At 55.6% G+C, this 70568-nt stretch overlaps 1 protein-coding gene across 2 annotated transcripts; it reads right to left on the bottom strand.

Annotated features, from left to right (window-relative positions):
• Window positions 1-21014: 21014 nt before the first annotated feature.
• On the bottom strand, window positions 21015-65086 carry KCNJ12 (potassium inwardly rectifying channel subfamily J member 12). 2 transcript variants are annotated; one of them, XM_036101857.2, is made up of 3 exons: window positions 64749-65086; window positions 32125-32246; window positions 21015-26100 (listed from the first exon to the last, which is right to left on the bottom strand). In XM_036101857.2, the coding sequence occupies exon 3, from the start codon at window positions 26042-26044 to the stop codon at window positions 24758-24760; it is 1287 nt and encodes a 428-aa protein (XP_035957750.1). In that variant the 5' UTR covers window positions 26045-26100; window positions 32125-32246; window positions 64749-65086; the 3' UTR covers window positions 21015-24757. The 2 variants fall into 2 exon arrangements, with proteins under 2 accessions (XP_035957750.1, XP_077924143.1); XM_078068017.1 differs by lacking the exons at window positions 32125-32246; window positions 64749-65086 and adding an exon at window positions 26429-27372.
• Window positions 65087-70568: the final 5482 nt, after the last annotated feature.

Genomic DNA, 70568 nt, shown 5'->3' with positions numbered 1-70568 from the left:
CAGCCCTGAGCACCCGTTTCTCCAAAGCCCCCACTGCGGGGGAAGGGGGTCTTCCCGCAGCATCAGCTGAACCCGCAGTGCCAGACGTCTCACGGGAACTCGGAGAAGCGAGCCCCGGCCCACACCCCGCAGAGCGCTGGGCAGGAAGCGGCCAAAGCGGCCCCTTCGGGTAGTACTGCGAAGTCCACGGGGCCGGGTACCACGGCCAATGGCAAGAGAGAGCCGCTCGTTACTAAGCAGGATCCTGTCTCCCGGCAACGAAGGACCAGGCCTGCGCCCCCAAAGGCGGACAGCAAACTGGACCAGTGGCTGCTTGCGGCGGGTGGACTGCAAGCAAATCGCAAAGTATAGGAGTCGATGACCGGTACGATAGCTACTGAAGCACGTGAAATGGGGCCGGTCTGAATTGAAATGTGCTGCATATGTCAAATCCAGATTTTGAGACTTGGTATGACAAAAGAATATTCAATATATCATTACAATTTTATATCAATCGTATGTTGAAATAACATTTTGATGTGAATTAAATAAAATATGCTATTAAAATTAATTTTACTCCTTTAATGTTTTAATGTAGCTTCTGGAAAATGTGAAATTACATAGGTGGCGGATATGATATTTTTATTTAATGGAAATTGTTGCCCTAGCAAAACCATTATGTGAATAATACATATGTCGTTTGGAAAACCCTGCCCTCCCCAACTTTGTATACGGAGACAAGAAGCATAGGAGGAGAGCCAGCAGATTTGAAAGAAATAGTGAACAATGGAGGGGGAAAAAAGAAGGTATAAAGGTACTTGACTTGCTCATATTTCAATATAGTGTCATCGTCCCCTGTCCCTTCCCTCCATGATTTTGTTTTCACCATAGGCTAGAAGACATTTGTGGGACAGACAACATCAAAGAGGCCAAATACCGGATTTAGATTGAGCACTGGATTTAAAGATTATTTATTTATTTATGTATTTGGGAGAGAGAGAGAGCGCAAGCAGGGGGGAAGGGGAAGAGGGAGAAGCAGATTCCCTGCTGAGCAGGCAGCCCAATGCTGGGGTCCATCCCAGGACCCCGAGATCATGACCTGAGCAGAAGGCAAACGCTTAAGTGACTGAGCCACCCAGGTGCCCCGAGCACTGGATTTAAAATAGAATAATGTCCTCTCCCAAATGGTCCATTCGGAGAAATTTGGAGGGTTCTAGCCCTCTGAGTCAAATATTGGTCAGTGCTGACCACCACAAATGTGGGTCTATGAGGGCCCCTCTGAGCATGAAGTACTGACCAGCCTTCCCTTCCTGGGAGAAACTATTCAGTGACTGAAGTTGTCCCAGTTTTTCTTGTATTCACCGACTCGGAGGTGCAGACTATTTTGCCTTTTACAAAAGAAAAATAACATAAGACTAGTTCACGTTACAAATAAGTGATTATGTGCCTGTGTAGTTGTAGAAACACTCTTTTATAGGAGACGCAGAAAGGGGCTTTCGAAGCTTTATTTTATTCAGGGATTTTTAATCCATAACTGTCATTATTTTTTTTTGACATCCCAACTGTCTCAGACAGGGGGATCCCCTGCAAGCTGTCCCCTTGTCCTTTTGACAAGCCCCATCATGCTCTGAGCACTTCCTACTCTCTGACAATATGTTCCAGGATCATCTAGGACATCACTCGCCCCGGATCTTCCATTTCTCCCCAGTGCCCTGCCATCTTTTGGTGGGGGACGGGTATGCCCACTGCTCCCCCCATGCCATTGCGGTAGGTCCTTTCAATGGACAAGTTAGGAAACTAGGTGTGGGTGTGCATGTCATTTTTAAAAATCATAGGTTTATACTAATCCTCCAATTTAAATCAAACAACAACAGGTTCTTCTCCACTTTTCCCCATCCCGGGTTTGCATTCCCCTTCTCCCTTGAGGACAGCCCTGGTTACCCCAGCAACATTAAGACATTTGTGCATTTGCTCAAACCTATAAGCCCCCAAAATAGTTTCAGAATCCCCATGCCTGCTGCACTATCAAAAACAAACTATCCAGCAAAGTTTAAGATCTCTTTATAGATCTTTTTGTCCTTAGAGTATCTCCCACTATGTAAGAATGTATATTCAGTGTTGTTGTTGAAAGTCACTTGAATTATTTATTTTTAATGTGTTTAGTTGCATTATCAATGTGACACACAGGTCCATGTCCTGTTTGTATTCAATGTTTATAATTTGCTTTTTATACAACTTTATATTTAGCTTTATTTTCAAGTTGGTAAAATGTTTACATTGTCCAAAAGTTAAAATTATATTTTTGAAAGTGTACCCAAAGAAATTGCCCTCCAATCCCTATCCTATCCATATCATTCATTTAACCCTGATGGGAAAATGTTTTCATTAATTTCTTGCTTATTCTTCCTGGGTTTCTTTTTGAAACAATACACAAATACATATTCATGTATACATACATACCTATATCTATATATTCTTATTCTCCTTTCTTCAAAATACATGATACATTTTGTATCACTTAACAGTATACCCTTAAAAATCACTCCATAGCAGGTAGCAGATGGCTTTCATTCTTTTTCACACATGTGTGTTTTTCATTTGTTTAGATGTAGCATATTTTATTCAACAAGGTTTCTCAGTGTGGACATTCAGGCTGTTTCAATATTTTGCTCTTGCAGACAATGAGGGCGGATACTCTGACGTTGATTGTGGGTTTTTGTTGGGGTGTTTTGTTGGGGGTTTTCTGTTTTTGTTTTTTTGTTATCCTTAGAGGTATAGTTTCAGGCTCATTCTTAGAAGCAGCAGTTGCTGGGGCAAAAGGTAAATGCATTTGGGGTTTGGTTAAATAGTGTCAAATTTCCCCCCATGGCCGCTGCACTGCTTTGCCTTCCCCACAGCCAAGCCTGAGGGCAATTGTGTTGTGAATTTTTGCCCATGTGAGAGGTGTAGATTAAGTAGATTAACCTCTTTGAGGTACATGTTGCAAATATTCTTTCAATTTTTTGTGTGTATTGACTTAGCTTGTGGTGCTTTTTGCCCATGCAAGAGGTTTTTTCTTAGCACTTACACATTAATTTATCAGTCTGTTCTTTTACAGAATCAGAATTTGGGGGTGGGGGCAGAGGGAGAATCTTAAGCAGGCTCCCAGCCCAGTGTGGGGCTCGATCTCCCCACCCTGAGATCACAACCTGAGCAGAAACCAAGAGTCCGACACTTAACCGACTGAGCCACCCAGGCGCTCCTGGAATCAGAATTTTTGAAGCATGCTTATGAAAGCCTTCTCCACACACAGGTTACAATGGAATTACCCAGATTTTCTTCTAGTTCTTAAATGGTTTCAGTGTCTACATACATTTATATCTCTGGTCAGTGTGTAGTTTATTCTCGTGTTTATTCTCGTGTTCAGCCCCTCATTGGGGTTGAACCAGCGGCTGCTCACCACCCATCCTGAGTGGGAAGAAATCATGTTTCCCAGCCAACCACTGAAAACACACTCTTCATTGTGCCCCCTCCCTCGCTCCCACATCTGCAGTGACTCCCTACTGTCTTCAGAGACATGTTATTTGGGCCTCACTGTGAGCTGACATAGAGCCCCTAGGATCCTGCTGAATCAGGCCACACAGTGTCACAGACACTTAAAACATCCTGCCTTCCATCCACTGTCCTTGTCTTCCAGAATTCTATCTGCCTGTCTCCATGGTCTTCAGAGATCAATTTACTCCTTGTCTGCCTCCTTCATGCTTCAATAGCCCAGATTTAACTCCTTTCCTCCTCTCAATCCTCCTAGAATAAGTTTCTATGAACAAAGTTTAATGTGGTCCTTAAATCCTATATGAATTTTCTTTCTCAGGTCACAGGCTGAGCGACATTCTCTTGGGTCCCCCCTCTTGCTGATGTCCCAGTAAAGTCTTGGCTTCCTGAGTCCATCTTCAAGGCTGGTCACTGCAGGAGTCTAACCACCAGTCAGTGCTCAGTTCACGACTGGGATGTGAGGGGTGTCTGGGTGGGAAGAAGCTTCCAAGAGATGGATGCAGCCAGGGAGGGAAGGACTGGGGCACAGGCAGGACTAGCCAGTGAGGCCTCCAGGAGAGGCGAAATGTCAGGAATTCAAAGATTCAGCCCCCTGGGAGAGTGAGGAACAAGGAGGAAGAATGTAAGGACAAGGAGGGAGACTGAGGAAGCATTGCCTCGCACTTGCCCTTCCCCTGGAATCCATCTGTTGGTTTGCAACCCTCCCCGGAGCTTCCGAGATGAAATCTGAATTTGGCACCTGTACTCAGAGGTCAGGGAGAGACTGAAGGAAGAGGCACGCCAGTCCAGGTTGGTAGGTGGCAATTTTAATAATAGCAAAGGGAACTTACATACAAGGCTTGTCTTGGGCAGCAGAAAGATGAAGGATCTCTGCACCCACCCTCCAAATCTTAAAAATTTCTAAAGAGGCGCTAACTGGGCTCATGTATGCTGTGCAGATGTTTTCCACACCGCATCACCATCTTGAGGCTCTGTCCTTGCAGCAGCCCCAGGGAAGGGGAAAGGCAACCACTTTCCAGGGACAGGGGAGGGGTAAGGCGCCTCTGGATGCCCTGGTCCAGCTCACGGGTCAGTCAGCCCTCACATCTTTTTGGTCACCTTCCCCAACACCGTCCCTCCTCCACTTCTGAAATTCCACTTCTCCTTCAACCTCAGCTCACACACCATCTCCCCCAGGAGGCCACCCCCTAATTTGCATGGTTGGCGCTCTGTCGCCCTACCCTGACCCAGTGTAACACGTCGCTCTTCTCCCTGCTGCTGGGCAGCCTGCCTAACTTTGTTAGGACGGTGTCTTTTTAAACTTTGGATTGCCGCGCCGCTCGTACACTTTGAAAGTCGTTCTGTGGACCCTGCAGAATTTTCTAAGTCTGTGGGCGAGCCTCAGAGCCTGAGGACTCCTCTGATAGGCTGGGGGACCAGGCAGAGAAGCCTCGGCCCAATCACATCATCCTAGGATTTTGAGGGTTCTCTATACATTCGGATACCAGCCCTTAGCTGGATATATGGTTGGCAAATATTTTCTCCCTGTCTACATTTTGTCAGTTCCTTCTCTCTTAAGGGTCTCTCATAGAGCATAAAGTTTTCATTTGCTGAATTCTAGCTTATCCAATTCTTTCTATGGACCATGGTCTTGATGCCAATCTAAAATCTCTGGCCTGGGATCCTAAACTCTTCTTCTAGAATTTTCTCCCCTAGAGAGTGCGTTCTAGTTTTGTGGTTTACATGGAAGCATGCGATCCATTTTGGGTTCGTGTTTGTATGAGGTGCGAGGTGTGGGTGTTGAGGTCGAGAGGTTCTGCTTGCCGGCTGTGGACGTCCAATCGCCTACTCCCATTTCATGGCGACGCTGTCTTTTCTCCCCTCAATGGCTTTTGCACATTTGCCAAATATCAGTTGGGCTTGGGCATATTTTTGGAGTCTCTGTTCTGTTCTGTTGACCAACACGGATCAGTCTCTCCACCTGCCAACATCACAGAGTCTCTATCAGCTCTGTAGTAAGTGTTACATTAGGGGCAATTTTATTCTTGGTTTTCCAAATTTCTGTGGTCCTTCTAGTTTCTTTGCCCATTTGTATACATTTTTTAAAGATAAATGTCTACTTTTTTTAACACCAAAGAAAGTTCTACAACTTGCTTTTTTTTTTTCCATTTAACTGTTCATCATGAATATTTACCTCATTTAAAAAAAACCCACAAATTTATAGTACTGCATTGTATAGATATACTGGGATTTATTTACCCTAGCCCCTCTTAATGAACAGCTATTGTTTTCCTCATTTTTTGGTTTTCATGGAAAGTAATGCAGAACTCAATATTCTTATCATCACACATGTTTTTGCACAAATGTCTCCATACTATTTTTAGAACCCACACTCTTGAAGAAGGGGCTACGTGGAGGTTAAGGTTGGACTTCTAAGAAGGGGTCACCCCCTGGCTGTGTCAGGACTTCTAGGGCTAACCAGGCAGAGGACTACTCTGACCTAGGACTCAGACCTCTGGAAGAAGGTCCTGATGAAAGGTAGAACAATGAACTTTCTAGAAGAAAACGGGAGTCTGTCTTCTCTGTGCTGTGGCATTTATGAATTTGGTGTAAAAAGTGCTTTCTTAAATGGGACCCCAAAAACGAGGTAACCATAAAATAAAAGATTGTTAGGGGTGCCTGGCTGGCTCAGTCGGTAGAGCATCTGACTCTTGATCTTGGGGTTGTGAGTTCAAGCCCCATATTGGGTGTAGAGATTACTTAAAAGAAAAGAATCTTTTAAAAAAATAAAGAATATAAATAAAAGACTGTTAAATTGGACTTCGTCAAGATTAAGAACTCTGAGTAAAAAACAGCCACAGACTGAAAGGACATATTCACAATACATTAATCCAGTAGAAGATTCATACCCGAGATGTCTAAAGAGCTGATACAAATCAATTTTTTTAAAAGATAGCCCTACTAAAAACAATGAAAAGTTTGAACAGGCCTTTCAAAAAAGATTTCCAAATGGCTAAGAAACCTTGGAAAGCCAGTTTGATATCATTACTGTTCAAGAAATACAAATGAACACGACTATGTCATGCACAGCACACCCATCTGAATGGCTAAAATTAAAAAGACTCAAAAATTTACAAGACTGGTGAGACAAGTGTTGCCTATGGGAGAGTAAATGACTTCAGCAACTTTGGAGGATGGTTTGGCAGCATCAGTAAGTCTAAACACACATGGCCCACGTCCTCGGACACAGCCCAGCGGAGATTATCACTTATGTCCGCTCAAAGATGTGCAAGTCGTTAAAGGCTAGAAAAGGCCGACGCAAAGCGAGTTTACATCAGTAATCGAGCACATATGTATAGTTTGATATATTCAAACAACAGTAGTGCAGAGAGCAATGAGGAAATGAGCTACTGCTACAATGGATTTCACAGATAGGACCCTGAGTGAACAAACTGGAAATAAAAAAGTGCCCAATGTGTGTTTACATCACACTGTTGTAGCTTTGATTCCTCCCGTTTGTTTCCTAACTTTGCATTCATTGACATTCCAGCTCAGTAGCAAATAACATTCGTGAAAACAGACAGTATTGCCCCTTAGCTAATTTTAAAGGAAACACTTCTGCTTTGTAATTTCTCTGTTTAAAGAGAAACACAGGGGCACCTGGGTGGCTCAGGTGGTTAAGCACCTGCCTTCGACTCAGGTCATGATCTCAGGGTCCTGGGATCGAGCCCCGCTTTGGGCTCCCTGCTCGGCGGGGAGTCTGCTTCTCCCTCTCCCTCCACCCCTCCCCACTGCTCATGTGCACACTCTCCATCTCTCTCTTTCTCAAATAAATAAAATTTTAAAAAAATAAAGAGAAATACAAATGACCTTTTTCATATGGGTCAGTCTATTCCTACTTATTTTGGAGTCATAAGATTTTAAGGATGTGTTTATACCTATCTCACATTACATTTGAGATGACAGCTTTATTTATTTTTTTTTTAAAGATTTTATTTATTCATCTGAGAGAGAGAGAATGAGAGACAGAGAGCATGAGAGGGAGGAGGGTCAGAGGGAGAAGCAGACTCCCTGCTGAGCAGGGAGCCCGATGCGGGACTCGATCCCGGGACTCCAGGATCACGACCTGAGCCGAAGGCAGTCGCTTAACCAACTGAGCCACCCAGGCGCCCGAGATGACAGCTTTATTTTTGCACATTAAATGCTAATAAATAGATGTCTGTAGTTGGATGAAGAAGCCATGTTCCTGGTGGCAATTGTCAGTTGTGGTCACTAGTTTGGACACACTTTGATCACTTCCCTTCCAAACATCGTTCTCTCTGAACACCACATGTGTTTTTGTGAATGCAGAATTTAGTAAATCATGCAATATAAAGGAAAAAAATAAGCTTAAAATTGGTAACCTCAGTAAGATATTCATTCTGTTTTCTTATCTATACTATTCAATCTGAGTCTATTGGATCTTTCAGAACATTAACTTTGAGTGGATTTTTGTTATTTTTCCACCCTGGGTTTTTTTTTTTTTTTTTAAGATTTTATTTATTTATTTGAGATAGAGCAAGAGAGAGCACGAGCACAAGCGGGTGTGGGGTGAGGGGAGGTGGTCAGAGGCAGAGGGAGAAGCAGGCTCTGGCTGAGCAGGGAGCCCGACGGGGGGGGGGGGGGGGGCTCAATCCCAGGATCCTGGGATCATGATCTGAGCCACCGAGGAGCCCCTCCACTGTAGTTTGAATAAATTACTCATGTCCTCTGATATCTCATTGCTGAGAAATATCAGAAAGTCTGAGTGCTGGTAAAAACAAAAGCCTTGGTGTGCTCATTAAAGATGTGTGGACCTGCTACAGGTCCTGGAGTCAGTTAATTAAGCAAATGCTGAAGAAGCAAAAAGGCAAGAAAGCCTGGAGTTTCTTTCCTGCCCCCAGACCAAGCAACACAGTCTAGTAACTGATGTTTTGCTGCCCTCTGCTGGTTCCAGTTGGAAGCCCTTGTTTAGATACATTCCAAGAAAACGGCTTTAGAGTGGAATTTTTATCAAAGTTTCCCTACACACAAAACCAGCAAAAATGAAATAAATAAAAATATGAAACACTTGATGTATATGCACTTAGTCAAATATTCCAAAGCGGAAAGTATTCTGATCCCATACTAAATTTCAGATCTACGCTGTTTTGGCTCTTTATGCCATTCGAACCCGATCAAAACTCTGCAACATTTCACCCAGAATGCGCAATTCTCAGGTAATAACGGAGTTCGATAGTGACTCCTCTTGTGGGAGCGGCTTCCCCAGGCCACTTGCTGAACAGACTGCCTCAGTCGCAACCCTAGTAGAGTAACTTTTCCAAAGGCAGAAAACATGCAACGTGGGACACATCCAAACACTAGTCAGGCTCACAAAGTCTTAATATTCCAAATGCTTGTTACGTGATCTTGTCCATGTAGGCACCGAGATTTTCACCCCTGGAACCAGAGAATTTCCAGCTGGTTCAGGCAAAAACACACACACAGAGGGCACATGCACAAGAACACACAATAGAAACACACACAGGATGACACAGAAGCTGCTGGACCAGGGAGCCCACAGTCTCCCAGAACTCACTCCTGGCTCAAATACATAACTTGTTTCCAGCTGAACAACCAAAGTGGCATTGACTCTGAGTTCCTCTCTCTTTCTCTCTCTCTCTCGTGTGTGTGGCAGGATGTTCTCCTACCCTGGCTATTTCCCCGTAGGGTGGGGGTGTCTGTACGCAGATGTGCTAGTCATGGTGCTCGGGACCCCAGCTCACCCTCATTTTCCAGGCGCTACCAAAGCAGTGAGTGGATACAGAGCTGCTGAGAGATGCCCAGGCCCATGACCCAAGCCCTGATTTGTTGTTTAAAAGCACATTCCTACTTCTGCTCTATAAGAGTACGCCCAGGTCCTTTCCGGTCCGTCTCCCCAAAGCCCATGAGTACAGATGTAGGGGTTATCCCCCTTGAGCCATTTCAGCCAAGAGCCAATCAACAGCTTCTAGAAGTTGACGAGGGGACCGGGAGGGGAGTGACTACTACTGACAAGTTCACTTTATGGAACTCAAGGATAAAGTTTAACAAGCAGAAATCAAAATGTTGCTTAAGTCAGAAGTCCTGCCAGTTAAATTTTTTCAATAATTATGCATTTTGATGAAAATAGTCAATATAAGCCTTACTTCGTAATCCACACACATGTTTCTTCCTCCTACGAGGCTTGAAGCATATACTCTACTGTTTCTGTCATCACCCACTCGGCTCCCGCATAGACATGCCCCACTCCAGATAATACTGGCAGACAGGATTTCAAAAGTCCCTCCTGGTTTATTTTATCCGTATCCACACCCACCGGAAGGGCCCCTCCTCCAGCTCAGGGAAAGGGGCCTCGGGGTTCTTTGCCCTTGGGGGCTAGGGTCCGGCCTGAGGCACTGGGCCCACCAGCCCACCCTGCTTTCCTGGTCCATTCCACGAGAGATTTCTGCTGAAACATGATCAGCAGTTGCCAGAGCAACTGCAGGTGAATTGGGGGCAGGTCATGAGTTAGAGGGGTCCTCTGGGCTGTCGACTCTGGCTCTAAAGAGGAGACAAGTCAATACTAGGAGGGGCTGAAACAGATCCAGGATCCTGAAGAGTGCTGGAGAAAGTCAGGAGGTGCTTTAATGCATTCTGCACCCTTCTGGCTGCCTGCTTGTCTGTCCTGTGCCTCTGTCTGTCTGCCTCTATGTCTATCTTGCTCTCTATTTATCTACCTTTCTATCTTTATGTCTATCTGTCCATCTACCTGTCACTCAGTTTGTTTCTGTTTGTCTCTCTGTCTGCCTGCCTTTCTGTCTTTCTGATCATTTCTCTGCCTATCTTTCTGTTTAGCTGGTTGTCTCTTTGTTTGCCAATCTTTCTGTCAACTTGTCCATTTGTCTATCTTTCTGCCTGTCTGCCTATACAATATCCATTTGTCTGTCTTTCCATTGATCTATCTGTATTATATGTTTACTTGTCTCTCTACCAGCCTTTCCGTCTGTCTGTCTCTGTGTTTTTATGTGTCTACATACAAGTCTATTTGTCTATCTATCCTTCTACCTGTCTGTGTGTCTATCTGTATAACTACTTATCTTTATAGATATTTGTATATCTGTTTGCACGTCTGCCCTTGTGTCTGTCTGCCTTCCTATCTCTTCATCAGTATATCTATTCATCTATCTGTCTCTTTGTGTGTCTGTCTGCTCATCTATCTGCCTGTATGCCTGCCTACTTGTTTCTGTATATGTATCTGTCCATTTTCTGTCAGTCTATTTCTCTCTCTTTAGGTCTCTCTCTCTGTCTACCTACCCACCTGTCTGTAGATGTGTCTTTCTGTCTGTCTCACTCTCTGTCTATCCACTTACCTTTCTATATGGATTTGTCTGTATGTCAATCTTTCAATCTGCCTCTTTTTGTATATTTGTCTGTCTACATGTTATCTATCTGTTGCTCTCTCAGCCTATGTCTTTACCTGTCCATTTGTCAATCTATAATCTATCTGCCTATCTTTCTGTTTGACTGTCTCTGTCCATCTGCCCATCCATCCATCCATCCATCCGCCTATCTGATTTTCACCCTCTGTCTCTCTGTGTTTCCATCTACATTTCTGACTACATCTTTATCTGCCCACCTACCAATCTTTCTGTCAGTCTGTGTATCTGACTCTCTTCCCATAAATCTATCTACTGCAGCCTACCTACCTAGGTGTATGACTCCCAGTCTGTCTTTCAGTCTATACATCTGTCTCTTTTTCTGTATGTCTACTTGTCTTTCTGTCAGTCTGCCTTTCCACCCATATATCTATATGTCTGGCTATCTTCCTCTGCCTCAGTCGATAGACAGATGATAGTTAGATGATGGATAGACAGACATCTATCTCTCTGAATGGCTGTGCATCTGTCTATTTTCTCTGTCTGTCTGATTCTATGTACATGTGCATGTCTGTATGTCTACCTATCTATTTTGTGTGTCTGTCTCTATAGTTGTCCATCTACATGTATCTCTCTACTCATGTTCCTGTCTATGTATTGTCCATCTGTCCGTTAACACATCTATCTTTCTGATTATATCTCTTCACTCACCTACCAGGCTATGTCTTTTGGTCCATCTGTCACTTTATCTATCTTATTTCTTCTGTATCTGTCTGTTTTCCTATCTATCTGTCTCTCTGTCTATATTTTTCTCTCTGTTTATCTCTGTGTATACATATGTATAAAATCTGTTTGTCTTTTTTTTAAGATTTTATTTATTTATTTGACAGAGAGAGACACAGCGAGAGAGGGAACACAAGCAGGGGGAGAGGGAGAGGGAGAGGAAGAAGCAGACTCCCCACTGAGCAGGGAGCCCGACGCGGGGCTCGATCCCAGGACCCTGGGACCATGACCTGAGCTGAAGGCAGACGCTTAACCAACTGAGCCACCCAGGCGCCCCAAAATCTGTTTGTCTTTTTGTCTCTATCTGAACATCTCTCTGTCTGTCTTATGTTCATATGTGTATCTCTCTGGGTGTTTTTCTGTTTATCACCGTAATGCTGTGTTTGTGAGGAGGTGTGCTCTGTGACGTGTTTGCTTGAGACCCCGTGTTTGCTGGAGTCGCTGTGTGTGTGAGACAGGGAGAGACCGCGCTGAGTCGCTGGTGTGCGTGCGGCAAACTGCGCTCACTGACACGCGTGTGGTACTGTGTTCAGTGACACACGCGAGAGACTCTGTTTAGCAGAGCGAGTGTGAGATGCTGTGTGCGAGCACCTCATCTGGACGCATGGCCTGGGGGTGACGGCACCTTAAAAAACCTTCCTTTTGAAACCTCCAGCCTGTGGAGGTCTCTGAGCTCTTTGATCCAATGGCCACCTCTATAGATGGACCACCAAGGCTGGACTGAACCCTGAGCTGAAGTGATATGAATCTCCTCTCCCTTTGTGCTCAAGTCCAGTCCCTTGAGGGGGGATGGTGTGGCAGGAGGAGGGGTGAGGCTGAGGACACCCTACCCCTGCCTTCACAACCTCTGTGTGGGATCCAGCTGGTCTGCCCAAAACCACCCCATTTTACTCCTATGTGCCCCATGTAATTATTAGTAATCATGCCTCCTTCCATTTGTAAAAGGGTCTGGACTTGGGCAATAAATTATGGGTCACCCTTGACTTTTAGTCACTTTCAAAGTGTCCTGGGGGACTCTAGGCTGGAGTGGAGCCCCTGCTCCTTGGCCTCTCTTCCCAGAAGCCCAGACGTCCTGGAGGGTCCTGGCCCTGGCCGAGGTAACTGGAGCCCATTTTGCTCCTGAAGCATCACCTTGGGGGCCAGGGGAGGAAGCCCCGGCAGCACCACCTCTCCTGACTTTGGGGTGCCACAAAGATGGCGTCATCCTGGAGCCTTACTGTGCAGCAGAAGCCCCGATCCTTCTCAGTGCCTCCCTCCCTCCCACCACGTCCTGCTGCATCATCCATGTCTCTGCCATCTCGTGATCACTCAATCCCGTCCACACGCCAGCGAGTCCCCAGTCTCGACCTTCTGACCTGATCTCTTCTCTGAAATCCGACACATTGATGTCTCTGTGTGCAAGTTTTGTGGGCAACTGCTTTTTCTTCGCCTTTATTTTTTTTAATAAGGTATAATGAACCTACATTTATCTTTCGTTGTGTGGAGTCCTGCAAGTCTTCACAAAGTGCACATATCCATGGCCGTCATTACATTCAGGATATATAGCATTTTGGTCACCCCTCAAAACCATCTCCCATCCCTTTGGAGCCCTGCGTCCTTGACATGCTCCCCCTCCCCCAAGGCCCTGGCAACCACTGATGTGTTCTCCATCCCTGTAGTTCGGACTTTTCTAGAATGCCAGATAAATAGGATCCTTCTAAGTCTGGCTTCTGTCACTCAGCAGCATGCCTTTGGGATGCATCGTATCACACCATGGATGAACAGCTGTTCCTTCTCGTTGCTCAGGAGGGTTCCATCATGGGGACGGGCCATGGCGTGGTCACTCACACACAGGTGAGCGACACTTGGGTGTCTTCTTGGTTTGGGCAATTACGAATAAAGCTGTTATAAACATCCACCTAGAGGTTTTCGTGTGAAATGAGTTTTCATTTCTCTCGAGCAGCGTGTACAAGAGGAATGGCTGGATCTTATACTAAGTGTATGTTTAACGTTATAAGAAACCGCCAAACTGCCTCCCAAAGTCGCCGTGCCATTTGCTGGTATCTCACCATGTCCAGAGATGCCATCCCTCTGGCCCAAGCCTCCTGCCCTTGCTCCTCCCCATCCACCTGGCGGCTCACACCAAAACCCACAGGGTCAGCCGGGTGCCTCAGTGTCCCCATGGGCCCCTCAGCCCAACCGCCATGGAGCCTCCTCAGCCTGGCCCAAGTCCCCTCCTCTCTGTTTTGCCACCACCCTGGCCTCTCTGTGCCACTTCCTCCATGGCAGCTCGAGGGCTCTTCTTAAGAAGATACCCATTTCGGGGCGCCTGGTTGGCTCAGTCGTTAAGCGTCTGCCTTCGGCTCAGGTCATGGTCCCGGGGTCCTGGGATCGAGCCCCGCGTCAGCTCTCTGCTCGGCGGGAAGCCTTCTTCTCCCTCTCCCGCTCCCCCTGCTTGTGTTCCCTCTCTCGCTGTGTCTCTCTCTGTCAAATAAATAAATAAAATCTTAAAAAAAAAAAAGAAGAAGATACCCATTTCACAGGCCCTTCTTGCTCCCAGCACACCTGGACCCCGTCAGCAGACCCCACCCCAGGCCATCCCTTCTCCTGTTCAAACTCGGCCCATGGCTCTAACTGCTCCTCCAGCCCATGCCCCCCCCCCCCCACCGTGGTTGCTCATCCCCAGATAATGGCGATGAGAGACAGCGCCCAGACTTACGGGGTCCCTCTGTGTGCTACTGGTTCTTACTCATTTCATCCTCACACTACTTTGTGATTATCAGCCCCATCTTACAGAGGAGAAAACTGAGGCAAAAGAAACTAGCTCCCTGGGCTGGGCGCACAGAATGAGGGAGGGGTAAAGCCGGGTTCACGCCCCCAGGAGTTGGACTTTAGAGCCCGTTCACACTCTCTGGGCGATTTCAGGGCCGGTGTGAATGTCACCTCTCCAAGGGACTGCACTTTGTCTCTGCCACCCACTTGGTCTGCAGCCTCCTTTTGGCATTTATTACTTCCTAGGCCAAGCACGGAAGGAGCTCCATCCTCTGAGTGAACAAAAGCCACACTTCAGTATCCTTTCCTCTGAATGGGTCCTGGGGAGAGGTCACAGCCAGCTGAACTTTCCCAGAGCTCTATGGGGCCTCCTGGCTAGGCGGACAGAGGGACAGAGGTAGAAGGTTCAAGAAATGAGCCCAGCCCAGTCCACCTTCTATGATTGGAACTGTATGGGCTGGGGCCTCATGGTCATTTGGGGTACTTGTCTCAGAACTGGGACCCAGGGGCCTCTCCCTGGCAGGAGCTGGGCTCACTAACCACACCCCCCAACCCCAAACAAGGCTGTTCAGCAGAGTTCACTAATGCATCTTTCATCCCTTGTCCGTCTGGCCCCAGCAGCTGGGGACAGGGCAAGTGGAGCCTGGCTCTGAAGGGCCGGGGTGGGGATGCGGGCACGTGTTTGTGCTGAGCCATTCCTGGGAGGGCCAGAGCCCATGGCAAGCAGCCTGCCTGTGTCTCTGAACAGTGAGGGTCTTGAGTGTCATGTGTCCCTTCCCTCACACTCGCCTCAACGCGGGGCTCACCAGGGCGGGCCCCTCCCAACTCACCCCTGTGGCCACCAGCCCAGTGTCGTCCACCCGCGGCCCGCACAGCCCACCCATCCACCAGCCTCCTGGCCTCTGTCTGCCTGTCCCTTGCAGGCTCTGTCCACAAGGGCACAGCTGCCAGCCGTGGCCAGCGACAAGGGCAGGACAGTGTGACCTTGGGCAAGTCAGTCACCTCCAAACTTCAGCTGCGAATCTCACTGTCTGCTGAGCAGGATACATGGACATGGGACCTCCCCTTGTCAGACCCTTCCTCCTGATCCAGGAACTGCCTGTCCTCCGAGCCCCAATCCAGCCACCTGCTCCAACAGGGAAGTCAGTCCCTGGGCCACCTGCCCCCGTAGGCACCCAGTGTCCCGAGGTCTAGCACCGAAGATTAGTGCCTATTCTAGAATTTCATATGGACGGACTTAAACAACATGCGTCCTTTTGTGTCTGGATCCTTTCATTCGACACTGTAGCAGTGAGGATTGTCCACGTTGTTCCAGGCGTCAGGAGTCTGTTCTTGTTCGTGGCCGTGTAATAGTGCGCTAACGCTCACGTGCGTGTGCTTAGTGTATACACACTTCTGTGAGGCTGCGCCGCCTTTCAAACATTTCCTAGCTAGTCAGTGAGTTCACAAGACGAGTTGTGGGCACCTGCAGAAGCAGTCCCCATCTCTGCCCCCATTCGCACCATCCCGTACCGCACGGTGCACGTGTGCTGCCAATCCCGCCCCATCGCGCCCGTGGGCAACTTGTCTGCGGGGCCCCGGGGCAGCGAGGAAAGGCGAAAAGCCTCAGAGATTGCACGGTTGTATCAGTTGTGAACGGCACCGATGGGGTTGTGTCATATACTACCTGTGCAACTGGACTGCTCCAGACACTGGCAGGGGCTGCCGTCTCGCAGTTCCAGCTCGACCTCTATGCCAAGCCTCAGCAGGGAGCAAGAATGGCCCCAGGCCTTAGCAATGATCTCAGCACTGATCCAGGAAGGAAAAGAAAGATCTCTGGCACCTGGGCCGGCCCAGCTCTCAGGGCCATGAGAAAGCATCACTGCTTGAAGTCAGATTGCAGATGGGGCCCAGGGAGGGGCTGCAGCTGGCAGCGTCAGGGACGATGGAACCAGGCAGCTCGTCACCGACTCACTCCTTTGTGTCCAGCCAAACTCTCCGCCTGCCGGAGGCTCCTCCCCGCAGTGCCTCAGGGGACCCGTGGGGGCCAGGGAGCCCAGGTCCCCCAGGCCCAGAGCCGGGGCGCTCTCACGCCTTGCCCAGGTGAAGAAGAGCAAGAAGGGCCTGGGGGCCAGAGAGGACACAACGAGTCATCCAAGAAGCGATGATGGTGGCCTGGAGCCGGCAGCAGCGGTGGGACAGAGAATCACAGTCGGGCTAAACAAACTGTGGAGATCAGAAAGGTCAGCATGTGACGCTAGAGCGGGGCGTGAGAGAAGGGGCATCAAAAATCTGGCTTGAGCCGCAGGACAGGCTGCTGGCCCACTCCTCTGCTCCTTGAACCTCACTTCCTCATCTGTACAACATTTCCGGGATGCTGTCTCAGCGTCCTTTTGAGTTCCTCATCCCTGCCTTCTCCCCTGTGTGTCCGATGTGCAGGGTAATAAACGTCTGTTTGCGTTGCTCTTCTTCCTCGTCTTTTGTCCAATCTCATCTGCAGGGCACCAGGTAGAGAACCTAAGAGGACAGAAGGAAGACTTTTCCTCTCCTACATCGCCGACGGGTATCTCTGTAGGGATTGCCAGGCCCCCTAATCTCCCAGCTGCAAGGCGGATGAGAGCTTCGGTTAGGGGTTTCACTCCCCAACGTCTGGGGCTCCATCCACCTGCTGCCACAGGCTATCTCCCCGGATAAGGAACAGCAGTTCTCAAAGCAGAGCCCCCCCAACAGCATAGCCTTATCTGGGAACTTGTTAGAGACGTTTCTGGCCTGTCCCAGGCCTGCGGAGTCAGAAAATGAGGCTTCTGCACCTGCAGCTCGCAGCCCGCAGCCTGCCTGCGTACGGCCCTCCGGCTGGGAGTACTTATTGCATTTCTTAACGGTGGTGGAAGGCATCAAAAGGAGAGTAGTATTTCATGTCATGTGAAAATTATATGAAACTCAAATGTCAGTGTCCATAAACGAGGTTTTATGGGAACACAGTCCCTAACAGCTAATGGTTTTTACTGGAGGCCATTAGCGTATATACGGTCTACGGCGGCTTTAGCCCCACAGCAGCAGGGCCAGCAGCTTCCACAGAGACCTCGGGGCCTGCAGATTTCTGAAATATCTACTATCACATCCTTCACAGACAGAGCTGCCTGCCCTGCCTCCCTGCAGCAAGCCGCCCCCGGAACAGAACCTGCGGGGCCCTGAGCTGGGGCCCCCACACCCTCAAGGGCCCGTGGATAACATTAAGGGCACGTGCACTTGGATGTGAAGACTTTACATCTCCATGTTGCTTGCCTTCAAAGAGAAATTTAGCTTTCTCTTCCTTTTAGGATGGAGGCAACCAACGGCGGCCATTGCGCCAGCCGCCGACCAGGGGGCATTGCCCTGCCCTCGGTGCTGCTGGGAGCCCCTGGTGGTGCTCATCCCCGGGGAGACGGCAGCTGGACGGGGTGAAGGGGGCGTCCCGGTGAGCGGCGGTCGGTGAGGAAACACACAAATGTACTTGCTCATATGGTGATAACTGCAAGTCAGTGAAACGGGTTTCCTATGTAGCCCTATGTGTTTAATGTTGCGCATTTCAAAACTTTACTGGATAAAATGATATTTAAAGCACAGAAGACTGTTAAAGCCTGTGTGCAGCAGGTCCCTACACCCCAGGGCTGGAGATTGGCTCACACAGGGATAAGGCTGGTAACGGTTCTACTGACCTCTGACTGCTGCGGTCCTTCCTCAGCTGTGGGAGAGCCGGAGGTTGACTGAGCACCTCCTCAACTGACTGAGCGCCTACTGGGTCTGGGTCTCGGACCGTGAACCTGGCAGAACAACAGTGCCCGCTCTCCAGAGGCTCACATTCCAGGAGGGAGATGCAGGGAGGCTGCGGCGTGGGCCCGAGAGACTGAGTACTAGGAACGGGGGCCGGGGCCCCCATGGTCTTCCCTGGCCTCCCCACCCCCCGCCCCCACCAAGCTGCTTCCTTTTCCTTCTTCTTGTGCTCTCCCACCTCAGGGTCTTTGCTTGTGCCAGCCCCTCTCCCTGGGAACTCCTCACGTGATTGGCAAAGGCACACTCATTCCTTAGATCTCAGAGGAAATGTCACTTCCTTGGGGAACCCACCTTGGTCCCTCTAACCAGGCCTCCCCTTGCTTTTCCTCCCATGGCACCCTGCGTGTGTCCCATTGCCACTCAGGGATCGCTCCATATTACCATGGCTTGGTGCAGTAGGCTCTGTCCAAGCTGGGTCAGTGCGAAGACGTGAGGGTTCTACGTTGATGAGACCCGCAGACCTCTCTCTGGGTGGGAGGCCCACAGGACCTGTACTCCTTCCACCCAGCCATCCATGAGGCAAATACACATGAAGCACATACTGCGCCCTGCACTGGAGACCCAGCAGCAAGTGAAAGAGATGACAATCCCTGCCTCCATGGATCTCTCTTACCCTGGGCCAGGGAAGGCTTAGGCTGGAAGGATGAGGAGGTAGATCTGAAGGGGAAGTGCTCTGGGCAGAGGAATAGCATATGCAAAGGTCCTGGGGTGAAGAGAGAAATGCAGTGTTCTCAAGGCACCAAAAGGAGGCGGGGTGCCTAGAGGAGAGGGGCAGGGGGAAAGAGAGAAGAGGATGAGCTGGGTGAGGTCAGGGCAAGATGGGACAGGACTTCACAGGCTGGAGAAGCAGTTAGGATTGTATTTTCAGTGCAGCAGGAAAGCTGGGAGAGCTGCAGGCAGTGGGGTTACAAGGCCTGATTCTGGTGCTGGGTGGATGGTGGGCTTAGTGGGATGGTGTATATCCTTTGAAGCCCCCACTATCCCCAGGTTGCAAACAGACAGCTCTGATGTCGGCCCCTCCACACTGAGGGGAAACCCATGTGTGATTCCCTCCTGAGTCACTGGGGCCTTCCCCTGCCGGAGATGGACTTTTGGAAGGATAAACTGAGTCCAGGGCAGGATCCCAGCTCCGGTAACTAAGCTCCCTGGAAAGTCCCTTAGTGTCCCTGGACTGATTTCCTCTAAAACGGGTACACTTGGCACGTCAGGGACCTCAAACGTCAAGTCAGGGAGTGCTCAGCCAACCCCACCCCTTTTCTACCTTTGTTAAAGCAGATTCCGAGTTGGACTCATCTCATCCTCGGGGAGACAGGAAAGCCCAAGGGAAGCTACGGGCTCACCACACACACCCTGGTGTTGTGGCACGAGGAGCTGCCTGCTCTCTCCACGCGCCGGCCCCACCTCAAGGGCCCGTGCCCAGTACGTGCAAGGCGGCTGCCAAGTCAACGTTCTTGCTCCCTCTCGTTCTTTCCACAAGCGTGCGAGCTAGCATTTATTATGAACAGCCCCCCTTTTTTTTTGACAGGGAGACTGAGGCCACAGGGGAAAAGGAATTCAATACAGGTCACCAAGCAAGAGAGTGGCCTGGGGTCTGGCTGAGGGTCACAGGCAGGACATGGAGTACCTTCTTGAGGTCTCAAGACTGCTGAGCTCCAGCGCCACCAAGTTGGAGTCATAGATATTTGTCAGACGCTGACTGGGGCCCCATACCCTTCTGTAGAAACTAGTGCCCTCGGGGGACTGGGGCAGGCCATAGCTCATTGGCCCCAACTGGCTTAGATTCCAGTATTGGGGTACCAAGGAGGGCTCCGGGGCTAGGGGAGGGGAGCCCCACCCTCACCCCCAGATCAAGCCAACCACCTTCAAGGGCTCCCTGTCTCCAGGTTCAACCCAGACGAACAGCCTCCAAGAAGTCTTCATGCCCTGCCTCCGGCCGCTCCCGACCTCCTGTCCTTCATCCCTGCATGTCACCACTGCCTGGGCTCCTTATCTTGTGGTCTGGAATCATCACCTGAATCCCACAGAATGAAAGCTTCCCTGGGGTCCTTCACTGATGCAGAGGAGTTCTCCAGGGAGGGAACTAGTCGGGGCAAAGGAAAGAATTTTCTGTCTGTGGGCCTCTTGCCAGAAGGCCACTGACATCCCAGACACCGAGCCCTCGGTACAGATAAAATTCTCCTTTCCCCCACACGGGCCTCGCCTGTCTTCCTCCCCGCGTGTGCCCTTGCCCGTGCCGGGGGCCCCCGTCTGCCCTCCGGGAGATCACGGCTCCAGGTCCTCCCTGTCACCGTGCCAGGCTGCAGTAGGGGTCCTTGGGCCCCCCTGCCCACCGCGGCTTTCTGTCCTGTGGTGAGAACCAGGGCTGCGGGCTCGCGGGGCCTCCCCCGGGACGGAGTCCCAGAGAAGAGCTACCGCTCTGCATAGAGCACATGGCCGCGTGTAGACGCGCTCACCGAACGGCTGCAGAAGGAAGGAAAAAAGTGGGGAGGTGTGGGCCCAGGGAGGACAGGGCAGTGGCCCCAGGTCACCTGGCTGGGGAAGTGTCACATCCGGTGTGAGGAGGTGGGAGGGCGCACTCCAGGGCCCGTGCGGGACAGGGTGTGCGGTCACCGGGGACTGCGGGGCCGTGAGCCCGCTGGAAGAGTGCGCGAGGGTCTGCGGGCGGGTGGGGCTCTGTCCTCTCTCCCAGGGCTCCTACCGTGGCCCCCCCCAACCCCGGCCCCCCAGGACCCAGGTCACAGTGGGCTGAAGGAGCCCAAGCATGCCAGGCAGGGACTTTCAAACACACATCTCCACACGGTGGCACTCCAAGAGATCAAAATGCATTTAATGTGGTCTAGTCTCGTGGCCTATGTCTTTAGATACCGCTATGTATTGAAAATAACATGAAAATTCTCCAGTTTCACCATTTAAAATAGATTTGACATTCTATGACCTCACGCAGGGCAGACACCCCTGTGCAGGGGCCTCCTTCCCATCAGGCCCCTGCTCCCACCCCCCCGGCTCCCGCCGGGACCCTCGGGCAGGCAGGGACCGGGGGGGCACAGCACCAGCAGGGCACGGGGGGTGGCCACCATGTCCCAAGCAGCACGCGCAGGCGCGCACGTGGACACACCGCTTCCACGGACATTCGTGTGCACACACCCCTGGGACCTGCACACGCTCACATGTGCCCATACACACTGCCCGCAGCAGACAGGAACCAGCCCTGCTCGCAGAGCCCGGCACCACTGCCCCACAAATGTACACACGCACCTGCGTGTTCACGGGGACACACGCACCCATGCAGACGCCATCAGCAGGCTAGTGCTCAGCCACACATACCTTGTGCCCGCGGGCACGAAAGCCTCACGCAGGCACACACGTTGCACACGTTCCCGTGTGGACACAATCAGGGCAGAGGGCCAGCAGGACTGCCGCGTTCAGCTGTGCCGATGGCCGCAGCCGGTGTCCGTCCTGAGCGCTGCGTGCCCCGCCGGAGAGCCTGGCAAACATTACGCCAACGCCCGCATATAAAACACACACTCACACACGCGCGCCTTTCGGCAACAATACATAGAACTAGGTGTGTGTATATACACACGTACACACCACGTATATATCTCATCAGCCCAGACACACACACACAGGGAGCTCATCGCGGGCACACGTCTGTACGACAGTCCCACGAACTGGGAACCCACACGCTCGTGCACTCAGGCAAAGCCGTAATTGCACACATTTGCTTGAACAGGGATGACGGTGATTGCACATGTGAATCCACACACTTGGTGCTCACACACCCACACACGCACCCCCCCAGCACGGCCCCTTTCCCACATAAGCAGCTCAGTGTCTCAGGGAGGAGGGCCCCAGAGGCCACGGTCTTGGCCCGCTCCAACCTCCACACCTCCTGGTTCAGGCTGTCAAGAAACTTCTTGGAAATCCCAGTGCCTGGGAAGGCGAGGGTGGGAGTAGATGGGTACACACACCCGCACACGCACATACACGTGCGCACGCACGCACATACATGGGCAACCCCCCCCAATCCAGCACACACTCCCCAGGGACAACAGAATCCTTGGTCTGCGCACACACAGCTCCTCCCATCCACCCTCCCGTTTCAAGTGCACTAAAGAGGGAGACTATTTTGGTCTTTAGCACAAGCAATAAATAAATAAATAAATACAGGGAAGGAAAAAAAGAGGGCAGAAGAGTTTGAAAACGCAGCATCTGCCTTTGGCGAGAGATGAAAGGCAGCTCAGGGTGCTCTCCCGCAGGGTCTGGGGCTGAACCATCCAGCGTGGGCCTGGGGGGCACACAGGCCTGAGAGGAGGTGCACCAAGCCACCGAGGCAGCATGGGCCTTGGGGGACCCAGAGTCCCTGGGCTCTGCTCTGGATGGTGGCAGTGGAACCCTGGCCCACCCAGCTCCGGAAGGATCTCCGGCTGCCGGGCAGAGCGGAACACAGGCCCCTATGCCAGCCCCAGGTCACTGGGGCCGCCTCATCCCTCCCTGGCTCAGCCTGACAAGCTGGGTGGGGGTGGGCAGGTCAGCCCTCCCGCATCAACGCTACCCCTGCTCCCTCAGAGCTAAAACGGAGAGAGCCAACCAGGCTGAGGACTGGAAGGCAGGCCCTGGGCTGGGAAGGAGCTGAGGCCCCTCCAGCAGATCCTGAGACGAAAGAGCTGCTTCCACTGTCCGAACCATCCCAGCCAGAACTGAGGCCGGGGCAGGATGCTGGCAGTCACACATCCCTCGGGGTATGGGACCATGGTGTTTGTGGGTATGAGAGCTCATGCCCAGACCCTCCAAGGCCTCTGACCTCTGGCCAGGTCTCCAGCTGCCTTGGGGGTTGGTGGAGGAGGAGGGGAGAGGCAAGAACCCCACCCCAGGCCCCTGGCCTCTCCCTGCCTCCCAAGACCCACCCACCCCCTGCGTGACCTTGCACTCTGCCTCAGTTTCCCCACTTGGGCCAGAGTCCTGGGTGCCTAGCTGTCTTGGAGGGCACGGGTCGGAGTGGCCTAGGCCGGCAGGCTGGGGAGACACGTGTGGGCTTTCTAATTAAGGACTTCCTTACAGGCCGGGTCATTTGAGAGGACAAAATTCTTAGCTGTCCTGGGAAGGGCCTGGCCAGCTCCATGCCCGCCAGCTGCATCTTGTGCCAAGAACAAGCCCACACGGGGCAGCTCGTGGTCCAGGGGCCTGCTTCCGGGCCAGCAGAGCCGACAGCTCCAAACTTCTTCCTGATGAGGGTGCCTGGATGCAAGTGCCACTTGCAGTCATCTCGGCTGACAAGCGCACACCTCTTCTAAGGTCCCTCCTCTGCCATTCGGCTGGGGCAGCCCGGCTGGGAGCCACCCGCACTCGCCTGTGCTACCCCAGGGGCCGACAGTACCAGGACCGCCCGGCCTCTGAGACACGCAGGCTGGTGAGGACTTCACGGTGGAATCGGGGGCAGCTGGGAGGCCGGGCGAGTCCGATAAAAACAGAAACAACTGGGGCTGGCCCACCCGGGGTCTCTAAGGCACGACTCACACTGGGGTCCAGTGGGAATGGGGCCGATCTGCTTCCCTGGTTGTCTGGGAACCCGCCCTCCCTTCCCACAGAGCCATCTACTCCAATATTTTCCAAGCGTCCCTCACTGTAGAAGGGGCTATTGGGCAGAAAAGGAGAGAGAAGGAAAACAGGAAAATCTGGTGTGTGTTTGGGGGGGTGGTGAGCGGGCCCTCCACGGCAGGCAGGTCCCATATCCAGCCCTGAGACGCACCTCTAAGGTACAAAAAGTCAAACTCAAAAAGTTCAAACTAGTTTTTTCCCAGCCCCTACCCCCACCTCTATGACTCTGGAAAGCTTTTATTATGATCATTAACATGGTCTCGGTTTCTCTATCACAAACACCATCTAATCTGCCCGTGAGCAGAAGGAACCACGGATGAGCCCCGAGCTTGCACGCACAGCTGCGTCACCCGGCGCACACCCAGCCTTCACAGAGGAGAGGCCTGTCCAGCCTCGGGGAACCTCGTGGAGCCCCCGTCGAACGGCCTGCACCTTGGCAGACCAGTGGAATTCCAACTGTCCGTTTTTATAACCCCCACAAATTAATTTTTTTTTTGTCAATCATGTGTTAACTTTTTTTTTTTTGTAAACAGTCTTACTCAAGCTAAGGTTGAGAAAGCCAAAACCGGTGTTTCTCCCCAAGTTAAAAACCAGCGAGATGCGCTGCAGCCGGCCAGCCTTCACCCACAGAGGCTGGATGGCTGTCGAGCCACCTCCGGGCAGGCTGCAGTTCTATCCTCAGGCAGAAGCCCCTGGCTCCTGGCCCGGACCCCAAGAGGCCCCCTCCCTGCCCCTGCACCTGCTCCGGCCTCTGAGGCCAGGGGCGGCCCACTTTGGCCGCCCACTCTCCCGCCAACCTTACCAGGCCACTGTGAAGAAACATAAAACATCTAAAACGCTACTGAGTCTGCAACCGGGGCACCTGGCCCGTTCTGCTCCAAGCCAGGGCCCTCGCGGGACGCCGGGCCTCTCCCTGGCGGGGCGGATGCTGCACCTTGGCCCATGGAGGCTCAGATCTCCGACTCCCGTCTGTAAGGCCGCTGCTCGAGGCTGCCACCAGCAGCCTGGGGTCTGTCAAAGTCATGCCGGGCCTGGGGGCTGCGGCCGTCCTGGTCTCCATCGGCCTCGTCCTCCTCATCGCGGCTCAGGAAGGCCAGCTCGTTCTCGTAACAGAAGGAGTTGGCACTGGGCAGCAGGAATTTGTTCTCCACCAGGTCCTTGGCGCTGCAGCGGGGTGTGGAGGGCACCTCGTAGGTCTTATGGAAGTGGGAGTAGTCGATCTTGTACTGGTTCTTCTCCTCGAAGAGGACAGGCTCAAAGCGGTGGCCCCACAGGATCTCGTTGGCCAGGTAGGAGCTGCGGGCCTGCGTGGTCATGGCCGTGGCCTCCACCATGCCCTCCAGGATGACCACGATCTCGAAATCATCCGTCTCCAGGTCCTGCCGGCTGATGCCAAACAGCGGGCTGGCCTCATCGATCTCATGCAGGATGGTGATGGGGGACACGAGGAAGATGCGGTCAAGGCCCTTGTCGAAGCCGACGTCGATGTCGATCTGGTCCAGTGGGATGTACTCGCCCTCCTCAGTGACCCGCGGCTTGATGAGCTGGGCCCGCACGTGGGCCTCCACGATGTGGCTCTTGCGCAGGTTGCCCACGCGCCACATGAGGCAGAGCTTGCCATCGCGCAGGGCCACCACGGCATTGTGACTGAACAGCAGGGTCTGCGCCCGCTTCTTGGGCCGAGCCATCTTGGCCATGATGGCGCCAATCATGAAGGAGTCGATGATGCAGCCCACGATGGACTGCGCCACCACCATGAAGACGGCCACCGGGCACTCCTCCGTCACGCAGCGCAGCCCGTAGCCGATGGTGGTCTGCGTCTCGATGGAGAAGAGGAAGGCTGCCATGAAGCCGTGCACCTGCATCACGCAGGGCGTGCGGCCGCGGCCCTCGGCCGGCTCCAGGTCGCCGTGGGCCACGGCGATGACCCAGAAGATGACACCGAACAGGAGCCAGGAGGCAAGGAAGGCCAGCGAGAAGATGAGCAGCATGTAGCGCCAGCGGATGTCCACGCAGGTGGTGAACATGTCAGCCAGGTAGCGCTGCGACTTCTCGTCCATGTTGGCGAACTCGATGTTGCACTGGCCGTTCTTCTTGACGAAGCGGTTTCGGCCCCGGCGCCGCGTGTGCACCTTGCCGTTGCCGAAGCCGTTGGCGCCCGACATGGTGACCAGGTGCAGCCCGTCCTCCTCCGATGACACGATACTGTAGGGGTTGGTCCTGCTGGCCGAGGTCATCCCGGGGATGGGGGGGCCCTGGCTCGCCCCTGGGCCGGCTCTGCGGGGGGCGGCTCCTGCAACAGAGAAGACAGAGGGGCTGGCGGAGCAGGCCACCCCTGGCCCAGGCTTCTGCCCCCACCCAGAGCCCTGGGATGTGGCCGGCGGCCGCCTGCGCCCTCACTCACCCCCAACCGAGCTCTCCAGCTTCCCTCCTCAGCCAGCTGCTCACCCTCCTTCTTGGCTTGGAAAACTGACACTCGATCCTCCCAGGAGATCTGGCCAAAAACCTTGGATTCATCCTCAACCCATCTTAGCCCTACCCCAAAGCCTCTGCTTCCGAAGTATATTTAGGATCCTACCTCTTCTCCCACCCTCATGGCCTGAGTCCCCATCATCACCCACCTGGACCAGCATGGCGGCCGCCTCGCCAACCTCCGTGCTCCTGCCCCCACCCCAGTCCAGAGGCAGCCAGGGGGAGCCTGTCCATCCTCTGCTCAAAGCCGGTCTCTGCTGGCACCTGCGAGGCCTGCGTGAGTGGAGTCCGGGCACCCTCGGATGTCACCTCCAGGCTCCTCCTCGCTCGCCTCGCTGCAGCTCCCAGCCTCCGCGCTGTTCCTCAGGCCTGTCCCGCACACTCTCCACCCGGACATCCTCCCACTGCATCACCTCCTTCAGTCCTTGGCCTCCATGCCACAGAAGCATCTTCCTGCACCCATGGGAGACTGTAACCCCTCCCCCAGGTCGTCACTGTAACCCCAAAGCACCGACTTCTGACCTAACAATGTGGTAATAGTAACGGGAAGGCCATGCACGGGGCTGCGCTCACCCGCCATTCCCACCATGAGACCACTGGTCACCAGAGCGTTGTGAGTTCCCTGTTTGGTTCACTGCTGTCTCACCCCCAGGGCTTCGAACAGAGCCTGGCCCCGAAGACACCCTGTAGATGCTCAAGTGCTCTGCCCCGAGGCACCCACTCTCAGCACCCATACACCACGCCCCCTGCCTCCCCATCAGTAGCTAGGAGGGGGTCCATGATTCAGGGCCCAGAGGGATCACTGACTGACCCCAGCCCAGGGACCTCCCCCTTGCTGCCTTTCTCACCTGTAATGACAGCACGTAGGGAGCACTCAGGAGCGTCTCCGTCCTTGGCCCAGCCAGGGGAGCACTCGGTGGGCTTGGCGCACACACGCACGCACGCACTCACACACACCAAGCAGTCTCAGGCATGTCCCACGGCGTAACACCCACAGCCGGACAAACACTGTTCTCCTGGCCCGTAGCACAGGTTCAGCCCCCAGACAGGCCGGCAGCTGCCCCTCCCCCAGCGCCCCGCTGGCTCCGGCCTGGCCTGTTGGTGCCAGGCTGAGGCATCTACAGGCCAGAGGCCATGGTGCCGCCTGGCCCTATGGGCACTGAGGCCATCTGGCCATTAGCATCAGGCCTGCAAGTGCTCAGGCCCTCAGCCTGGCTCAGCGGGGCTGGGCTGGAAGGAGGGGGATAACCCCCGGCCGGCAGGCCTGGCCAGGGCGCTGACAAATTGGGCATATTCCTCCCCACCAATGAGGACCCCATCCACCCTTAATACCCACCTGGTCACACTAGGAGGCCAGTGTTAAACGAGGCTGGGAGCCCTTGAGTGCCCAGAAGACAATGAAGCCCCAGGTAAGGAGGTCCAAGGGCAGCCGGGCCAGAGGCAGAGAGGCAGGTGACCGGGCACCCACCAGAGACCCAGACACTGGAAGTGACACAGCCAGGAGGAGGCAACACTGGGATTTAGCCCCGGTCTGTGTGACCAGGTGCAGCCAGGGCCTCGGAGGGAGCATGACATCTGACCTCTGCTTCAAACACCTGGGAGACAGGTGCGGGAGAAGTCCGCATGAGCAGCCAGGCTGCAAACCCCTCCTAGGGTCTGTCTCCGTTGCCAGGTGCTTCTGGCTCCCCAGAGCTGGCACGTATATAACAGTCATGGCTCTTCCTGCCCACTCCTCAAAGTGCAGAGACAGCAGGCCACACACATCAGCGAACGGTCTTAGATTCTCCGCTCAAAACCCCAAGAAGGTGGCTACTGTCATTACCTCTACTCTGAACGGAGATCCCGAGAGGTTAAGTGACTTCCCCAAGGCCACATAGCCAGTAAGCAGGAGAGCTGAAATTCGAACCAGTTTGTCTGATGCGAGGTCTCCTGCCTTGGGGACTTCAGGCTCTGCGGGGGCCTCTTTTCGCACTGCCATCCTCCCCCCACCGCTACTCCAGCTGACCACCTCACCATGGGTCTGAGGTGCCGAGGCCTGGGGCTGTAATGGTGGGCGCTGCTTCCGCCCAGGCCAGGAGGCAGGGAGCCGGCCGTTGTGGGGGCCCCGAGTACTGCGCCGAGAAGATGGCTCAGCCCCAGATTCCTGGACCCTCCAGGCAGAGGTGGCCAGGACCCGGGTACTTAGATGCCGGCGGGAGGCCACTGGACCGCAGAGGGCGGGTTTATGTGGCCCGGAGGCCTTGAGGGACGTCCAGCGGGTCATGGCTGCTCCAACTGGGGCTCTGAGCAGCTCGAGGCCTGCAAGGGACAGAATCGGAAGACTCAAAGGCCAGAGAGCCCAGCCTGGCATGCTGCTCCCACCAACTGGGGAGCCTCGCACCCGGCCAGCTCCCAGGCCAGTAAGGGAGCTACAGTGTCTCCTGGTGTGTCTGCCTGGGCTGGGTACCTGGGACCTGCCCAGACTGTGTCACACAGGCTTGGGAAACCCCTCTTCTGCTGATGTTCCTCCCCAGACCACACAGAGAAAATCAACAAGGTCACGTTCACACCTTGCTCCCGTTTCTCAGCTAGAAACTGAGAGTATGAGCAGAGTCACTGTCCAAAGTGACCCAGAAACTAAGGATTAGAGATAGAGCTGGAGCTCCAGGTATCAGTCCAGTCCTCAGCTTCCTGTGGCCCCATTCTGCCCTGTGTGTGCGTGTGTGTGCGTGTGTGTACGTGTGTGTGTGTGTGTGTGTGTGTGTGTGTGTGTGATGTCAGGGGTGTGGGGAGCCTCTCCCAGGCTCTTGGTGAATGCATCACCACAAAGAAAGATCTAGAAGAGGACCCATGAGTAGAAACCCCAGCACCACAAACTTGCCAAACATCCCAAGTGCACTCCGTGGACACAAACACAGGTGTGGCAAGAAGGTCATGCAGCTCTGGAGTCTGTAAAGACTCGACTGAAGAAATGTGCCAATATCCTCAACCAGGGATACTCAGGCCTGTTTGACTCTTGCTCAATGGATGCGTATAGTTAGATCAGATAAGAAATGCTATAGATTTGTTTTGCGAGAAGAGCCCTCAGCAAGTAAGGAGGCCGGCTCCCCATTTCATAGATTTGAGACTTGTCCCAGGTCACAAAGTAACTCGGGGGCTTGGATGAGACAGTAAAGTCAACAGCTGGTATCACTGTTGGCAGATGCCCAGGTCGGCCAGTGGGGATCCCAGGTGTTGTCTGGAGGGGACCGGGAGGGAGGCCCCGGGGTGCGCTACCTGAGCTAGACGAGGTGACTTCGGCACGGAAGGCGGGGGGTGAAGCAAGTCCAGCAGACAGAGAAGGGGTGGTGGAGAGCACAGACCCACACGCCTCCGAGAGATGGAGAAGCTGTCCCCAGCCCTGCTGTCTCTTGAGCCCACTTCCCTACCGGCCACAGCCCTGTGGACACAGACAGACTCCAGGCCACCAGGGCGTTCAGGGCATGACAGGGCCTGGACTGGGAGCTTTTAGAGAGGCAGCTACCACATGACCCAACGGTGGGGCCCAAAAGTCACCAGGAGGTGCCTCCGGATGGAGCAGGACACCGCATGGCCCGTCCCGAGGCTCTGGGCACCTCAGGTTTCAGTGACATCCGGGAGGGAAAGAGGGCAAGGCGGGGGCCCTCAGTCTCAGATGTCAAGAAAACACTAACTACAAGAGCAGGAGGGGTTCAAGCCCCCCCCACCCCGGCCTTTCCGCCGGCCAGAGTGCTTTCAGAGTCAGGAGTAGAGTGATCAATCCCTGCTGCGTGCTCACTCCATGCCCAGCCGGGGTCTAAGAGCTCCAATGATCTCACTGAATCCCTTCAGCAACCTTATGACTATTATCCCCATTTTCCAGATGAGGAAACTGAAGCTCAGGAAGACTGAGTCACTGGCCCAGGGTCACACGGCCACTAAGCCGCAAGTTCCCAGTCTAGAGGGTGGGAGAAAAACCGACCCCCATTACCCCCAGGCCCCAGGGCCAGACCGCAGGCCTGAGACTGAGTGCCCGTCTCAGTCCTTCAGGCCCTGGCAGCACCGCGTGGCGATAAGACAGACGGACAGACAGCCAGGGTGGGGGTTGCCGAACATGTTGGCACACCACAGGCCCGAGAGGAGGCCAAGAGTTGGCGTGGAGGGGAGATGGAGGGCTGGGGGCACTATTTCCATTCTCACAATGGGGAAGAAGATGACAATCCCCTTTGCCCCTTCCACGCCAACTTCCCCTCCCCAGTGTGCAGACGCCCTTTGCCCACACCACGGCCTGCACACAGTCTGGGTCAACACAGTGCAGGTTTTCTGTGCAAAGCCCATGCTGGGAGCGAGGAGAGAAACAGCCAGGACACAGTAGTAGGACGCCGCAGATGTGCCCCCGGCCCTCCCCGCCTCAGGGCCCGCCCGCTCCATTTCCCGCCACTAACCCTAGTCTTTCCGCCCCACAGCTCTCTCCAGCCGCCGGCTCGCACTCGGCTCACGCAGCACCCAGGCCAGGGAACCAATGCCCCAGAGCAGCTTTCCTTGAGGGGCAGCCCCCACCCCCGACAGGCCTGGTCTGTGCTCCCTCCCCAGACCCGAGCCTCCTCTCCCGGATGTCCCGCAGCACCACGTGGTCAGTATGGCTCCTCCTCTTCTCCCAAACCTCAGCCCTCTGCCCATTCCCCTCTCCCTCCTCCCCCTCCTCCTCCCCCTCTTCCTCCTTTCTTCCTTCTCCGTCCTCCCATCCCCCTCCTCCTGCCCCTCCTCATCCTCACCCTCCCCTCCTGTCCCTCCTCATAGAGCCATTTGGCAACCTGACCACTTCCCCAGTTGCCTGAGCCAGAAGCCTGGTCTCCTCTCTCTCCTTCAGCCTCCATACCCACTCCCTCACCAGGTCCTATGTGGTTTGACTCCTGATTTCTCAAAGCTGTCCACCATTTCCTGACCTATGTCCTCCCTCCTGTCCAGGCCACTCCTATCTGGACACAGCAACAGGCCTCTACTGGGCTGTGCTGTGGCACCCCTCTGCCCCATGGGGTCTGACCCCCAAATCACAGCTAAAGTGAATCTTTATAATCCTCCCATCTGTCAGGGATCAGCTGAAGGCCACCACTCCCACAGAACCCTTTGGGATCCTCTGGCCCTGGGCTTTTCCTGTTATGGCCAGAAGCGACTTTCTACCTTAAGTGAGAGTTGAGCTTGCCCAGGCCCCATCTCTGGCCAACCTCAGACGTCCAGAGAGGCTGGTACAGGCCTGGCACAGAGGGAACACCCAAGAAATGCTCACTGACCAGACAAAAGGATGAGGGACTATGCAGCGGAGTAGGAGATGGATGAGGAACACGATGGATTGATGTATGAGGTGAGAGATGTATGCACAGGTGGGTGGTTGAGCGCACGATGAATAAATGGGACTGATGGATGGATGGGTGGATGGGTGGCAGCCAGAAAGATGAATGGGTTAGGTGGATAGAAAATAATTCGATGAATTGGGTGGATGGATTAGTAGGTGGATGAAGAGATGGATAGATGGATGGATGGGTCGGTGGGCAGACAGATGGATGACTAGATGGATGGATGGTGGATGGCAGGACAGATGGGTATTTGGGTGCATGGATGAATGGCTGGGATGGTGGGTGAATGGTTGGGAAATGGGTGAATACATGGAAGGAAAGATGGCTGGATGCATTGGGTAGGGGACTGGACAGATAGGCAGATGGCAGACGGTTGGGGGGATGTGTGGAGCTAGTGGGTGCACGATGGGTGACTGAGAGGCTGGAGAGGTGAGTGGATAGGTAAGTAGACAGATAAGTGTTTGGTTGCATGGATGACTAGATGGATAGATGTACATCAGTGACCTTCATCTTACCTCTTGAATGCTATCTTCTAAGTAACGGTGCTGAGCGGGCAAGTGGCTGTCTTCAAGGCTGTGTCAGCAGTGGTTGCCATTTCCCAGACCCCAGCTGGAGAGGAATCGGTCGCTAGAAGACCCTAAAGTTAACAGAGCAAAGCCAAGTTACTGTAGATGAGGCTGCTCTCCTCACAAGGGCTCCAAAGTCGGAAATTTCCACCTAAACCCACATTTCTGCTGCTTCCCTCGGGGTCCCGTGAGAGGTGGAAGAGGCCTCCAGCCCAAACCCCTGATACCTACACGTGCGCAGCTTGTGAGTCTGTCTATAAAACTATTCAGAAGCAAAGAAGGGCAGAACAAGATGGGTCCCCAGAGAAAATAACAGCTGATAATTACGGAGTGCCTACCGACTGCAGACACTGCGGTAGGTGTTTTACGGACATCAGCTCATGTAATCCTCACAACAACCCCCCAAGGTTGGAACTATTGCTGTTCTCATTCCAGAGAGGTAGGCAGTTTGGGAATGTTCCTAAGGTCACAGAGGAACTCAGGTCCCTAACCTAGGCTCCTAGCCACCACCTGCAGAGCCTTCCCAATGCCAACCACGGGGTTCAAGTGTGGATGGACAGAAGGACAGACGGATGGATGGATCATGGATAGATGGATGAATTATGGTTAGGTAGGTGGGTGTGTGGACGGCTGGATGGCTGGATTATGGATGGATGAGTGGGTAGATTATGGGTGGGTGAGTGGGTGGATTACCAATGGGTGGGTGGGTGTGTGGGTCGATTATAGATGGACGGATGGATGGGTGGGTATCTGGATGGGTGGGTGACAGGCAGATGGATGAGTGGGTGGGGAGATGAGCAAGTGAACAAACGGATGGGTGGATGGATGAAGCAGTTGGGTGAACGGGATAGATGAATAGACAGATAAATGGGTGGATAAATGTGTGTATGGATGGGTGCACGTCGGTAACTTCTCAGACACTTGCCTTGGGCATACACGCATCCTATGCGGTCCCAGCAACCCATAAGCCTCACTTTTCCCGCTGTCAAAGGGGCCCCTGCTTTTCTCCCCAGCGTGCTGTGGGGATCGGAGGACAGTGTGGCAGGAAGGTGCTCCATGAGTTTCCAGAGGCAAGCCGACTTGAGAGGCCCTTCTCACCTTCCCCCACCTCTCGGCCACTGAGGCCACAGAGTCCCACCCCTTCACAGCTGAGCTGGCTGCCATCCACTGTCGCACTGGCTTCTCTGGCTGGGATCAAGGGAACTGTGGGTGAGTCACCCCCACATCATAAGCCTCCTGGGGCAGGTGACAGTGGTGGGTTTAGAGGCACACAGACCGGGGTTCAAATCCTCTGCCAGTCACAAGCTGTGAGAGCTTGGGTGACTCACTTCCCCTTTCTGGGCCTCTGCTTACTCCATGAGGGAATGTCCTGCTGGTCCCTCTTCTCCTTCCAGGCTCTTACCTCAAAACTCCCAGTCCTCAGCCCCCTGCTCCCCCATCCTTCATCACTCCCTGAGCAGCAGCTACGTGTCTGCAGGGTTCCTCTCTTAGCCCTGACACTCTCGAAGTGATGGGGAAACTGAGGCTCAGGGAGGCTCCATTGTAGACCCACATCACACGGCTGGGAATCTCCATGGCAAGGACTAGTGCCCAAGTCCCTGATCTCTGCCCTTCCCCCTGAATGGCCCTACACTGTGCCTGGCCCTGAGGGCTCAGCTCCTGACTTCAGTTATGCAACCTTCACAGCCTCACCCTGAGGGAACGATGCTTCTCCCGGCCGGACACGGAAATTGGGGCTCACAGAGGCTAAGTCACTTGCCCTGGGTCACCTGGAGCTGGAACTCCAAAAAAGGAGATGTCGCAGGGCAATGGGAGCCAAAGAAGTTTAGGGAGAAGGATGCAAGACAGTCTGCCCCACCCTACTTCCTGTTGGTCACTTGCCTGCCCCAGGCTCTCTCAGCCTGGTTTCTGATGCCCTGGGTCCTAAAGGGGCTTTCTCCAGACCCACAAATCCAATCACATGTGTTCTCACCTGTGAGGGGGGCACAAATTAGCTCCATTCTACAGAAACGGAGGCTCAGAGCAGAGAAGTGATTGGCCCAAGGTCACAAAGCCACTGAGTGAGTGGCAGTTTGGAGACAGGAACCCAGGTCTCTGGACACCCTGTCAGGTGCTCCCCCCTGCCACTCTGGGGTGCTCATAGCAGCCCATGATGGGAATTCAAACCTCTGAAGTTCTCCAAATGCTTTCCTGGGTCATGGGCACGGGCCCAGATACGAGAGGTTGGGGGGGTGGGGCGGGACTTGCACATAACATGGGAGCAGCCCGAGCCCAGACAGGCCAGACTGGCCCTCAGACTCCCAGCCAGCGAGGGCAGGGCCCGGACGGACACTGAAGCTGCCCCCCTCCCCCTGCCGGGGCCAGTGTGTTGGCCAAGGCTGGCGTTGGAACTGCCCGGGGACAGGGCAAGGCATTTCCCCTTCCTGAGGCCCAGCTTCCTTCTCCACAAAATGGGCTGGTGACGCCTGCCCAGCGGATGTGCCCGTGCCACTCAGCGTGCTGAGGGAGGTGCGCTCTGGGCACCGGGCCTGGAACAGCCACGCTCTGCGAAGAGGTAGCTGTCATCCTCACGGCCCACAGGCCTCCGCTGGGGTCAGGCCTCAGGGGGCCCGCGAGCCCCGATTCCCTAATCCAAGGCCCGGCTGACCCCCGCTCACGAAGGGCCCTTCCTGGGCCTCGGTCTCCTCATCTACAAAAGAGGTAGACCCCACCGACCTCAGGACACTGTCAGGGGAGTAAAGGGAAGCCCTGTCCCCGGTGCAGAGCCAGGGTAAGGGCCGGCCCCTCCTGGGTTCCCTGGAGGGCTCTCTTTCCGGCTCTGAGAGCAGACATGGGGATTCCCGACAGGATGGAAAAGTGGCATATGTATCCCTGGCCCTCCCACGCAGTCCCGTGGGGCCCTCTCCAAGTGCACCCCAAGAGGCAAGGAAGCAGGAGAAGCAGGAGCTTGGCTGCCTCCTTCGTCTGTGCCTCGACGGCTCTGGCCGGCAGGTAGGGCCCAGCAGATGCTGGCTGCAGCCGCCGCCGGCAGCCCGCAGGCCCCTCACGGCCCACGGCCTGGTGACACGGGCTGGGCACCCTGATCCCAGGGACTGGTTGGGCCAAATGGCCAGGGGAAGTGGACATCTGCCTTCTGAGCCCCAAGGTGAAGCCGGGGCAGGAGGTTCTGGCCCCCAGGATGGACGAGAGCTCATGCCAGACACTGGGGAATGTTTCAGAGGGTATTTTTATCTTGAGAACATCCTTCTAGAGCAGGTGGGGACAGGAGGGAGACAGGGTGTCCTTGGCCCCAGGCCTGTGGGAGTAGCCGAGGACAGAGGCCCCTGGGAGCTCTCTACTAGAGTGGCCATTACACACACTGCTCCGTCCCTAATCTCCCGGCCCAGGAGCACATGGGACCTAAAGGGTCTTAGGGGTTTCATGGGCTCCCAGCTCCGCCCCAGTGAGAGCTCTCACTCACTGTGTGACCTGGGGCAGGTGTCTGTCCCTCTCTGGGCCTCCCTCTTGCAGTCAACCTTTCCTGAAGGTCTGCTCGTGCCGGGCTCAGATGGGCACCAGTGACTTGGATGGACCAGCAAATGTCTGCCCCCGTGGGGCACCCTGCCAAGCAAGGGAGACAGTGAGTAAACCAGCAATCACAACAAGGCTGGATCAGAGCCACGGTCAGAGCCCTCAGAGCCCAGGGGAGACGTCTAACACAGTCAGGGTTCAGGGGGGCTTCCTGGAAGGAGCAGCAGGAGAAAGCCCAGCCTGGGACGGACCACAGTGCCGTGAGGGGCACCTAGAGTCCCATGGATCGGGGTGCACATCGGACTCTGCTCCTCACACACTGGGCCTTGGGCACGGCTCTCCCTGCCTCTGAGCCTCCCTGTTCCTATCTACAACCCCAGGGCTGGCCTTTCCAAACCCAGCATTCCAGGATCCTAAGGGATTTGGGGCTGAGGAGGGTGTAGAGAGACAGGCGGGGACACACTTCATCACCCTACTAACAGAGAAGTGCCTGTGTGCATAGGCTCTGGGGCCAAGGCGTGACCCTGACAGATGAAGAAACTGAGGACCTGAGAGGCACCAGATATCATACTAACGACCTTGGACTTGATCCCAACGGCACTGAGGTGCCAGAAGGAAATTTGAAAGTATGAGCTCTGGGGCAAAATGGCCTGGGTTTAAATCCTATCTCTGTCCCTTCCTGTGTGACCTTGGCCAAGTCATATAACCTCTCTGAGCCCATTTTCTGACCTGTAAAATGGGATTAGTAATGGTATCGATCTCATGGGGTTTCATCAAGTTAATACATGGAGATTGCCCAGCTGGAAATTTCCTGGTCCCCCATCGCCTCCCATCATCACATATCTGAGCCCCGACTCACTCTAGAGAGGGGGCATAGGTCCCTAGAGGGCCTGGGCTGGACCTCACTCCAGGCAGGAAGGAATGAACAGATAGAAAGAATGGGAAGGAACCCCAGGGGGAGGTACACAGTGAGCAAAGGCACCGTGGCCTCTATTTTTCTTAAATGTGTAATTTTTCAAGCTTCAACTTAACTGGAGTCTCAGACATTTCCTAAGCACCCAGCATGTTCACAGGAGAGCAAAGACCTGAGCCTGGGACAAGGAAGACCATGAAAGACAAGGCAGGAAAATTTACCAACATAAAAATATTTATGATGTATTTTATCAAAATCCATCATAAGCCAAAACAGTAAATGAAAACATTTCTTATAAAAAAGATTGGTGTGCTTAATATATAAAGAGTGCTTATAAATCAACAACAGAAAAGGACATGATAGGAATGAACACAGTGCTAGAGGTGGGCTCTCCACTGAAGATCATGTGACCCCCAGCAAGTGATGACTCAGGAACGTCCATACCTCAGAGCCTCAGCATGAGATGGCCCCTCACAGTGGAATGCTTTGAGCTGCCTTCCAGAACTCAAAGCATCCTTCAAGCACGAAGGATACCTCCTCTATAAAGCCTTCCAAGATTTCCCTGGGTCCCCTGTTGCTCCTTGCCGAGTCCTCACATGTCTTGGGCCCTGGAACAGAGTGCCTGGCTTTGGCTGCGTACCATTAAAGAATGTTCCCGGTGTCATACACAAGCATTTTTGACAGAGGAGTAAATAAGGCACAGAGAGGAGCATGGCCATGTCCAGGGTTACTCATCTATGAGCTGAGTCTAGGAGCCCGGTGTCCTTCCTCTGGTCTCTGTGCTCCAGGCACCTCCTCCCTCCAGAGCCCTCCAGACCTGTCTTGCATTTCTTCATAACAGGCTGGGCCCCATGTGGGGCCTGTCTAGGATAAGGCTGGGCAGGATCAGAGCCTGAGCCCCTGTCCCCAGTCCCCCCGTGACCAGCGCTCTGCTGGGGGGACACAGGGACAGCTGGTTCTCTTCCCTTTCTCTGCCTCCTCATTTGGTAAATCTGGCTTTATTTGGGGAACAAAAAATGCACTGGGAGGGCCTGACAGACCTCTGAGGGGCCTGCGGTTCCTTCTGGCATGGATGGGAGGCTGAGCTCAAGGATCAGGAGTCCAGGAAAATAGAGGGGGCTTTCTAGAAGAACCGTGCCTTCACTCTAGCTCAGGTCTGGGAGCACTGCCAAGGCCCTGGGCCTTCATCTGCTTACCAGAATCACACTTAACATTTACTCACTCACTCAGCAGGTATGTACTGAGCCTGTACTGTGTGCAGACAGGGTGCTCGGGGCCAACATCCACGTGGAGTAAGACAGACAAAAAAACATCTTGTGGGGGGACAGCAAGTAATTCGAGGCAAGGTGGGCACTATTCTAGAGGTCTTTCAGAAAATGGTGACATTTGACTTGAGAGCAGCACAAGGAGAGAACGTGGGAACAGTGTTCCTGAAGTGGGAACAGCAAGAATGAAGACCCTGAGGCTGGAATGTTGCTCCACGCGTTCAAGGAACTGGAGGGAGGGAAAGAGGGTGGGAGCTGAGTGTGCCAGGGAGAAGAGAGGAAGTGAGAGGGGACAGAAACAGCTCAGAAGGAGAGAGGACTCGGCCGGGGACACACAAGCAGCTGGATAGATGGGAGCACCTGGGCTTCTTCCTCATCTGCCAGTGGCAGTAATAACCCATGCCCCAGAAGTGGTGCTCAGAGCAAATGCTTCCCACCTCCTTGCCTTGCCACACGCCAGACCCCCTGCCCAATGCCCTTTCTTCCTCATTCTCCCTCAAACTCCTATGCATCCTTCAACACCCACTTCCAAGCCCCCACCCCAGTGCTTCCCTCTGTCCTTGATCAGACCATCCTGAGTGGCAACTACCTATCCCTCCCCGTCTCGCCGCCAGGCCAGGGGCCCCGTGAGGCCAGGGCCTGGGTCTGACTGCCCCGAGCATGGGGCCGGGTTCTGGAAGAGACTAAGGAGGGCAATGAGGACTGAGCCTCAGAAGGCATCCCCCGAATCTGCCCCTGTGACCCAGGAGTACCCTTGAGGCCCGCACCACAAGACCGCTTCAGTCTCAACTCATCATGGGACCTTGCCCTCTCTGGGCCTCAGTTTCCCCATCGGCCCAATGAGAGGTTCTTCTGGGTCTTATTCACTTTGTCTCAGGGAGAAGGCTGTGGCCTGAACGGGGGTCTCCCACCTCCTTCCCCTGCTAACTGCTCACAGCCGTGCGGTCCCGCAGAGAGCAGGGACCGGGCTCTCATCATCAGAGCCCCCTCTGAGCTCTGGGCAAGCCCACAGAGCCGGAAATGTCAGCTTTCTGCCGTGGCAGCAGGGGGGCTCCGGCCAAGCCTCGGGGTGTTGGGGGGTCCCCCCAGCTGGGAAACATCCCCATGCCTGCCTCCCCTTAGCACGTTCCAGCAGGTCCTACCCTGGGGCCCAAAAATGAAATCCAGGGCTCTCTGAACTCGATGGGAAAAACACATGAACGTCCCCTTTTCTCTCTGCAAAATGTACCGCTCCCTCGGCCACAGGTGGAGGCAGTGAAGGCCAGCAGCGGGGTGCTCGGCGCGGTCGGTCCTGGGGCCCCCAGAGCTCTCTCTATGGAAGGCGTCATGAAGCCAGAGCGTGCTGATGACCGGGCTGCACATTCTAACAGCACGTGTCCATGAACGGTCCCGTGTCTGCTTTCCTTTGCGGTCCTCTGTGGGCTCTGTCATGCGTTCAAAAATATCATCCCGAGCTCTCGAGGACATCAAAGGCATCCCCAGCCAGCCGGCGCGGGCCTGGGGCATCCCGTGTGACATGCTGGGGTGGCCTGGGCCAACTCGTTCGCTCAGTCATCCATCCATTCCACAGCCAGGTCTTCAGGGAGCACCGACTCCAGAGAGGCCCCGTACAAGGTGTGGTGTGAACGGGGTGAAAAGCCCCTGCCCCCCGGGTCCGTTCATCACGGGCAGGACGAGAGACAGGCATTTCAGAAGAAAAGGAACAAATGAAGACCGTTCAGGCCGCACCAAGGTCTGTCCAGCCACGTGGGGAGGTGCGGTCTGGCCGCCGGGAAGAAAGCCAGGCGTCCACAGGGAACAGCAAACGCACAGGCCGGAGGCGAGAAGGAGCTACTGTCCGGCGGAGGAGGGTCAGCTAGAGGGAAGGGGGCAAGATGAGGCCTGAGAGGACCTGGGCGGGGCCTCTGCCTGTGACCCACCTATGATGTCCCACGTCAAGCCCAGAGTCACCTGGGAGTCCTTCTGGGGTCCAGGCCAGGAACAGGGAAGAGTACTGACAGCATCGTCTTCCATGCATTCCCTTGTCTAGTCCTGGGTGAGGTGCAGGCTCTTCTTGGCCCAACGTCACGATGAGACTGAAGCTCAGGGTGGGAAGGGACCCATAGCTAGAGGGCAACCGACGTTCTGCCCCACAGCTGCCTGACCCCGACTTCACCATCACACACGCTTTTCCAGCCCCAACAAACGGGAACGGCACGCCCACAGTGCATCAGGCATGCCCAGCACTGTGACATACGCTACTTCGGTTCATGGTGTCATTCTTCTTGACAGAGGCCAGAGACGGGCTCAGAGAGGGTGAGCACCCTGCCCGGGGTCACACAGCTGCTCCACAGCAGAGGGCATGGGAATCCAGGACTTCCAGGGCGATGGGAACACAGACCCTGCCCCTGACCACCCAAGCCTGGCGCTAATGTCTCTAGGAGAAACCAGTGTCTCTCCAGGTGTCTCAGGACGGCCTCTTACAGGGAGGCTTCCCTGGCTGTGCGCCGCTGTCTACCTGCCCTCACAGCTAACTGGGGCTGTGGGGAAGCAGGGGACTGGTGTCGGAACCCTGTTTGGCTCCTGCTGTGTGACCTTGAGCCACTGGCCCCCTCCGAGCCTGCGTCCAAGAGGATAAGGTAGGTTTGGGGACATTTGTCCTGGAACAGGGGGCGTGACCAGCAGGTCTCTGTCCCAAGAGCAGGTGGGACAGCCACTGAGAACCCCAGGAAAATCTTTCTCATGCCCGAAGCCTTTATGTAGCACCTACTGCGTGTGCCTCTCCACAAGCCTAGGGCCCACTGCCCGCATGTCATGTCCCCAGGAGAAGAACCAGGGTCCGAGAGAGACCCCCGCACGCCAAAGCCACAGGCCCCTCAGTGCTGGAGGACTGTCTCCTCCTCAGGCGAGGTATTCTGGAGAGGTCGTTTGGGTCCAGGGGCTGGGGTGCTTGGGCAGCAGCTAGGAGGAGGAAGGAGGCTGCTTCCTACTCCCATTCTCACACCAGCATCTGCCAGCCAGAGGGAGATACTGGGGGGCTAGAGATTCTCCCCACACTGGTCACGGCCCTGCCTACTCCAGCTTGCCCTGCCTCCGCCAGGAAGACACACAATTATAGGATTAATCCTTGCCTCAATTTCCACATCGGTTAAACAGGCCTAATTTTACTGCCTGTCTGGTACAGCTGTTGGGGAATTAACAGAGTTAATCTCTGCAAAGTGCCCAGATCGGGGTCCAGCACACAGTAGGTGTTCACGTGTGGGCACAGCCTTGCATGGACGTAAGGTCTGGGGTGTGGGTACATGTTTTTCTAGAAGTGTCAGTGATGTGTAGGCACCTGACCTTATAGAAACAGACCTTGAGGGAAGGATTTGGGAGCGGGAAGTTTATTTGGGAGGTGGTTCTAGGAGTAGGGGAAAAACAGGAGAAGGATGGCAGCAAGTCACAGGGGTGCTGCTGAATGAGCCCTTGCCAAGGGCGCCTAGGTTCCAGCCCTCTGGTGCCTAGAACTCGAGGCTTGGTTATCCCCCCAAGGGATAACCCCAGAGTGGTCCGTGGTGCTGTGGGAGGCTGGGGTTGCAATGGCCTGAGGCCGTCCACCTCGCCAAGGGGTACAGGGCCTGGGAGGCGGGGGTTGGGAGGTGTTCATCCCCAGGTTGCACCCGCACGCAGCTCCGGGGACCAGAGGAGGCGCTCATGCCGAGAGTTAGGGTGTGGGTAGAAGTGGGAGGTGTGAAGTGGACGGCCCCGCCCGCTTGCATCTCCCACGGGACAGTGCACATATGTGCGTCGTGTGCACACTCTGTGTGCCCCTGCTCCTTTGCAGGAACACAGGGGTGCCCGTGCGGTCTACTGCGTGGGCGGTGCGCGCACAGACGTGGGCCCGAGCTTCCCAAGGACGGCTCTGTGCCTACGTTTGGGCCGCGGTTGGACACCGTGGCGTAAGTCTCTGCGTATCGGCTCTTGCACGCGTGTATGTATATGTTTAAGCTTTACAAGGCGTGGCACACACATGCGTGTGTGCTCAGGGTAGGTGCACGTGCATGCACTATAGTCCCTCACCCTCACCCAACGCTGGTTGGCAGTGGCCATGGGATGGCAGAGATGGTCTGGTCACCTTGGCAACGGGGCAGGAGCGGGCTAAGCTGGGACAGCCTTGGTTCAAAGGAAAAAAAAAAAAAAACCAAATCACTGAAACCAAAGAGGCTGGGAAAAGAAAAGGAGCTGGAGGGCTGGGAGGGGGCAAGGCTCAGCCCCGGACCCCCCGGGTCTGCTCACAGCTACCCCACCCCCACTGGGTCGGAGGCCCAGTCCCTGAGCTAGCTGAGCGCTACCCGGAGCCGAGATGCTGGTCCAAGGTCCCACATCTGGCCCAGCTTGCTGAGTCTCCCCTTCAGAATCCTGGGAGCCCCCCTCAGAGGACAGCAAGCAGGGATGAGGGGGGCGCCCCGGGCCCTGACCGCCTGATACGGGGAGAGCCCCTCCCAGATTCACTGCGCCCCAGCAGAGGGCGCCCCAGACACCAGGCACTTTGCAAACCCGGGGACACTGGGCCTTGCCCACACTGAAGTCACCCTCTCTGGACAATTAGCGCACTAGTTGCACGCGCTGCCCCACAGTCAGGCCATTAGCCCAGATCCTGCGATGATTTATTCACGAGCTCCTATCTCTTCTCATCCCCGTGGCCAGCTCCTCAGCCTCACGGCCTATGCCGGGAGGGACAACCCACAGACGCTTCCCTAGCCTCGCTCAAAAACACTGCCTGCTATAAATATTTCATCAGACCGAGTGCACGGGGCTGAAACCGCTGGTGATCTGCTCCCCGCAGGCCGCCGGGAGCTGGACCCCCCACAGGGGTGGCCTCCGGGAAGTGACCTCTGGCCCTCAGGCTGGAGACATCCGACGTTCCCTTCACTCTTTCAGGGTGGCCCAGGCCCGAGAGCCTGTGGCAGGACCACCGCTCACATTTACTGCGGCTTTCCCCTGACCACTTCACTGTGTCTTGACGAGGCCCTAGAGGACAGAGTCTGCTATTATCCTCATTTGACAGAGGAGGAAACTGAGCGGTGAAGGTGCTTCCCTAAGGCCACGCTGTCTGTCAGAGGCAGAGTGGGATCTAACGGTGGCGGGCAGCCCCAGAGCCCCCAGCACCTGGCCTCCCTGAGTCCCAGCGTGGCCCTGTGACGTAGGTACTCTCTTGATCCCTGTTATACACATAAGGACAGAGCTCAGAGAAGTGAAGTGACTTGTTCAGGGTCACATAGCCAGGAATGGAAGCCCGGCAGGTGACTTTGACCGATAATGTGCTCGAATCCATGCCCTGGGTGACCCCACTGATGGGAAGGGCACTCAAATCACAGCCCTTCTTGTCATCACCCCCACAGAGATGGGACCCCTCACACAGCCGGACAGGCCGGGGCTCATCAGCATCGGGCTGGGGAATTCTGAAAACCCCCTGCCCACTCCCAGGGCATCCCTTAACCCCTGGCTTTCCCTGAGACACCTAGTAGCAGAACCGGCTAGAACCCCAAATCCCACCAAACAGATTGGCCCCCTCCTTGGGCCTCAGCGTCCTCATCTGTAAGATGGGCCCTGCCAGTGCCTCCGAGGGCTGGGCTGGGCACGTGAGGACTTGGTAGACAGCATGGGGCCTGCATGCCGTGATCACACAGGAGGGGCCGCTGGGCGTTCACCTTATCTGCAAAGCCCGAGGGAGTGCCTCTGCTGAATCCAGACTGCACGAGCTCTGCAGTGGGCCAGCTTTGGGTTCAAGTTCCGGCTCTGTGCCTCCCTGGCTGTATACCTCGGGCACCTGCCCCTCTCTGAGCCTCGGTTTCCCTGCCTGTCAGATGAGGATGTCACTCCTGCCCCATAGGACTGGGGGAACAAAGTAGGCCCGGTGTGACAGGACTCATCTCTGACCTCAGCAAGCACTTGAGAGCCAACCAGCCCCTCACTCCCATTTCAACTCCAAGGTCAGGGCAGCGGCACCTCTGAGCACCCCCCAGCCGGTATCTGCCTGCTGGGGACCCCAAGAGGGCACCACGCCAGGCCTGCCAGGGACCTAAGGACAGCAAGACCGTGGCCCAACTGGGGAGCGGAAGGAGTCCCAGGCTGGCCGCAGAGGTTCAGGGCCCAGAGAGGGCAGGCTGTGCATGGGCCGCACACAGGACAGCGGGGGCCACACACGGGACCAGCCCGGGAGCATCCCGCCCAGTCACCCTGCCTGAACCGGAGCCAGAAAGCCCTTCCCCTCTCCCTGGACCCGCCCGCAGCACCTGCCTGAGCACCGGCCTCATGCACACTGTAGCTCTTGGGTAGGTTACTTCAGGACTCCGGACCTCAGTTTCCCCATCTATAACACAGGTGTAATAAAAGGTGATGGCCGTGATGATGAATGAGTTCATCATTCATGAAAACTTAGAACCGCGCATAGTCAAATATTATTCACACTATCACTGTGACTCGCAGGAATAGCATTTCTGTGCCAGGCACTGCGGGTACAGAGGGAAGAGACCCACGGGTCCCTGCACTGACCACACTGTGTGTTCATGGTCTCTGTCCAGGCCAGCCGGCTGCAGGGGGCCTCGAGCACTTTCAGGAACCCCTTTTCTATGGCCCCAGCAGGGCCAGGAAAGAGTTTCTGGAAAGAAAATGACTTGACATTTCCTGACAGTTTATCTCTGGCCACACTGAACTCCCAGCAGGTCCCACCTCCATATACCTTTGCCCCAGCGGTCCCCCTAACCCCCAGGGTGCCCACCTCCTGGCCAACCTCTGGCTTGTCCTTCAGGCTCCCAGGCTGGGTTTGGGGCCTCCCCTAACCCTCTGCAGCCCAGGGGTTTCTCTCTGAGACAGCCCTGACCACACCGGGCACCCCCAATGCCCCCAGCCTCAAGCTGACCTTCTAGTCCCTGATCCATCTGCGGAACCACCCAGCACGGGGCCAGGCACAGAGCAAGGGCTCCGTGTCTGCGTGCAGAACAACAACGATCTACAATGCAAGCTGATGTTTACTGAGCACGTCCTATACACCACACCTTGTCCCCAAGGACGACATTCTTTCATTTAAGCCACACCAGAGTCTTATGAGGTAGGAACTATTATGTTACAGAGGAGAAACTGAGGCCTGGGACATAGGCCTGAGAACCCTGGAGACTTAATGTGGGCCACAGCCCAGATCCAGACTCCCCTCTCTGCTCCAGCCCATGGGGCGGCAAGAGAGGTCAGCCCTAGTGACCAGCAGTGCTCCCTAGCGGCGCCCCTGAGCTGGGAGAAGCATCCTCCTGCCGAGGAAGGGCTCTCGGTACTCAGTGGGGCGCAGGACGGAGGAGGAGTAGGGGCACAGGGGCTGGCTTCAGACTTGTGAGACTGAACTGTACATTCCAGGCTTCGGTGGCCTCATCTGTAAAGTGGGGACACGGAGATAAGTCTGGCACATGACGCAGAGTGGGCGCTCGGCGATCGGCTGTTGAAGGAAACGGTGGACGGGCCCTCACGGCCCAGGACGTGCTGGCCCCTGCCGGTGAGGGCAGCCCAGACGGGAGTCCCAGGCCCCCAGAAGGGCATGAAAGGCCCCCAACACCGGATCGACGGCCTGCAGACAGTGCTGGTCCTGTGAGCTAGGAAAACACCCGAGCCCTTGCACGCAGGCAAGGAGCTCCACGGGCTCTGCGTGCACAGGGAAGGGCATCGGGCGGGGGCAAGCAGGCCCAGCCCCAGGAACTGCCGGCAGAATAAGGACAGACTGCTCGGGACCCTGCAGCTGGGCTTCTGAGGGCTGCTCCGTCAGCCAGACCCCGAGACTGGGGCTCAGAGGAGCACCTGGGGGCCCCGAAATTCCTTTCACCCTCCCTGAGCCTCACATCCTCATCTGTAAATGGGGATGACAAGAGGAAGGCATTTTCCAGGACTATCGTGTGAACGCGTGTCAACACCCATAAAGCTCTGAAGCAGCGGAAGCTTCCAGTAAACGTCCTTTCCAGAGACCCAGGAGCCTGCACTTTCCCTCCAGCTGGGGTGGAGCGTGGGCAACAGGTGAGCCAGAGAACCTGGGAGTCGGGGCGACGCAGGTGCCACTGTACGGGGAGCAGTGGCAAAGGGATGGCATGGGACAAAGCAAAAGACACGTGACTCAAAAACCCAGCCCTGGCCTGGAAGCGGCCTCAGCCCCTCCCCAGAGAGTGGGGCGCTGGGCCAGAGAAGCAGAAGTTACTGAGGGTCAGAGCATGGGGAAGTGGGGCGCCCAGCCCAGGTACACTACCCACACCCGCCTGTGCCACCAGGTCACACCCTCCTCACTGGTCCCAGCACACACCTCCCCCACCTGCTTACAGAACTCGGGCATCCGCCCCCATCTCCATTGCCCACACCCACCTTCAGGCTTTCCACCCGTCTCTACAGTCCACATCTGTCTGTCCTGCCCCCAAACCGGCCCCATCACCGTGGGCCACAACCATCTATACCGTCTGCCATTCGGACAGCCTGACCCTGGCTCCACGGTTGGTCCCAGGCCCCACAGTCTGAACCCACTGGTCTGGGCTCCACCTCCTGAGGACGCTGGGTCGTGAGGAGGGAAAGCAGAGAGGAGGGTCGGGGTCCATGAAACTCCCCGCTCCCAACAGTACCAGCATCCACAGGCCAAGGGGAGCCAGGTGGCTGGGACGCCCTCCAAACCCAGCCTCCAGGCACAGCCCTGGTGGGGGGCTCCTGCCGGATCCTCAGTGCTGACAGGCTGATTAGGGGGTGGGCGATCAGCTGGGCCTGTGCCTCCTGTCTCAGCAGCTGCAGCCCACGGGGGAGGTCGACGGACGGGGCTCCTATCGGGAGGTGGCTCTGTCTCCTGCTGCCTTTCCATGCCCAGTGTAGCAGGCCGAGCCACCCTTCCCTCGGGAAGCCTGCCTGCTGGACGGGGCACAGCTGAGCACACACATGTCCCGGACCCCCGAGTAGACACAGGCTGAGTCCCTACTGGGTGCCAGGCCTCTGGGAACTCTGGGACACAGGACCCTGCTAGGACCTCTAGTGGGTAGCTTTTTATTCCCATGTTACACACAGGGAAGCTGAGGCTCAGAAAAGCTCTCTGGCGTGCCTAGACTGCTTCCTGCAGAAGTTGCTGCGGCTCAGGAAGAGGGGACGAGAAAGCGCTTCGGAGCTCCCCGGGGCCGGCCACACACCTGGCTCTCTCCGCCGACTGCCCAGGTTCACCGTAAGGACAGCCCTAGGAGGCAGAGACTGGGATGCACCTGCCGCTCAGATGAGGCGCCCAGAGCACAGCGCCGGAGCCAGGAAGCAGTCCTGCCAGGAGGCGGAGCCGCGGCTGGCCCTCCCCACCTGTCGGCCACCACCAGCCCTGCTGGGAGGCGTGGGGGGCACCCGCAGCCTGGGGCGGGGCCGGGGAGGGGGCAGAGGGTCAGCAGAAGGTAGGCGCTCGGAGAGTCGGAGGTGCCCCCAGACACGCAGGGGAGATGCCGCTGAGCAGGGAGGTGGCCGATCTTGGAAGTGGAAGGCAGACCTGGACTAGAGACGAACCTGGGAGCTGGCTGAGGGGATGGCTGAGGCTCATGGGTGGAAGGAGAGGGCACCCCGGCAAGCGGACTTCAGGGCACTGGGGTGGGTGTAGAGCCACACAGGCCTTCCCGGGGGATACGAGGGTTCTGGACCCACACGGTGCTGACGGTGAGCAGGACAAACACTGGAGGCGACCGGGTCACTGGGGGACACAGGTGACCCGGACCTGAACAGTGTTCACTGCCATCATAGCTATAAAGATCAGGGACGAAGGCCAAGAGGCGAAATTGGGGAAAGCAACTGGGGACATACCCTGTGAGGAATTCTGTGGTTAGAGAGAGCAGAGAAATTTGCAGAAGCCGAGGGGGCAGGTAGGCAAGAGAGGGTGTTTTAAATATGGGAGGATAATATAACCTCAGAACCTTAAACACAGGGTTGCCATCTGACCCAGCCATTCCACTCCTAGGTATTCACCCAAGGGGCCTGAAAACCAGTGTTCGTACAAAACACGACTGTTCTCAGCAGCACGACTCACAATAGCCAAAGGTAGAAACAGCCCAAATGCTCATCAGCCGCTAAAAGACACAAAATATGTGGTACATTCATCAATGGAATATCATTCAGCCATAAAATGAATCAAGTACCGACCCCACGACCATGTGGATGAACCTCAGAAACATTTTGCTAAGTGAAAGAAGCCAGACACGAAGGCGTGTATGATTCGGTGTATATGAACATCCCAAGTCAGTAAATACATAGAGACAGAAAGTAGATTGGTGGTTGCCAGGGGCTGGGGGGCTGGGGAGCCGGGGTTGGAGATTGGGGAATGACTACTCAATGGGCACGGGGCTTCCTCTTGCGATGAAAATGTTTTGGAACAAGATGAGGGACTAATTGCCCAACACTGAGAATGTACTAGATGCCAGAGAATGGTTTGCTTTAAATGGTTCATTTTCTGTCATGTGAATTTTGCCTCAAAAAAAAAAAAAAATGTTTTCTGAGGAATCACATGAAACAGATTTGAACCCAACCAAAGCCTGACAGATGCACGCCTAACTCCTTGCACCCACTCAGCAGGGCCATGGCCACAGCCATGGCCACGGCCCAGGGAGCGAAAAAGAAACACTTGCTGTCCTCAGAAAGAAAGAAACAATACCAGAACTCTGCATGGCCTCCAGGCCATCCACAAGGCCCCCTCCTTACTCGCGCTCCTCCAGCCCCGACATCCGTTCTCCATGCGGGTTCTTGAACCCCGTAAGCACCAGCCACCTTTGGCCTCTCTCTGATCTCCTCCTGGCTCCTCCCTGACTCCAGGAAGCTCTCTGATCACATGTCCCCTTTCCTCTCGTATGTTCCATGGTCCATGCTCAGTTGCCCATTGACACGTGAGGGCAAGGATCCGGCATCCGCGACTATCTTCCAAGACTATTTTTTAGAGAAGTTTTAGGTTTACGACAAAATTGAGGGGAAGGTACAGAGATTTCCCATCTACCCCCTGTACCCACACATGCACGGCCTCCCCATTATCAACATCACTCTTCAGAATGGGACATTTGTTACATACACATCATAATCATCCAAAGTGCACAGTTCACCTTCAGGTTAATTCGTGCTGTTGTACTTCCTATGGGTTTGGACAGATGTATAATGACTTGTATCCATCAGCATGGTATCATACAGAATAGTTGCACTGGCCTCAAAATCCTCTGTGCTGTGCCTATTCATATCCTCTTCTCTACCCCGGAGAAGGCAATGACTTGCCTTTTCCAGAATGTCATATAGTTGGAATCAGACAGCACGCAGCCTTCTTCAGACTGGCTTCTTCCACTCAGTCATCTGCACTTAAAGTTCCTCCAAGTCTTTTCATGGCTTGAGAGCTCATTTCTTTTTATTCCTGAATAATATTCTATTGTCCGGATGGACCAGAGTTTATCTATCCATTCACCTATTGAAGAACATCTTGGTTGCTTCCAAGTTTGGGCAATCATGAATAAAGCTGCTATAAACATCTGCACGCAGGGTTTTTTGTGAATGTAAGTCTTCAGCTTTGGTGGGTAAATACCAAGAAGTATGGTATGATAATAGTGTGTTCAGTTTTTAAGAAAGCAGCCAACTGTCTTCCGAAGAGGCTGTGCCATTTTGTATTCCCACCAGAGATTAACATCCCTGTTTCTCCTCATCCTCGTCTGCATCTGGTATGGTCAGAGTCCTGGATTTCGGCCAGTCTCATAGGTGTGTGGTGGCATCTCGTTGTTTCAGTCTGCATTTCCCTGATGACATATGACGTCCAGAGTCTTTTCATATGTCTACTTACCATCCGTAGGTCTTCTTTGCTGAAGTGTCCGTTCAGGTCTTTGGCCCATTTTTTCGTTAGTTTGTTTGTTTCCTGTTGTCGAGTTCTAAGACTTTTTTGTATTTTTTGGATAAGAGCCCCTTACCAAATGTGTCTTTTGCAAAGATTTTTTTCCCAGTCCATGGCTTGTCTTTTAATTCTCTTGATGGTCTTTCCTAGAGCATAAGTTTTTACTTTTAATGAAGTCCAGCTTGTCGATCATTTCTCTCATGGATTGTGTCATGGATCGTGTACCTAAAAAGGCATCACCAGACCCAAGGCCATCTAGGTTTTCTCCTACGTTATTGGCCAAGAGTTTGATAGTTTTGCATTTTGCATTTAGATCTATGATCCAAATTGAGTTAATTTTTGTGAAGGGTGTAAGGTCTGTGTCTAGATTCATATATTTTTTTGCTTATGGATTCCAGTTATTTCACCATTTATTAAAAAGACTATCTTTGCTCCATGGTATTGTCTTTGCTACTTTGTCAAAGATAGATTGACAATACTGACAGGGGGTCTATTTCTGGGTTCCCTAATCTGTTCCATTGATCCACTTGTCTGTTCTTGAGTCAATGCCATACTCTTTTTTTTAAATTTTATTATGTTATGTTAGTCACCATACATTACATCATTAGTTTTTGATGTAGTGTTCCATGATTCATTGTTTGCGTATAACACCCAGTGCTCCATTCAATACGTGCCCTCCTTAATACCCATCACCAGGCTAAAACATCCCCCTACCCCCTCCCCTCTAGAACCCTCAGTTTGTTTCTCAGAGTCCATAGTCTCTCATGGCTCGTCTCCCCCTCCGATTTCCCCCCCTTCATTTTTCCCTTCCTACTATCTCCTTTTTTTTTTTTTTTTAACATATAATGTATTATTTGTTTCAGAGGTACAGGTCTGTGATTCATCAGTCTTACACAATTCACAGCGCTCACCATAGCACATACCCTCCCCAAGGTCTATCACCCAGCCACCCTATCCCTCCCACCCCCCACCACTCCAGCAACCCTCAGTTTGTTTCCTGAGATTAAGAATTCCTCGTATCAGTGAGATCATATGATACATGTCTTTCTCTGATTGACTTATTTCGCTCAGCATAATACCCTCTAGTTCTATCCACGTTGTTGTAAATGGCAAGATTTCATTTTTTTGATGGCTGCATAGTATTCCATTGTATATATATACCACATCTTCTTTATCCATTCATCTGTCGATGGACATCTTGGCTCTTTCCATGTTTAATGCCACACTTTCTTGATACCTGTAGCTTTACAGCAAGTCTCGAAGTCATGTCATGTCAGTCCTCCAGCTCTGTTCTTCAATATTATGTTGCCCCATCTGGGTCTCCATATAACTGTAATCCATTTGTTGCTATCCATAAATTAACTTGGTATGTTGATTGGGATGGCACTGAATCTATACATCAGACGGGGGAGAACTGACATCCTGACAATGTTGAGACACGGAATATCTCTCCATTTATTTTGTTCTTCTTTGGTTTCCTTCATCAGAGTGTTGTAGTTTCCCTCTTAAAGATCTTGTATATATCTTGTTAGACATATACCTATGTACTTCATTCTGGGGAGGGCTAATATAAATGGTATTGGGGGGGTTGTTGTTGCCTTTTTTTTTTTTTTAAGTAGGCTCCACACCCAGCATGGGGTCCAATGCGGGGCTTGAACTCACGACCCTGAGATTAAGACCTGAACTGAGATCAAGAGTCAGACACTTAACCGACTGAGCCACCCAGGCGCCCCAATGGTATTGTGGGGGTTTTTTTTTGTTTTTTTTTTTTAAAGATTTTATTTATTTATTTGAGAGAGAGAGAATGAGAGACAGAGAGCATGAGAGGGAGGAGGGTCAGAGGGAGAAGCAGACTCCCTGCCAAGCAGGGAGCCCGATGCGGGACTCGATCCCGGGACTCCAGGATCATGACCTGAGCCGAAGGCAGTTGCTTAACCAACTGAGCCACCCAGGCGCCCTGGTATTGTGTTTTTAATCTCAAATTCCACTTGTTCGTTGCTGGTATGTAAGAAAGCAATTGACTTTTGTATGTTAACCTTGTATCCTGCAACATAGCTAAAACTGCATATTTGTTCCAGTTTTTTCCCTATTCTTTCAGATTTTCTAAATAGACAATCATGTCATCTGTGAACAAACACAGTTGTGTCTTTCTTCCCAATTTGTATACCTTTTATTTCCTTTTCTCACCTAATAGCATTAGCAAGCACTTCCAGCACGATGCTAACAAGGAGTGGTGAGAGGGACATCCTTACCTTGTACCTGACCTTAGTGGAAAAGCTTACAGTTTCTCATCGTTAAATATGACATTAGCTATAGGTTTTTTTTTTTTTTTTAAAGATTTTATTTATTTATTTGAGAGAGAGAATGAGATACAGAGAACATGAGAGGGAGGAGGGTCAGAGGGAGAAGCAGACTCCCCGCTGAGCAGGGAGCCCGATGCGGGACTCGATCCCGGGACTCCAGGATCATGACCTGAGCCGAAGGCAGTCGCTTAACCAACTGAGCCACCCAGGCGCCCTGACATTAGCTATAGGTTTTTTTGTACCTAGTCTTTATCAAGTCGAGAAAGTTCCCATCTATTCCTAGTTTGCTGAGAGTTTTTACCATGAATGGGTGTTGTCAGGGCTTTGTTTTGTCCCCTGGGGTGTCCTGGTACTTGAAGAAAGTGCTGGCCTATGACAGGTCATTAATGACTGGCTTTGGAAGAAGCAGGTGCGGAGTGTAGAAAAGTGTCTAGCGGAGAGAGGGAGACTCGCCACAGGAATGATCTTAGGTGAGTAGGTGAGAGGGGTGGGGGCCCCGTGGACGAGGCAGGATAACGTTCCATCCACAGGAAAGAGAGGAGGGCTCGCTGAGGGGCACGGGGGCCAGGACACGGGTAGCTGTGCAGGGAGAAGGTAGAGGTTCTCTTCTTTGATTTTCTCAGTGAAAGGAGGCCACGCTGTCAGCTAAGGCTGCAGGACCTTGGAGTGGAAGGCAGGGTCCCAGAACTGAGGAGAAAGGTTCTGGAACAGAGAGGATGGGGATAGGTCTGGGCCCAGCAGCCCAAGCTCAGAAGCAGGACCTGGAGTGAGAGGGGCCTGTGAGGCTAATCGGCACCCCAAGCAACAGTGGGCCGCAACTGGACTCAGGGCCTCGTGTCCTTTCAGTCTTTCTCCCTGTGTGTCTAGGAAGGTTACGGAGCGCTCAGGAGGCAGGTGGCAAGAGACCTCTCTGCCCTCGCCCCTGCCTGGGGCCCCAGGGATGGCTCTGAAGGGCTCTCTAAAGTCTCCACTGGCTGGAAACTCACCGTGGATGGCCCTGGTGCCACAGCAGTCTCCTGTGGGGCTGGGGGCTACAGACGCCCTCCCCGGGGTGCCTGCTCTGCTCTGCCACCCGCAGCGTCCCCACCCTCTGCAGAAACTTCTACTCAGGCCACATGGATTAATTTCACTTTAAATCCACAGTTAAATGGGTGAATGAATGAATGAGTGAGTGATCAACCGCTCCCTTCATCTGCACAAGTGGCAAAACTGCTGCCATCCCATCCTGGGGCATCAAACAATATTTGTGGAGAAGTCTGCGGACAGCCTGATGCGCCCACCCTCCACGGGCGGGATGGGGGCTCCCATCTCTATCTAAGAAACGGATAAAGGGGAGGGACCCCCACCCTGAGAGCTGTAGCAAAACCTTGACCTAAATCTTTCCCCTGCATGAGCCTCCCAACACACAGTAGGTGCTCAAGCAATGATCTTTCTCTTCTAGTCTCGTGGGGACAAACAACAAAGGAAATTGGACCAGCCCCATGTTCTGTGGCTGAGGTCACAGGGGATGGAGGACAGCAGGTCATTCAGTGTGGGCTCAGCTCTACCAGTCCCTCTCCCTCTTGGGGCCTCGATTTCTCCACCTGCAAAATGGACAGAACTCTGAGAACCCTCGATCTTCTACAACTCTGGAATAGTTCTAATATTTGGCACACATAATCACAGTTTAAACGGAGTAGACTTAGCCCCATTTCTCAGCGTAAGGGACTGAGGCTCAGAGAGGTGAAGCTGCTTGCCTCGAGACACACAGCTAGCAGAGGGGGACAGCCCCATTTGAATCCAGGCCAACCTGGCGCATGCCCAACATTGCATTTCCCGGATCGTTGGCCCAGGGCATCTCCGCCCCCTCAGGGGAGAGCCCGGGAGGACCTGTGGCATCCCTAAAAGACTTCATGCCCTTGGAGAGAAACTGAGGCCCACTCATAGGACATCTCGGGCTGCGTTCAAATGCTGTTTGGCCATCTACGTCCCTCAGTGGCTCATCTCTCAAGCCCTACTCCCCCCGCCTGGCCAGGACATTTTAAGAATTAAATGAGATAATGTTCGGGAAAGCACTGAGCACAGCACCTGGCACCAGAAGACACCGGGTAAACAGTCATTTTCATTATGATTTTTGGGTGCCAAGTCTCAGCGAAACGTCACGCCACTTCCTGAGCCATAAAGGCACCTGGTGACACCATGGACTGCTGCTTTCTCCACCAGGGCAGGCGTTTTGCTAAAGCCCCCAAAATACCCTGACGGCCACCAGAAGCCAAGGGAAGGGAGGGCCTTGCTCTGCGGGCCACGTGGCATCGGGCCACGCACTGCAGCGCTTCGTCAGCACCGGGGCCATCTCCACAGGGACACCGCTTGGTGGCCCGGGGTGGGGGTGGGGGGGCGGCAGGAATGGAGCGCAGCCCCCTCCCTCCGGCCACTTCAAGCCCTCAGGGGCTGGGGACCCTGAGGAGCCGCCGCTGGGGCTCCAGGCACAGACTGGGTTGTCAGAGCCATGAGGGGCTGTGCTCTGAGCCTCAATTCTGCCAGCTGTGAAGTGAGGCAACCGCCTCCCGTCCCTGGGGTTAGCCCTGAAGAGCCGCGGGGATGAGACAGGGCTCCCGGCACGGCACGGGCACTCCACCTGACTCCCAGGGACCTCAGCCTGGCGGAAGGAAGAGGCGCAGGAATATAACCTCTTCGCAGGAGCAGGTAGAGCCCAGCAAAACTGCGGGAAGGTGTTTTGACGTGAAAACTGCTCCACCTGGCTCTAGAACACGCAAAAGACAAATGAAGCAGCTGGGGAGGAAGCTGCACTCTTCACGGCCAGGACCGGCAGGGTCTGGGTGACAGGCGACGCTGGTGGCACACTTAACTCTGCTGAGACCTGGGGGCACTGGGATGACCGGGTGGAGGGCCCAGCAGTGAAGCTCTCAAAGTCACAAAGGCACAGGCCCTCGGACCCCACAGAGCTATTTTTGGAACTTTTGGACAACCCAGGCATGAGGACCTAAGTATCTGGGTTTCGCTCTGGCAGTAACAGCCCCCCCCACCCCCCCACCCCCCCACCCCCACCCCCCCCGGCGTTGGGCAGAGACAGACGCGCATCAGAATGAGGCAGGCTAACTAAATGTAAATTCAGCCTCACGTGGGGAATGACAGATTTCATAATCATTTCAATGATTGACGTACTAACAAAAGGTGTCATCTACCGCACCCACCCCATCCCAGGGCTGCGTGTTTCCTCTGATTGCTCCCAACAGCCTGATGGGAGGAAGGACCATTAATATCCCCATTTTGCAGGTGAGCAAACTGAGACACAGAACAGTCGAGTAAAATTTGCCCAAGGACACACAGCTGGTAAGTAGCAGAGACCAAGCAGGTTACCCCAATGCTCTGTGACTCCAAAATACACAGCTAAAATAGAGTATTTTTCTTAAAAAAGAAAAAATCAAGATACAGGACAGCGTATCCTGGTTGACCATGTGTAGTGGGTTGAATGACAGCCCCCCGAAAGATATGTCCACCCAGAACCTGTGAATGTGACCTTCTTTAGATAATTTTTGCAAACATAACTAAATTAAGGATCTGGAAATGAGATCATTCTAGATTAGGATGGGCTCTAAATCCAACAACAAGTGTCTTTAGAAGAGAAGACATGACAAGACCAGACCCAGGCAGAGATCAGAGGGATGTATCTAAAAGGCAAAGAACCCCGAGGCTTGCTAGCAGCTACGGAAGCTGGGAGAGGCCTGGAAGAATTCTCCCTCGGAGCCTCCAGTAGGAAGCAAGTTGGCCGACATCTTGATTTCCGACTTCTGGCCTCCAGAATTGGGATATAATAAGTCTGTGTCATTTTAAGCCACTCTGCCTGAGATAGTTTGTTATGGCAGCCACGGGAAACTAATACAAGGTGCAATCTGCTCCCCACTGCCCCCGGGTCTGTTCTCTTTTCTGGACCTGGCCGATAGTCCCCTCTGGACTGCTGCCTCTGCGCTCCTTCCACAAGCCAGACACAATTTCAAGTATATGGATCCATTCAACCATTTCCCCTAGTGTTCCCATTTCACAGATGAAGAAACTGAACCCACTGGTTTGGGTCACAGCTCCAGAGGACCCCTGGAGCCCGCTCAGCCATGGCTGGTCCTGCGACCACCAGGAAGGTAGCTGGGTCAGGATGGGGCCCGAAGCCTGGTCACCTGGGCCTGGAGCTTCAGGGCTAGAGCATCTGCTGCAGGATTAGGGCCAGGCCCCATGGGTGCCCATGAGGCTGTGGCTGGCAGGGTCAGCAGAGGAAAGGAAGAGGGCGGCCAGGGTCTCTTTACTATGCAGGCCCCAGGGAAGGGCAGGATCACTCTGCAGCTTCCCTGCGGACTGCTGCGGACACCCCCTCCAGTGGTCCTGAAGGCTCGCAGGGCCTGGTAGGGGGCCTGGCCACCCCAGCCAGGCAGGTGCTGCTGACAGCTTGAAGCTCAGCAGGCCAAGAAAATGGGCATGGCTGAGTCTCCGGCCCGAATGGCAAAACGCAAGCGGGCGGGGCGGCTGAGGGGGTGGAGGGGGGTGACGGCGGAAGCTGCCCTGCCTTGACCACAGAGCCAAACCCAAGAGGGGGTGAAAAAGTGGATGCCCAGATGTGGTCATGGCATTCATGCCCATTCTGTAAATGGGGAAACTGAGGCTTCGGGTAGAAGAGCAGCAGGGGTGATTCACACCTCTCTTGGACTTAGGCTAGCAGATCCTCCCTACCAGGGGCCCTCAGTGGAATAAGGCGGGTGCTGTCCTTCAGATGTGGACTCAAACCAGGTTAGGGGAATGACAGGGCTGGCCAAGCAGATGGTGGACACCCGAGATGGAGCAGCTCGGAGATGAATCAGGGGTGACTAATTCCCTGAACAGAGGCCCTCCCTCTGCCCCCCCCCGCTATGAGGACCGTGAAGAAGCAAGTGATGGCAGCGAGCACCCTCCCCATGCTGTTCAGGCCGTGCTGAGCGAGAGCTGGGTCGGCGCAGTGGTCCCTAGGACCCCGAGCAGGTGGACTCTACCCCGGGTCTGGGAGTTTCACTGCAGCACAGTGACTTCCCCGCGGGGGGCTGGGCTGGGGGCTGCGCCGTCGGGGAGATTGGAAAGTGCAGATTCCCAGGCTCCACCCCAGACCCTCCGAACCAGAATTTCTGGGGCTGGAGCCAGGAGATCTGGATTCTCCCAGTGCTCCCAGAGAGTTCTGAGGAAGGAGGTACCCCATCGAGGATTCGGCACCTCTCCCAGGGCTAAGATGCACCAATTCTGCAATTCTAGGTTCTCTGTCTCAAAGAGGCTACAACTTCACAACTCAAAGAACCCGTGACCCATGCACTTGGGTGGCTCTGTACATTCAAAGACTCCACAGCTAAGACTCTATGATCTGGAGACTCTGTGACTCAGCCCTCAACCCAAAGCCCATCAAAGGAGAGAGGATGAAATCTCTGGGTCTGGAGTGCTGGGGCACCAGCAGGGACAGCAGGTATGGAATGATCCCACGGGAAAAAAAAAAAAAAAAAAAAAAAACAGAAAGCAAGACAGGAGGAAAGGAAGAAAGGGAACTGTAGATGTCGGCATGTTTATATAACTACCTTCGCATGTTTGCGTAAGCACTCAGACAATCCAGAAAGTTCTCTAATAATGGTCACCTCAAGAACATAAAGCTGTGGGGTGGGGTGAGGCGGAGACAGGGTTTGGGAAGGAGGAACTCACTTTCCACCCTTCCACGGGTTTCATGCTTTGCCACGGGCCTCTGACACTCAGGTAATTGACAACCATAACGATTAATGAAAAAAGAGGACACAGTCTACAGTGCCTCCCGTGTTCGTTCGCTGGTTTCTTTTATGGTCCTTCCACCCACCCGGACATCAGCCGCCATCGCAGACACGGGGCGCAGCGCTCCGTACTCGCTCAGGAGCGAGGTGTGCAGAGCACGAGTGGCGCCCAAAGTCCGTCCGGCCCGAGCCTGCGCGCTCACATCCGAGCGGTGAGACCTCTCAGGGAAGGGAACGGAAGGGACGCCAGGGGCCAGTCCTGAGGGCGGCCTGTAAGGGGGCTTCCCGGGCCCTGCCCACACCCTGCCTCCACAAGGCCATGGCCAAGGCCTCTAGGAAGCCCCAGCCCGGAGCTCCCCACCTGCCCCCAGCACCCCCGGGAGCCCCGACAGCGCAGGCACCTCTGCCCGCCATGTGACCCAGACAGGCCCCACGCTCTCTGCACCTTGCAAGCTCTAGTCCTGTGAAGGGACAGGGCCTGCTCCCCTCGGCCCCCTCCAGTCCTCGGCAGGCCCCCACAGGCCTGAAAGGAAGCCCGGCCTGGCCTTGGCCTGGAACCAAGAGCCCAGAGGCGCAGGGTCGGGGGCAGGAGGGAGGCGGCTGCTACCACCCAGAACGCCAGCTGCTGGCGGTGATGTATTTTTGCTTTAAGTGCTGGAGAATTGCAGGGCTGGAGCCGCCGGCTCGGGGGGCTCAGGCTGCAGCTGGAAGGAGAGGGAGGTGGGCAGGAGGTGGGGGCTGCACAGCCCCTCCCTGACCTCTCTTGCCCTCAGCCTCTCCGCCTCTCCATCAGACACGCACACGCATGCACACGCACACGCATGCACACACATGCACACACATGCACACACACGCACACACACTCAGGCACAGCTCAGCACCTCCCCATCTCCACAAGCTCCCTCCTCCTGGCCCCCAGCTCTCCTCAGTGTCTCCAAAGAGCTGCAAGGAGGCTTTGGGGGACAGAGAGTCTCGATCACTACCCCCCACCTTGCTTCTAAGGAGCTGTAGCACCTCAGGCTGGGGCTGTCCCCCTCTGGGCCTCAGCCTGCCCACTCCCAGGGGAGGTCCTCTTGCACCCTTTCCCTAGGACACCCACTCGCAGGGCCGGTTAGGGGGGCAGGTCAGAGGCTGTTGACAGTCACAGGCAATCTGGAGATAGCTCGGCTGCTCCTTAGGACCTGATCCCTTTCCTGCCCCAGAGGGTGGGCGTCCGGAGACAGCGCCCCGCCCGGGGCACATCTGGCCCCACAGCCTGGTGGGCGCCTGGTGGAGCTAAGCAGCCCTGGCCGAGGCCCAGCCCCTCGGAAGAACCTGTCTGCTCGTCCTAGGAAGGGATGGAAGCCCGAGCTTGGCAGAGGCAGCGGGACGATCCGGGGGAACGGAAGGAGCTGAGCTTTGCCAACTACAACGCTTGTAGGTTCTTTTTACAACTGGGAAGCTGCTAAAGTTGATAGTGGCAAATCTTGAAACAGAAAAAACAGAAAAAAGAAAAGAAAGAAATTTTTAAACCTGGGTGTTGTGCTCAAAGACAGAGACGGGGCGAAGGAGGTAAAACACACTGACACAAAACACGAACAGCCAATGGGCGTGTGAAAATGCTCAATTGGGCAAGAAATGGAGACACTGTCCCCTCAGCCACCCCCAGCCCCTGCAGTCGGCCGCCCCCAGCCCCTGCAGTCGGCCGCCCGCCACACATCTTACGGAAGGAAGGCACAAAGATGCACAAACGAAAAGAGAAGCACTGGACCGAGTGGCCCCGACTCTCTGCACCTCAGTTTGCTTAGATCTGCAATGGGCTTCTGCCCCTCACGGAGTTGGGGTGGGAGACCTCCTAAGCTGGAAGCAAGCCCAGGGCCGGGGACACAGCAAGGTTCAGAGCTCGAAGCGGGTAAGGTGAGACAAAAAGAGCTCAATGCAGAGTCGGGGCTCGAAATACATTCCAACTCCCTCCCCCTCACACAGACAGAGGGCAGGTCAAGGGCTCAGAGAAAAGGTCTGAAAACTGGCTTGCCCCTCACGAGCCCCACAATTCCGGGCCAGTGATGTCACACCTCTCCGAGGCTCGGTTTTCTTATCTGCAGAATGGGCCAATAATTCCGGCTCCCGCTACTGCAGAGCACCATGGTGTATCAAGCCCCATGCATGGCAGAACCAACGCATTCACTGCCCACATGTTTGCCAAGCATCTACTCCTCACTGAGTGCTGCTGGAGGCACGGGGGACATAGTTGTGAACAAACTGAACCCAAGGAGCTTACATCCCAGTGGGGGAGACAGGCAATAAACAAGATAAGCAAATAAAACATAATGTGGCGGGTGGCGTTAAATTCTACGGAGGAAAAAAGCAGGGGAGGGCATGTGGGTAGACGGAGGCCATGGTGTTATCCAGGAGAGGCCTCATGGAGGGGGTGGCACTTGGACAAGACCTGAAGGTGGTGAGGGAGGAGGCTGTGTGGCGATCTGGGGAAGAGTGTTTCAAGCAGAGGGAGCGGCACGTGCAAAGGCCCTGGGGCAGGAGCAGGTCCTGTGTTGGTGGCGCAGCATGGAGAAAGGCAGGGTGGCCTGAGGAGAGGAAGGCAGTGGTGGGAAGAGTAGTACCGAAGACCAGACTGTGCGGGCCCCTGTGGGCCACAGCGAGGAGTGCAGCTTTTATTCTGAGCTGGGGCGGGGAGGGAAAGGACCACGGGGGGATCCTGAGCCCATGGTGGAGACGAAAGCCCCCCAGACTGTATCAAGTCCACAGCAGGTGTTCAAGCAGCCATGGCCACTCCGAAGGCTTGATTTTTCATTCCCTAGGTCCTCTCCAAGCCTGAGTCCTCTAAAGAGATCCAGACCACAGGAGAGCGAAGGACGGGGAGGCTTCAGCTGCCCCAGGGCGTGGGAGAGCTCTGTCCAGGCTGGTTGAGGGGGACGGGGCCTTGGCAGGAGCCAGGAGGCTGCTCCCACTGACTCCGGGGCAGCATCAGTGCAGGCCCAGGGCAAACCTGCTCCCTGGGATCACTGAGGAAGGGGCTCCCGCTCCTATCTGGCCATGCAAACGGTACTCCGTCTGGTGTTACAGGGCTGAAGGCCAATGAGGGGGCTGGACCAGGGGTCCCCCCGGCTCCCCTCGGCCTCACGCTGCCTCCGCAGCTGCCACTTCAGCCCTGGGCAGGAAGACCCGAGCTGCGGCACATCAGTGGGGGTGTGGGGAGCGAAGGGGGGAGGGGCACACAGCCCGAGCAGGAGGCGGGTGTCTGAGACCCTCTCCTGCTACAGCCCTCCCTGGGCCTCAGCTCCCCACACATCCAAGGAAAGGCCGCCCTGGAATGACAGATTCTCAAGACTCTGGCACCACAAATGCTCACATTCCCCCCCCTTCGTGGAGTTCCCTTTCCACGCTCCCATTTCTGCTCAGATCCCCCCACCACCCAGAAGCTCCCATCTCTACTCTCCCCTCCCAGGTGTTCCTCAGGAGCCTCCCCAGCTGAGGCTTTGGTCCCACTTGACAGATGAGCAACTGAACACGAACAGAAGGGACTCAGCCATGGTCACACCACAGGCCTCACTCACCTTGGCTCCTCCCAAACAGTGAGATTCTCGAGGCCAGGGTCCGGGTCTGCCTCTATCCAACACCAGTTTATTAAGCACCTTCTGTATGCCAGAAACGGCATCGGGGCCCCAGCCAGGGTCTCCACCCCTACAGCTCAGAGCCTGCCACAGCTCAGGGCACCACAGCGAGGAGAGAGTCCCCCTGACGCCCCCCTGGCCTTTCTCTGCGGCCAGAGAAAGCAGCCCAGACACAGAGCCACCAAGCATTTCCTGAGCACCTACTGCAGGCCCAGGCCTTCACTAGGTCCCAGGGAGACAGCGGCACACCTCCCAGGGCACGGGGACGGGCAGCTGGCACACGGAGGCAGCCGGGCAGGGTGTCTGTGGAGCGAGGGAAGGTGCGGCCCTGTCCCCAGGAGAGCGCCAGGGCTCACGATCCGAGGGACACAGGCTGCAGTCCCTCCCAGTGCCTCCCTGGGCCTCAGATCTCCTGTCTGTACAATGGAGCTAATGTTACCCTCTGCACTGGCAGCCCATTAGGAAATTAAATCAGGTGGCAGAGCGCTGGGCCCTCAGCCAGTGCCCAGTGAGGGCTCCAGTCCCGCCTGCGGCCCAGCTCCTCTAGAAAATCCGCCTGCCTCAGCCCAGCCCCCCGCCCCCACCCCCAAGCCTCCTCTGAAGCCTCCAACCTCCCTGCCCTGCCTGCGGCCCAGTTTCCAGCCGGCTTTCTTTCTTTCATCTTCGGCCTTTGCTGTCTTCCTATCACGCAGCCAATTCCCCTGGTGCAGCCGGCCTGGGGAATGAGCCCACAGCCACCACACCTTCGAGTGGCCAGCCCAGCCTCCACCCCTCCTGCTGCCCCTGAGCTGCCTCCCTCCCGGCCTCCTCTCTGCCAGCCTGTGGCAGGGCTCCAGTTGCAGGCCCCAGGGGAGGGGCAGGTGTGCCCGCATGTCACTCACGGCAAAGCCCTGGCGGGGGCCCAGCAACGCATACCAGGTGCACCTGTCAGAAGGCCGGTCCGGCCCCGAGCCAGGCCTGGGAGCAGCGAGACTAAGAGTGGGCATCAGGTGGGCTCCGAGGGGGCACCGGAAGCCTGCAGCCCGGGGCTGGGCAAGGGCCACAGACGATGCCAGGACTGACGACGCAGTGGCTTCTGCCCCAGACGTGCGCCAAGGCCCCCGGGTGCCATGCCTGGTGCTGCGAACTGTGGCCCGGGGCCCCGGAGGGCTGGCCGGCCCGCCGAGAGTGCCCGCAGGCGGAGTCAGGCCCGGCCCTGCATACCCGCAGGGCACTGCTGTCGCCCTTACTGTTACTGCTCTCCTCACTGCTGTCCCTATCTCCCTGCCGCAGGGCCACCAACACTACCCTGTTCGGCCTCGGGCAGACACCGTGGCCCTGGGACAAGAGGCCCGACAGGGGCAGCCTCTGGCTTGCGAAGAGCGAGATGGAGGGCTCTGCTCGAATCCCCGACTCGCTGTGTGGCTTTGGGCAAGACCCTGCCCCTCTCTGGGCATATCTTTCTCCCAGCACAGCACAGCTCACCGGACATCCCTCCACCAGGCACCAACGTGCACCATGTCTCCCTCCTGAGCAACCTGGAAGCCCTAGGGTGGTCTGATGTGGCAGCTGGGCATGGTGGGGAGGGGGGTCCAGGGACATCAGAGCTGTGCCAACCCCTAGCATTTACAGAGCACCCCCTCTTCAGCGGTGCACCCCACTGCCGTCTGGCACACCCGAGCACCCGTGCTGGTCCCCGGGAGTGCTCAAGCAAGTCCCTCCCCTTTGCACCCTACTCTCCCTAAGGAGTCTTGACCCCACCTGAAGGGAGCCCTTCCACGGTCCCCTTCTTAGAGCTGCCAGCCTCCAGTCCCTTGGCTGGAGGGAAGGGACCACCAGAAGGCCGAGGGCAGACTTCTCTGAGGATTCTCTTTGGGGTCCCAGCATGAGGAGGGAGGTGATTTTCTCAAAAGAGGGAAGAGTGTATTCCACACACACACACAAAAAGACCATAAGCCTCCAGTGGGCCGAGGGTTGGGATCTCCTCCCTGGCCCTCTCTGGCCCTCTGGCAGCAGCCCATGGGGAGGCCCCAGTGAGGGGCCACAAAGAAGCAACCTAGCACAAAGTGAGCCCGGGGTCGCGGTGACGTAGAAGGACGGGCCTTACTCTGGCACCTAAGGGAGGAGTGAGGGGTAGGCCGGAGGCTAACGCCTTCTGGGTTCTACCTTCGAGGAGGCGGCTGCTGATTTCAGCGGCGGCATGTGGGCGCCTCCACGCTCCTGGGAGACAGAGCCTGTGAACCTGGGTTCCGGGAGGTGGATATGGGGGGCACGAGGTCCCCAGCACTTTATCCCAGGGCTCCAACCTGGGCACAGGGAGCAAAGGATAAAGTAGAAACGGTCACAGGCAGTGCAGAGCTCCTAGATGGGTACACCCCCTAGGAACTGGGTAACAGGGTGGCCCCAAGTCCCGGCAACTCCAGGCTGTGAGGAGGCCGGAGAACCTCTCAGAACAGAAGACCACCTACAAAGAAACACTTTGCTGTGACCTCCCATTCCAAACACAGGTTTTAAAACATTCACATGACCAGTGCACACTCGATCAGAACAGGCAGCACAGATATGCGCTGGGGCCTCAACTCCCATGTGAAGCATCACCCCCCCCCCCAGCAGCTCCCCACCCGAGGTGCCACTCCACTGAGCCCCCTGGTTCCCCACCCCGCTTTCCCATAGGCCATCCAGAGCAGAGGTGAGCATGTAGAGGGGACTTCTGCCCTGAAACCCTGGGGGCTTCTCAGCTGAGGGGTCATCCCCTCCGCGATCAAGGCCGACTTCTAAAAGCAAAAAGGTGCGGCTGGAGTTGCAGGCTCGCTGGCTAGCGGAAAACACCATTTCCAGAATATTTTTACTCCATTAGAGCACAGGAGGTGGGAAAGAGAAACGGCTCCAAAGACCCGGAGATCTGGGGCCTGGGGGCAGTTTCGGGGCCGCTCGTAGACTGAGCCCCCCTCTGCACCCCCAGTCTAATCCCGGGGTCTCCGGGAAGGTCACGCGTAGGACTGATGCCAGGCGCGGAAGTGCCTCCCCACGCTCCCTCCCGAGCCCCCATGTGCTAGTCGGCCAGAGGGGGACCGAGGGCGCCTCAAAGTTTTCCGGAGCGCCCCCAGGACGAAGGTTAGCAAGGAGCAAAGTTCCCTGGTGGCAGTAGCCGGAGACATGGCAGGGGAAGAAAAGCTCGCAGTCAGCATTTCCTCCGATGGCTCACCAAGGGAGGAAAAAAAAAAAAAAACCCAGAAAACGAGAGGAAGAAACAACCCTCCCGCCCCACCTTCCCTGTTGCAGCACCACCTCGTGCTCGCTCCGGGCCGGGGAGAGGCCTTCGGGGAGCCGGAGTCGGGCCCCCGGGGGGCCGGGCACCCGGCGGCCGCGCACTTACCTCGGTCAGTGCCCCGGGCGCGGCGCGGTCCGCGTCCTCCGAGCTCCGGGCGGCCGTTCCTGGCCCCGGCAGCCGCCGCGCTGGCTGCATCGCCGCCGCCGCCTCAGGGCAGCCCCCGGGGGCGCTCCATGCCGAGGGGCGCGTGGGTCTGGGGCGCCGATCTCTCCAGTTCAGCCACGGGTCGGGGGCGCGCGCCTGGACGGCGCCCCCGGCCGCGGGGCGCTCGCTCTGGCCGGCGCGGCTGGCGTCCGTCCCTCCGTCCGGCTGGGAGCGCGGCCGGCCCACCCCCTCCCCCGCCGGCTGTTATCTGATCCCGGGCAGGGCCGGGCGCGCTCCCCTCTACGCCCCGGCGCCCCGCGCCTCCCCGCCCGCTCCGGCCGCGCCAGCCCCTCGCCCCCGGCTACCGTTCCCAGGGAGGCGGTGGCAGCGGCAAGGCCCCGGGGAAGGCGGGGAGAGAGGAATGGAGGGCGAGGAGGCGGCTGGAGGCAGAAGCTCGGCGCGCACCCAGCTCCGCGCCCCGCTGCCACCAGAACCCGGCTCGGCAACTCCTCTAACTCTCCGCCGAGAGCACGCCCGCCCCGCGCCGCGCCGCCGCTGCCCCCGCCCACCCGGGCCCTAGCCTGGCCCAGAGCGCCCCCAGCCCCGGGCCGCCCCCCCCCCCACACACACCGCCAGCCACTTGCGCAATGGGGCGCGCGCGCGCACACACAGACTCACACACAGAGGCATGTCCTCCAGGGACACGCGCACACACAGGTGCGTGGCCGGCGCACACACAAGCAAGGGAATCTTGCACACACGCGTGCACACAGCCGGGTACACAAGCTCAGGCGTCGGCATACGAGCAGGCGAGATGCACGCCCTGACGGGCATGATGGTTGCAGGTGCACAGGTGCATACACACTCATGGGTGTGCGTGCGGGGCGGTATCTGCACGTGCGCGTATGTGCACGCAGATCCTGGCTTGTACATCACTCCCATGGAATCCCCTCTCTTTGCACGCCAGGCATGCACACTCGTATACATACATCATTTCCCCCTCTTTAATAGCATCTCTCTCCTCCCCATCTTGTGCTCTGTTTGGCTTCTCCCATCTCCTGCTTTCTCCTCTGTGCTCCTCCCCCCTACTCTCTCCCTCTCTCTCTCTCCCCCTCTCTCTCTCTTTCTCTCTCTCTCTCTCTCTCTGCTGACTTGACCCCCATGTGACCCTCTTCTCTTGCCACCCCTGCAAGGCTCAGGCTTTCTTCCTAGCCTGTCCCCACTCGCCCTACCCTCCCAGCCTCCTGGGGCCTATTGTCTGGGCCTCAGATCTCTCAGCCTCCCGCCAGGCCCAGGCCTTTCATCCTGGCAGACAGACCTGCCCGGCTGGGCCTTGGCCCAGGAAGACCCCATTTTATCACCAGTCTGACCCCTTGCTCAGCCTTGGGGCCACAGAATAGGGCCAAGGAGGCAGGTCTGTGCCCAGAGCACAAGCCTCAAAGGGCTCCCTGGCCCCCTTGGCTTCCAGCTTCCCCTTTAATGTGAAATATAATTATGTGTCTGCACAGCAGGGAGACTGGCTGCAGGATTCTAACCAAGGAGGATGGCTCTCTGGCCACCGCCCAGATTGCTGGCGGCTCAGACAGAGCGGTCTGCAGGCCCCACCAGCCCCAGGCTCGCGGCCCCAGGCTCCGGGCCCCTGGCAGCTGGTAGGTGCCACCTGGTCTAAGCCACCCAGAAAACTCACCGACCTCAGGCCGTCTAGGGTTTGAAATCCACCAACTTTACTGACCAGCTGTGGAGGCAGGTCACTGCGCCTCTCTGGGCCTTGCTCTCCCGGTCACGTCATCAAATGCGGATAGTAGCAATTCCTACCTCATGGAGCTGCAGTGACGATTAAATGGATATAAGTCTACCTCAAGCACTTAGTGCAGCTTCTGGCTTGGGAAACCAACTACCAGTCATTGCGAAGTCGAGATGCGGGAGGCTCTGTGCTGAGGACCCAGCTCGAATGATTTCGTTGTCACTGCAACGATGGGGTGCGTACGCTCACTGGCCCTATTTTACAGGTGAAGGAGCTGAGGCACAGAGAGGTCACTTGTCTGTCACAGAGCTGTTGAAGGTAGAGCCAGGACTCAGAGCCAGACCCGTCCCCAGAACGAGAGCCGTTGCCCCCTCACCTTGACGGCTGCTAAGGGCTGCTGCGGAAAGAAGGACCAGCCCAGGAGATGCTGGCCCAACGCCCCACCCTGCCCTCACTTGGACACAGTGTCCTGGTTTTTGCCTCCTCCTCAGAGACCAGCCTCCCAGAGGACCAAAATCACTCAGGAAACTTTTCCTCCTTCTCCCTTGAAGCTCCCCACTGTCCCCTGCCCAGTTTCCCAGAGGAGAGAGGCCACAGTTCCACCCCAGGAGGAATGGGCCCCAAGGCACTCCTCCCATGAGGCTCCACCGTGGGCCCGCAGAGGAGCCAGGATGCCCCTCAGCTGGGAGACAGTTCCAGCAAAAGATCTTGGCTAGGGGATGGATGGGAACATCTTGGGGCACCTCTGTGTCGAGGATTCTGACAGTTCCTGGGACAAGGATTACCACCAGAGCATCCTCAACCCTCGAAGGCTCCCTCCGCACACTGTCCCCACCTAGATGCTCACCAAGCGGGGTCTTGTCCCTGGATCCCAAGCCTTGCCCAGAGCCATTATCAGACCCATTTCACAGAGACAGCAAGTGTCTTTTCTGCAGGGTCATCCAGGAGAGAATGTCCGACAAAGGCGAAAGCCTGACTCCCCAGGCCACTGCTTTTAGGGTCCGTATCCCACCCTCCCCACCTACCTGCTGGAATGGACTTCAGTTCTTTTTTTTTTTTTTTTTTTTTAGATTTTATTTATTTATTTGACAGAGAGAGAGATAGGGAGAGCAGGAACACAAGCAGGGGGAGTGGGAGAGGGAGAAGCAGGCTTCCCGCTGAGCGGGGAGCCGGATGTGGGACTCGATCCCAGGACCCTGGGATCATGACCTGAGCCGAAGGCAGACGCTTAACGACTGAGCCACCCAGGTGCCCCTGGACTTCAGTTCTTAATCATATCCGAGAAGCCGCTGTTATGCCCCCTGATACCCAGGCCTTTGCTGGGCAACGTGGGGCCTCAGCCTTCTTACGGTGCACACAACCATGATCCAGATGCCCGGACTGAGGCACAGAAGAACAGGGGCATATGGGGGGTGTCTCTCTAAGCAGCTCACACACCTACCCCAGAGCTTCCTTGTCTGTGAGCAGAGAGGCTCCTGGCCCTACCAGGGCACCGCCCATAGCCGGTGCAGTGACAACGAAATCATTCGAGCTGGGTCCTTAGCACAGAGCCTCCCGCATCTCGACTTCGCAATGACTGGTAGTTGGTTTCCCAAGCCAGAAGCTGCACTAAGTGCTTGAGGTAGACTTATATCCATTTAATCGTCACTGCAGCTCCATGAGGTAGGAATTGCTACTATCCGCATTTGATGACGTGACCGGGAGAGCAAGGCCCAGAGAGGCGCACTGACCTGCCTCCACAGCTGGTCAGTGTGTTGCAAGAGGGGTTGCGGATCATGCCATGCCTCCCTCTGGCGTTGAAGGGGGCCAAGCAGGGCTGCGTAGAGGGACTGTGGACACCTCCCTTGCCAAGGTCTCCGTAACATAACCCCCTTTCACGTGGCCATGAGAGAAGCCAATGAGATGAATGGGAGATCGGTGCCTTGCACACAGTAGGACTTCGGGCAACATGGGCAACACCCTTTGAACATGTCCCGCTTTGCCTTAATCTGAAATTCTTTCTTTCCGGGAGGTGGGGCAGGCCCTCCCAGCCCTGGACGTGCCATATAGTAGCCCTTCAACAAATATTTGCTCATCTGGGCATCCTGGGAGCCACAGGCCAGAGGTCAGAGAGCCCCTCGGCACATTTACAATCGCTCCTTCATTTGAGGAAGGTGAGGCCCACAGAGGCGAGGTTGAATCCAAAGCCACAAAGCCATAGGAGGGGGTGGTAGGAGCAGGAAGCACCCCACTGGCTGGGGTTTACTGGTCCGGGTGGGCAGCAGGCTCAGGGCTGCCAGGTCTTGTGATATTCACGTCTTAATCTAACAACGCCGATGCATTTGAGTCAGTCATAAATTGATCATCAATTGAGATGTGAAAACTAGACTGTCCCTCACAGGGCAGCAGCACCAGTGCTCCCCAGAATCCTCCTAGCATCTCTGCCTCCTGAGGGTTGCCTCCTCCCAGAAGCCTGCCCGGCTTTCTCCTGCCCCACCTAGAATTTGACCCAGCCCCAACCCCCAAGTCAGGAGACCCCTGAAATATAAAATGGACTCATTGTATGGCCAGTTTAGCCCCTCCCTTAGAGCAGGTGTGAGGACCAAAGTCCCAAAGGCCCAGGACCTGCCACCCCACCTCACCCACGCCCCTCGGCCTCCCTGTTCCAGACACACTGGCCAGCCATCCGAGCTCTTAGATGCCACCAGCTTGATTCTCTCACTGGGCTCCCTCCCCATACTACTCTTCCTTCAGGGGCAGCTCAGGCGGTACCTCGTGGGGAGGCCCACCAGAGTCCCTCATCTCCTCTTTACTACCATCCCCCATTTACCTTCTTCCTGTCTGGCTGCTGTCTGAGACATCTTGTTTACTACGGGCCTCCTCCGAGGTTTGTCATTTCATGGGGACAGGGACAATGTCTCCCTGGCGTGTTCAGAGCCCAGGGCCTGGCACAGAGTGGGTGTACAGTAAAGGTCTGCAAAAGGAGAACGAAGGGACACAGGATGGAGAGACCCAGACGATCACAGGATGGCTCTCAGCAGAAGCCTTGCCTCCTCCTCCAGGCAGGTGGCCAGGGCCCCGGGCTCATCCTGCCTCTCACTGCAACCCCTGAGAAGGGGGAGAGACCGGGGCCTAGCCGGTCCAGTATCTGCATTTCTTGTGGGATGCGCAAGGCCCTGGCTGGAGGTCAAGAGGCACAGGATTGCATTCTGCCGGAGCCGCGGGAGAAGGAGAGGCCCCCGACCACTCAGGCAGTGAGCAGCAGGGCAGAGCCAGGACCTGGGAGTCCTGCCTTCAACCCAGGCTCTTCCCTCAGTGCCATATTCCCTAAGACATCACCGTGATAATAACAATGATGGTGACGATGGCTGCCACTGATTATACTCTTAGCCTGGGCCACGCTTTGGGTTAAATGCCCACGTGCATGGACTTACTATGAAGGACCATGTCGTTATCACCCCATCGATGGGTAGATAGATGCCCCCACCCCCTCCAGTTGGTAGATGCAGAAATGACGCCCAGACAGGTCAGAGGAAGGCATTGCCTGGGGTGGCTGTGAGCTGCTCAGCCCGGAGGCATGCAGGCCACGGCCCTTTGGGGGGGGGGCTGGGGAGGGGTGATGGTGCCTGTCGGAGAGGTCGAGGAAGTGACTCCCCTGTGCCCTCGCAGTCCCCAGGCACCCGCAGGCCCCGGGCTGACCCCGCGGCATTGATCTGAGGAAAGCAGAACTTCAGGAACGGATGGCGGCCCTGGAAACAGGACACTGAGTCCGTCCCAGCCATCAGGAAGCAGGCATTGATCCGCTCGGCCTGGCTGACTTATTCCCCTCCTGCACAGGCTCTGACACTCGCCCTGGCCACCCCCCCGGCCCCTCCTCCCGGCCTCCCATGGAGCTGCAGCTGTCGGGAGGATGCGCTAATGAAGGCCAGGGAGACAGCGCCTGGACTCTGGGCCACGCTCCTCCTGCATCTGCCGGGCATCGGGTGGTTTCCGTCCTGGCGACGAGACTTTAGAGGCATCCACGGTCCACGTCCTCCCACGGCTTGGGCCCCTCTTCT

The sequence above is a fragment of the Halichoerus grypus genome, chromosome 2, assembly GCF_964656455.1.
Source record: "Halichoerus grypus chromosome 2, mHalGry1.hap1.1, whole genome shotgun sequence".
NCBI lineage: Eukaryota > Metazoa > Chordata > Mammalia > Carnivora > Phocidae > Halichoerus > Halichoerus grypus.
This window is presented reverse-complemented; position numbering and strand designations above follow the sequence as displayed.

Coding starts and splice junctions, on each gene's coding strand:
- KCNJ12 (XM_078068017.1), bottom strand. CDS start 26,513: ATGGACAGGCTCCCCCTGGCTGCCTCTGGACTGGGGTGGGGGCAGGAG. Junction 26,101..26,428: donor CGGCCGCCATGCTGGTCCAG/GTGGGTGATGAT, acceptor TCTCTGTTGCAG/GAGCCGCCCCCCGCAGAGCC.